Here is a 72089-nt window from a genome sequence, read left to right on the forward strand (position 1 = left end):
ATATGAAAGGGGGACCTTAGCACTACAGCCATTTTGGGAAATTTCAGTCACCTTTGACCGTATAATGCAAAGGTTTGGAGCTAAGATGAAGAAAACAAATTGGTTACAAAAAACTTACAAAAAAAAATATTCCTAAAATGCTTTCATAAAGGAACAATATGTTCACCTGATATCAATACACAAATCATTATCCCAAAGCTCATTGATGAGAGTAGGGATGGAGGCTAGTTTATCAAGGCAAGTCCAACAGTAAAGTACAAATTGCTTAAACCATTTAATGTTGGCCAAGAAAGAAAGTTGTTAACACACAAATTGTTGCTGTAAATAGGTCTGTTTAGAAATAGGCCAGTCAGCATGCTCATGATGTTCCTTCTCCAACACTAAAAGTTTCTACCAGGGTATAAGCTGGTAGGTGGTGGTGCATTTACCTTTTTTAATCAGGAACAGGTGTCTTTAACATCCAGGATAAATATTCAACAGTCTTTACATTCTGGTGAAAGGCAACATAGTCCATTTGGCGGGCAAGAAATCCAACTGCCACACTTAAAATATCACTTGAGAGTAGACAAGAGAGCACTTAAATGGCAAACATGGGAAATTCTGGCCAACCATCAGTTTCTCGGCCTGGTAATCTGGGATTGACTTGAGAGAGAGTGTGAGCTTGATCATCATATCCAAGGGGTTAAAGATGACGCTACCGATGGCAGTAGTGGTGGTGGTGCTACTAGGTCTTGGCAGCTGCACTGGGGGAGAGAGATTCCTGGTGACAAGATGAGGCACTGCCTCTTATAGAAAAAGGGCTGCCCTGAGGTGGCTGCACAATGTTTGTTCGTATAATAGAGTGTATAAAACTAAAAATAAATGTTGTAGTTTGGTTAGTGGGCCTGTTTTTTTAATGTTCTCCATAACTGGAGAAGATACACTTTCAACAGTGAACCTGGGTGATCTATAAAACCTGAAATGGATCTGGTTCAGGATTCAAAACATTTACTAACAAATAGAAAATTACATTTATAATTTAATTCCAGGTTTGGTGGATCACCCAGATTCTCCTTTAAAAGTGTATCCTCTCCAGTCTTAGAGATCTTTAAAAAATCAGACCCAATATGTAAAAACACTAGAAAAAAATGCCTGAGTATATTAGTAATTAACTGCCATAATCTGATTCTGTTAAATTTCACAATATATGAAAAAACTAGGCAAACTGTAATAGCTACAGGGGAAAATATTGCCTGTGTATAACTGGAAGTAATTGAGTAAAAGCTCATCAGTTACAGTCACAATATGAGAAAACAGGAGAATATTTATTCAATAATGGGAAAAAAAAGCCTGTGTATACCTAAAAATTATTGCTATGATTTCACTTGCTTAAGACATACACTATTCCCAAGCACTTTCCCCAAATCACTGTCACCTTAATACTTTGCCCCAAGCACTCTTCACAAAATACTTTCCCCCAAAGTACTTTGCAGGAAGTACTGTCCTCAGAAATTTTTTTATTGCTAACTGCCATTTTATGTATTAACTTTCCATATACTGTCAGCTCCAAGCTCTGTCCCAACTAATGGAAAAATTATGCCTTGGCTTTTCCTATACCATCTTTTACACAGAAATGCATTGACATCTTTCCTGACATTGGCAACATCACTAAAAAAACAGAGAAAGACATGCAAACTGTCACTGGATCATCTTGAGCAAGAGAGCTCAAATTCCAAGTTAAGCTCCGAGGGAAAAATAACTTCAATTGAGTTGGAACTACAAATGGAACCGCCCATCACTATAATGGCTTATACCTAATTTTGTATATGATTTATATTGTTTATGACTGTATGTCAAATAAACGATTTTCTTTTCTTTATGTAATGCAATAAAAATAATGTATAAACAACTGTATCTTGGTTCATTGGGCCTTATTTATTACAGCTCTCCAAGGCTAGAGATAACACACTTTCATAAGTGAACATGGGTGATCAACTAGCCCAGAAAATGGATGGTGCTGGAGCATTGGGCCAATACCCAACCATCACAGGTGGTGGTGAGGTGGTCCACGGGAGCTCTACCTTGATGAGTAGGAGGGCCGCCATCCAAGTGTTTTCAATCCTGGACCAGTTCCATTCTAGGTTTGCTGGATCACCCAGGTTTACTGATGAAAGCGTACCCTCTCCAACCTGAGAGAACTATAAAAAGATCACGCCCATTATCTTTAAATATCAGAAAGCAATACTCTATATCTTTAATTGTTTTGATCTGTTTCATGGTACTATAGATGTGTTTCCCACATTTAGACAAAACAGAGCAGAAGCTTTTTAGACAAAACAAGCTATGAAGAAGGTATGAGAAGCTATTTTTGATTAAGTGCCTTATCTTTTATCTTAAATGTGTATTAAAAAGTTGAGTTTTAATCAAATGTGCTTTTAAAGTCCCATATTATTTATTGTAAACAAGTATAAAAACAGTAACATATTTCTTGGCTCGAAATTACCTTTACATATATCGCAGCAGCCATCAGGTGTCTTCACATATTGTCCCTGTGATAGAAAAAAAAGAATATTATTAACACAGCAAATAAATCCTTGAGAACAACACATTGGCATTTATTTATTAAGGTTTTTATCCAGGATTTACCTAACTCTACCCCAAATGTACACAATGTTTAATTGAATCCAATCTAAAAATATTTACATTTTAGGTAAACAGGTGAAACCTGGCTAAAAGTATTTATATATTTTATAAATTACACCTATAATTAAAAAAATTAAAGCTAATCACTGACTTTGACCCCCTAATTGTGTCTAAAACTATTTTTGTTAATAAAATACCTGCTGCAATTTGGCCACAACAATACTGTATATTTGTTTAAAACAGATTAGGGATGATGTCCACATTTAGCTAATTTAGGTTAGTGGGAAATTTAAGGTGTTCACTGCTTGCCAAGTTAATGCCAGCTAATGTAGCTGCAAAGAATTTAGTGCCATCTTCTGCTTTAGATGGTGGACGACAATTAAAGGGAAACAAGATATATTTGCAACATGCTGGAGATGTTTTTTTTTTATTGCTAAAGTTTTAGATTCTAATATAACTAATCCAAAAAAGGTGAGGATCACAGATTCAACATTTTTTAACTTGTGCAGTAACATGCAATTTAAATTGGGGGGGAAATTTTGGGGGGATATTTGTCAGAATATGGCAGAGTAAAACAAGTTGTGTATACAACTCACAGACTCACAGTCCTCCTCATGAAGCAAAGGACAAATGGGTGTCCTTGATGACATCACCAAGCTGTTTCCCATACGTTCACATGTGTACTGGGTGCAGTTGTCAGAAATCGAATTTCCAGGCTAAAAACAAGAGCAATACTTTTGTTCAAAAATAGGAATTAGAAATTTACCACATTTATGACGTAGATACACATTCTGGAGTGTTGGACCTGTGCAAAGCAACATTAGAACTATACACAGCCTGACTATGTGCAAAATATTAGTCACTGCATATATAGACATAACATGTGAACTATTTGATATTATAGCTCCAAAAAATTTACATGGCTATAGCTGAAATAAGACATATTTAACCCAAAAACAAAAATATAAAAAAACTTACCAGTCCAGGGGAGCGCTATGGAGCAGCAGCATGGCCACCCATTACATAGGGAGTAGGTATTTTGTAGGTAATAGAGGATTTTTAGGAATGGTGATAATGTATTTTTTGTGATTTCACTCCACATAAAGGAACACAGAGTTTGTACTTAGTAATGTGTTAATCTTGTTTTTGAGTCCAAATATACTTTAGTTATATATCTAAAAGCAACATTGGTTTGTTTGCTGTCTGTGTTCCTCACTGTCATTAGTCAACCTGACTAACTATGTAACTGCTGTCTGTGTTTTCTAATTGCCTTAATCACTAATCGTAGCTGAAATAAAAGTTAGATTAAATACACAATTTGCCATTTTCCACTAGGGGCTCTTTTTTTCCATAACTACTTTCCAGGAGTTTATGCATATTATCCTTTACCCATTTCCAGATAGAGTTAAAACAGCTGTATAAATGATGACATCACACACCAAAAAAAAAATCAGCACTAATATTACAACTAATATTTACCTTTGGAGGGTTCAGTGATGTCAAAACATGGAATCCCACAACAATCCATCCAAAGCTAAACACAATGACAGGAGCTTTGTCCAGCTGAACTCCTGTCATTGTTCAACCAATCTAGGTGTCATTCCCAAACGACATTACTATACCTGTGACAGGTAATAATCAAAGTTCCCATATTTGGAAGTTTGGAAAAGGGGGAATTGACACCAACCTGATTTCTCTGAACACCTCTAAAAATTATGTAGTAAGAAATATTATTCTTTAAGTTTATTTTTCTGTCACGGTCCGTGTAGATTCACTACTTGTACTAACTAAAGATTGACTATAGAATTGTAATAAACACAAAGCAGAGTATTTTAGCATAGTCACTTTAATTGTGGAAACCGCTATACATTATGCACACATCATAGTCTCAATGTGTCTTAAAAAAGACATTGATATAAAGAAAAAAAATGTCCAGTTTTAGGACTAAAAAATGTATAATAATAAAATAAAATATCTGTATGTGACTACTCCTTATCCTTAGCATTTATTGAGGTACTGTTTCCAGGAAAACATAAAAATGTTTAATCTATGTTATTCATTCATTATTCCTCCATACTTCTAGGAACCAAAAGGGACTTGTCCCTTGGTAAAGCATCTTTACCCTAAAAGGACAAATTAACATTTGTCCTAATTTTAGCTGTTATCATAGTAGGTAAACTGGCTATCTCTGGATAGTTTAACTTCTAGGTCATATAAGCAGCCTATGTTTTTGTGTAGTAGATGTTTCATGCACTAAAGGAGAATAAAGACAATCTGTGGGTATCAAATAAATACCTCCAGAGTAAAGAGGGATCCTTTGGGGGTAGTCACAACACAGGACACCTGAACACATATTCCACAACAACCAGTGCTTGCTTCCTCATAGGCAAATCCCTGTTAGGTATAGAGAAGTAATGTTATCCACATGTACACCACTTAAAATGTTAAAAAGTAGTTCAAATAGTGTTAAGCTTGAGGAATAATAAATATAAAATATGATGGTAGCTCCGATTATATGTTGTGAGACTGAAGCAAATGGCACCTACCTAATTAGCTATGTCTTTTTTATTTGCCATAATGTGCAAATAAGAACAGCATATTTGCACATAGGGACACACTTACTTGCCAAACTACCTCAACCAGCAAAGCAATGGCTGCAATGTCCCTTATCTCTCCATCACTGCTGCCAACATATTTACCCAGTCATTTGAAGTTTTCAACCATTTTCAGTGATTAGGATGATGTAACTCCTGCGCAAGTGCATGGGATCTACTTTGTCTCTGCACATGTGCAACGCAGTGTACAGAAATAAAAGAAAGTACGGAAGATAAAAAGATGTTTGAAAGAACTCTCCATCTAAATAAGCTGCCTACCAGCAGACTTTACTGTAACCTTATTCTAACTTTTTTTTACCTTTTTATCATGGGGGAACCCTTGAAACAACTTTGAACCCCATATAGTATGGGGAACCCCATACTATATTTACATCTCACAGTACATGAGTGTGGTGGTCTTAGGGAAGAACATCTCTTATATTGCAGGCTAGTGGGAAGAATGTCACTCTTACAAATAGCAAAAAAGATCATTGGTGTTGGCCTGAGAAGCACAGATTGTTGTTGATTGTTCAAGGAACCCCCAGCAACTTCTGGAGGGACACTGGTTGAGAAACTCTGTTCTAAGAGATGAATATTGGTGGTTGGAAGACATTCTGGTACTGGATATTAAGCCTTTAAAGTGGAACTAAACTAGTTGGTGAGTGGTGAGCTTTTTCCATAATCAGTAAGTTTGCAGAGCATATTTGCTGATCATGGCACATACATACTATACTCATCAGCTTCTCTGCAGGCTCGAATACGGACTTCTCTGGTGATGGCTATCCTCCTAACCGATTGGATGATTAAGTGTTATGTTATCCCTGGCATGAGTCATGTTATCCCCGGCATGTCTCGTCAACTAGTACTACGTCTTGGTGTTTTTTTTGTTTTTTTCTGTTTAGGAGAACTTTCTCACTGTAGTATGTTAAAAGAAGTCCTGCTTTCTGATATTCCAAATTCCTGTACATCCACAAAGAATCCTGAGTAAATATGGTCTTTGTGTGGTATAATAGAGGTTTGGGTCAACTTCCCTCCCAATCCAGACAGCAAATTTAGAACCCAGGCTCAGAGCTTGATAGTGTTTACCATATTGAAAGAACATAGAGCTGGGGGCTGGGTTCCTCCTCTAAGTCTCAGAACCCTTTGGAGCTTTTAAAGAAAGAAAACACTGTAAGAATTGCAAGGGCACATATTCAGTAACTTTTTTGCCATGAAGGTTAGTGCTCAATGAGTGTCCAGTATTTGCAATGCTGTTAATAATGAATCTAGAAAGTAAAGAAGTAGTGTGAAGAAGCTGCATCAGTGTAGTACACCAAAAAATGTAAATAAGTATTGCTGTTTCTATGCCCTGGAGGGGAGCTAGAGTGCCATTTCCTTCATAGAAACTTTCAGTCACATGAAAAATGACTTGGTGGGTAATATACCCCTACATTATATTTACCAATGAACAGTTTTTCCTGCAAATGATAGGGTTACATGTAATTGTATTGAAACCAGTCTGGGAGTCCTTAATATCTGAACATCTGCATGTCTGACAAGGTGACTTCTCTGTCCAAACTAATTGCCCGACCTGTAAAGAGATAAGGAATAATTTAAAGTATCTCTTAACTCCAGATACTAAGATAGACATGAATAATGTCCAAAAAAAGGGTAGGTCTAACTTTACCTGGTACACAGTCCCATTCACTAGGCAAATATTCATTGGCCCTGTTTGGAAAGAAGCAGTATTTTGTATAATCTTTTAAAAACATCCTAAAATATTTATTATTGTATATTTTTGTATTTATTTAAAAGAATATAAAGGAACCTGCCAAAAAATAGCACTGATAATGTGTGGCTTATCACATGGAAAATGGATACTTTCATATAGAATTAAATATGTCCTATTTTATCTGTTTGATTTATCTGCTAATTGCTGCAACAAGAGCTAAAAAACATTTTGCCAGCACATCTGCATGTATACACTCATATGTCTTCTTAAACAGTGCTCCAACCCAGTGGTCCCCAACTTTTTGCAGGTCGCAGACCACTAAATGAACGGATTAAGGACTGCATATGTGCAGGAAGCTGTGAGGAAGTAATTTCCCCCCAGAGGGATGTCATGATGCCAGAACTTGCCCACTCTCCCATCGCAGGTCGGAGCCTGTGTCCAGAGACACAAACCAATAAAAATGAAGAAGGAACTTTAATGCACAACTTGAATGATCTACCCACTACGGAAGTGTTCAGAGATAGGGCTAGTGAAGAGGCAAGGACCAGTGTGAAAACTCATGCAAATGCCAATGCCTGAGGGCCCTTTTTGACCTACATTATTTGAGCAGAGTCTAGATGTGGTATGATTCAAAATCCAGGTTGGGGATAAATACAACAGATGGCAGAGAGTTGGTGGGGAACATCAGCAGCTGTGCAGAGTAGAAGAAAAGTTGCTAAAAATTGGTACATTTTAAGACAACAGTGCTGAAAAAAGATGAAGATCCACTATGACACTAGCAGTAAACTGAAGCATTTTGGTAGTGACGGGTTAAATTCTGGGCAAGCATACAGTTTTGTTTTGTTTTTTGTTATTGTCCAAATCTCCTGTATCTCTGTATTCTTGTGTTTCCAAACAACCAAAAGGAAACAAATTTCATTTTTATATACATTTAAGATTGTTCTAGTGAAATTATTCTATAAATAAAGTCAGAGGTATTTTTAACAAAATTATACATTGTATTTTGATTACAATTCCTCATTTGCCATACAAATCAACACATTCTAAGCTAAATAAAAATTGGTGAATTATTCATAACCCACATACCCCTGAGGAAGCCTTATGGTGAAATGGTGAAATGTGTGTTACTTGTAAACTTTATATTATTGAATTGTAAGCTCTATATTAGGAATACTCCTGCATTTGTCACTTTTAGAATAACACTTGTATAACACTTGAATGGCAATAATTATTAACTATATTTTGGCCCTTTTCAAAATGAACTAAAATACGATATAAAAAAAATATCTGACTAACACTGACTAAAGCCTATTATGATTTTCCACATTTTACCCTTTAATGGGAATGACTGATGATAGCATTTAACCTAGGAAGGTTTTGGGTAAGATAAGGTTCCACATCCCGTAATGGTTATTGGGTTATGGACCACACACATACAAGTTTATTGTATAGAAAATTTGTGACTTTGCTAACTTCTTTCCTATACGCACAATGCATTTGATTTGCCTAAAAACCTCCTGCAGTTTTTCTTCTTTAAATCTCCTGTTTTATTATTGCAGAACATAAAGATATTTACTAAGAATGCCTGGTTATATATTATTATATTTTCATTAAACAAAAAATAAAAGGCACATCTAAGTAAAGGAACAGAGCTTCCACTTCATGTCAGATCTTTCCCCTATTTTTAAGTCTTTTAATAACTGGTGGTGTACTGATCAATAACAGGAGAGATAGGGGAAGCACAGATCCATGGAATAAATGAAGCACGAAGATCCCTGCACTTCACTTTCTTATTCACAGAATCCTCTCTGCAAATAAAGCAGTGAATAGCATGGTAGTGATAACACCAAATCTCAGTTTCGAATCTCATATGGCTAGCAGTCAAAGGTATAGTGGCTTAGGTGATTGCATACAGATACACAGCATTAGGGCTTAATGGGAGAAATTCAAGATAAAGCTCTTTGAAAGCACTTATATTATAATTGTAATTGTAATGCAACAGAGCTGTGCTGTTTTATTGAAGGTCAAGAACCTGCAGAAAGGGCAGCGGTATCAAAGGTACAACTGTTTCCACATATGTAATATACCTGTTTACTTAGCTGTAAGTTCTGTGTTTAGCCACAAAGTGTTCCACTTAATTTTCTATTATTTGTTTTCAGACAATGAGACAATGAAAAATAAGAAAGGCTTACTGCACTTAAGTCTGATACAACATTCTCTGTTTGGAATTTCTGGGACAGCCTCATATCCCAGTTGGCATGATTTGTTTGGGTACTTGCACTGTGAAGGGTCACACCCTATGGAAAAAAAACAATAACTAAATTATTGTATTAAGTTTTTTATTGCAATATGTTAAAAAACACCATTTCTACCGAATCCCAAAACCAATTTTGATTTAGTTGAATTAAAATTTCTTCAATTGGATCACTATGGTCCCTAAAATAAAAAGTAACTCTGGTTGTTATATTCTGACCTCTGACATACCTCACAGGCCATTCTAGTTTCCGAATGCTACTTCTATTCAGAGTAAATAGTAAACTAATTTGTTACGAACATTTAGATATCTGATACCAATTGTGCTTTTCTGTTTTTTTTTCTCTGGTCTGTGGATCCCTTAAACTGGCTGAATTGGCTGGCTTGTGTTGCCTTCTGACAGTCAGGAGGTACTTATTTCTACACTGATTTGTACTATACAACTAATTGTATATTTGCCCTTCTGTAACAACACTGACAGCACAGCTAACCAGATATAAGCTTATGGTGGTGGGAGATAGAGTTGCAATTGTGACAAAATCTCCACCCATGCCCACTAATCCCCATTCATTTTGGATCCATCTCCAGAAACATGGCGAGATGTTCTAGAATAAATGGCAATGGTTTGAGATGGGTAGAGATTCTGCCCAGATTCTGCTCTGCTTCTGACAGAGAGTAAATACGTCATAGTTAGGCTGTCTCATAATAAATTTGACAGGCTTACAGGAAGCAAGGGAACACGTGGTTCTGTTAAGAACCGAAGCCCAAATAGGTACCAACTGTAGAATAAATCTATTTAATCATGTATTAAAGTGCATTCCTTATATATGTTTATAGTGCAAAAGGTTGCAATATGCAGGAAATCTTTAGGGCATTTGTTAGGAACTAAAAGGCCACCTTTATTTTGTGCAACAGGTTACAAATCCAGTTGTACTTGACTATATTGTAGCACTTACCAAAAGCCTATTCTAGTAATATAAGGTTTGTTCACATGTATGTTAAAAGGGAGTTAAAACCACAAATTACGTACAAGCATGTACACAAAGTCTCTATTACAGAGCAGCAGAAGCCCATTTTAGAGGATCTCTCCCCAATCTTATTTAACCATAGCAAATGTTTCTTTAGTTTATCTAATAATGTTCAGCAATGGTATTACGATAATAGTGAGGATGTTCACTGTGGTTAAATATGGTTTGAGAAAAGCAAGAAGGAAGTTGAATTTTTTCCTATCTATGTGTCAGTGTAGGACTGTGATAGGTTGGCCCAGTAAGAAACACGCTTATTGTGTCTGTCTGATGTGCTTACAGAGTGACAATGTGACATGGGAAGAGAAATTCTTGCTTTCTGTTGCTGGCTGTGGGAATGCCCTCAACCCCTCTCATAATAATTCTTCTGGGGTATCCTACATTTACAGGAAGACACATCGCATTCCCTAACAGCCCCTCCTAGTGGCTTAGGCAACATAACATGGATTATAAATTAGAATATTTCTTTTATTTATTTCAATTATGGTGCAGGGGAAGGAGAAAAAAATGTATGTAATTAAACTGACTAGGGCAGGGAGCTTTATTGGATAATTGTATTTTCAGAAGTTGAGCTTTAAAAGATGCCCACTGTCATTTCGACTTCTGTGGGCACAGAACTCAAAGTTAAGTGCTAAGCATAACAAAGCTGTAATCATACATACGACATTCGATTGTTGGGCAGCAGTGATCCATTTTAGTCAATATTGGATAAGGCTTCCAGGGCTTTTTACATATATTGAAGTCTAGAGAAGGACATGTTATAGGTGAGCAGAAAACTTTGACTGAAGTTTTGTCACAGGAACAAGTGTGACAGTTGTCAATCCAGGTCTCGCCAGGCTACAAATTAAGTTAGAAACCGATTAGATGATTTTCCTTACAATAATATAATTAAGTAACAATAATATACTAATGTATAAATACATAGAAAGCAATTTTTTTTACATATACATGAAAACATGCACATGGTACATTTACAGAATTGGTACTTACTTTTTTTACTGTCCCATTAGGCCCTATGCAGCCTGCAAATAAAGATATTTTATTTATGCATTTTGAGTAATACTGAAAATAGATATCCAATTGATTTTGCTATTATTTTTTACATAAAAAAGTTTATTCCAAATTTATTTGGCAACATGAATAGCAAGCGGACATGCAACTGAACAAAAGATGCATATTCTTCGCAGAAAATGGATCATGTCAAAACTTAAAGCAAGACTGTGGGCCTGAGTTATTAAAGCTCTCCAAGGCTGGAAAAGATACACGTTCATCAGTGAAGCTGGGTGATTCAGAAAACCTGGAATGGATCTGGTCCAGGATTGAAAACATTTGCTAACAAACAGCAACTGACTTTTAAGACATCCATTTCAGGTTTGCTGGATGACCCTGGTTCACCATTGAAAGTGTATCCTCCCCAGTCTTGGAGAGCTTTAACAAATTAAGCCCACTGTGTCTGATTATTTAAATATACTGCAAATCTATGATACGTCTTGTAAGTCTGTTACTCATTGCATCGATTTTTTGTAATTTAAATGAAAAATGCTATGCAGCATATACATACAATTTATTACCAACAAAGATGGGCTGTTTTTTAATTCTGACTGGTTGTTACTATGAAAATGAAAATCAGATCTAGAGAAAAAAATAAAGTGTATCTAAACCCACAAAAACATGTTATAGATTGCAGTTTTTGAGTTTTTTAAATGTTTATAATGAATTTTACTTGATAATACTATCAGCAATACAGGTTATAATTTAGAGCAATCGTTCTCCACCTTTTTAGGATGGGGGGACCAATGAAAATACTTTTAGATCTCAAGGAACCCCTGCTATAATTACTATTTCCACACCTCACAGTATATTACCCTGGAGCTAAGGAGAAAGAATGTCTTATATAATGAAGAAAAACACCCCTGCATATAGCCAAAAAAGGAACAATTGGTTTATTACATTTATTATTAGTATTTGGTTAATAATTTATTGGTGATGATAGTGTTTTTAAAACACAGTGAGCTGCAGGTGATGTCAAACTAATCTAAGATTCTGGGTGAAAATAAAGCATGGTACAGAATCACATAGCACTGCCATAGTGGTGAAGACATTACCATACGTTCCAATTTCTGTAACTCTATACCACTGAGGAAAATCTTCTGTACTTCTTAAACACTTCCTCCTAATACCACATGAGGCAACAGTTTAAAACAACTGTGTTGTTACTCACTAGGGCACTTATAGTAAAAGCAGCATCCATCTTGATCGTAGACTTTCATAGGTGGGATCCCATATTCACATGTCATAGCTTCCACTTGTGGACATTGTAAAGCTGACAAGTAAAAGGTTCCATTTTTAAGGCATGTGGCACTAAGACAGTTATTTCTGTAAAGTGCATTTTGGGTCCAGCTCTATGGAAAAACATTTACAGTTATTACAATATCACATCTCGTCGTTATACAGTGCCTATGAAACTATATACCCCTTCAGTATTTGTCTTCTTTAGTCACCTTACAGCTTATAATTAAAATGGCACAACATGCCTACCACTGTGAAAATATTTTTGTTGTCATACAAACAATAATTAAGACATCAAGAAATCATAGGTAATCACCCCCAAAGTCAATATTTGTAGAGCCACTGTTTGCTGCAATTACAACTACATGTCTCTTGTGAAATGTCTCTATTAGCTTAGCACATCTAGCCACCAGAATTTTGCACATTCCTCAAGGCAAAGGAAGTCTTGTCAATTGGATTGAGGGTAGAGCTATGACTATCATTCCAAGATATTTATTTGTTTTCATTTAAACCACTCCAGTGTAGCTTTATCAGTATATTAAAGGTTGTTGTTTTGTTGCAAAGTAAACTTTCAACTCAGTCTTAAATCTTTAGTAGGCTCAAGAATTGCCCTGTATTTAGTGTCATCCATCTTTCCTTTATTCTTAATGAATTTCCTGTACCTGCTAAAAAATGAAATGCCTAATGCACAATCTTGCCACCACTGTTTTTTACCCCAGAGATGTTGTTGTTTTGATGTTTTTGTATGTATAGAAACAATGAATCCTTTTGGCTGCTTTTTCACTGCTCCTCAGATCACCCACAAAGACTAACGCTACGGCCATGAAATATTGTATTCAATTACCCTCCTGAGTGGTTCATTTCTGTCCGGTTTTATATGTCTAAAATCGGTGCATCGTTTTTCATTAAAATTTATTTTACAGTATAATATAATAGTATGAGTGTAATAAAGTTTAAAACACAAAATCATGTCAAAATAATAAATTGAATAAATTCAAAAAAAAATGTTCTTAAAAACAATTTACTGCTTTTACACATACAAATCCACTGTATTGCATTCAATACAGTAATTTTGTATTGAATGAAATACAAATAGATTTGAATTTCCCTCCCCGCCTTGCTCCGAACGGAACGTCTGCATGCACCAACGTCACCGGGAACTCAACGGTGACTCATCAGGTGCAGAGAACACCTGCTGGAGGATGGAAGAAGACACGAAGGCCGATGGAGGATGCCGGTGGATCAGGTAAGCACTTTATTTACTATTGTTTTACATAGGTTTACCTGCCCCGAGTGTGATGCTTCCAGCATCTTTTTTCTACCCCGAGTCACACTCAGGGTTACTGCTGGGGAGGTTAATAGTCACTACTAAGAATAGAAAACCTATAGGAGATCCTTTCTGATTTAGCTTTCCCTTTCTAATCTGTAACCAAAAAAAAAGGATTTGGAGCCACCCAGCATTACATCCAGGATCACGTTCATTTACATTCAGAAATAAACAGAAACAAGTTAACAATGTCCCTTCAATGATGGATCTAAAATTGCTTTTACTAAAAAAAAATTATGACACAAGAGTAAACAGGGTGTTGAGATAAATTTATATCTATGCCAGCATAATGTATAAGTACAGTCTTTAAAGATATTTTAATGCACCCCAAATAACTCAGAGAGTAAAACATTTACAACATCAGTAAATTTATACTTCTGACATTTGTAATAAACTCTGCAATGCATTAAGCAAACAGCATACCTGAATCCAGGTTTTATTTGATATTGTCTCAGGGGCTTTCTCTTCCCATGATGCAGCTTTCCATTTGGTAAAATAAAGATAGGATAAAATGAGATTTAAGGAAAGGAGGTTTTAGAACATATTAATTAATCTCGTTAGAAGCACCTGTAGTATTTTTACATATCTTTGGCCCTTTAGTATTACCTGTTGTGGTTGTTGTGGACAACTGGACCATGGGCCTTTTGTTAAGTGCTCTGTGTTTGTTCATTAAAAATTCTGCTATACCTGAAATCATAAATGTAACTTATATTTTAGAATCATACATAATATACTATACAGTATATCCATCTCAACAGTAAATAGCCACACATAGCCAAAATAGCAAGCATAACTTTATTGCTTTCTGGCTGCGCTGCTGATTGTGCAAGGCATAAACTATCCAACATGAAGCTTTTTTTTAAATCTGCAATAAATTGAAAATTTTAGTTACTAGCCAAACTGTACCACCTCTAACGCCGATATCAAATACCATTAGACCCTTCCCCTTTTGTGCAAATAATATGTATTTTAAAAAACAGTGTTTCTATACTATCTTTTAATATGATTACATTACGGAATTATTAGCCATCAGTAAATGGAGCATGAAGCAGATGAATATGAGTGATAGATAAATTAAATGTCAGCTTTTAGTTGGTAAACAGCAGACAAGCTGTTTCATTAGAATCCATTATCAGTAGATAGGTTTATAATGGATCTCCCCTCCCCCCACCTTTTCTGATACACAACTAGACTCTTGGCAGTGGAAAAGGTGATAACATATGAAGATGAAGGTGTGACCCATGCAGGTAAAAGCTACAGAGTAAAGGTATTGCCCCTGATTCATCAAGCAAAATCGGATTATCGGTCGCGCATTCGTATTAGCGATCCGGAATCGTGCGCGATCGCGCTATTCAACAACCGGAAAAGCGGTCGCGCGTATTATCGCGCTTCCAGCGATCGCGGATTTCAATGATGAATCAGGGGCATTATGTCAATATACTAGACAATGTTTTCTCATGGACTTCAAAAATGTTTTTATTGTTTAAGATGGCTTACCTAAACTTGCAATTGAAGTCTGAGTTGTAGTAGTAGTTTCAGAAAGTTCTTTTGTTGAAAGAAGGGGGTTAGTGACTTCTTCTAACAAAAAAGATTGTGTAGATTTTATGGTAGGTCCTATTGATGATGGTTGAGGTGATGATGGTGTGAGGATGGTGGATACTGTTAAAGGATGACTGGTTAAAACTACAGTTTTGGTGGTAACAGGACTTTCAGAAGGCAAAGAACCTTCAGAGGTCACAACATAAGTTGATGATGTAGAAAACAACTCTGATTGTTTTATAGTGTGATCTTTTGTTATTTCGACTGGTTTTAAAGTAGATTCAACTATTTCATGTTTTTTTTGAACTCTTATTGGTTTTGTTTTAGTGGTTACTCCAGGTTCTCTGAAGGTTTCTGATAAGCTTGATGTTTTAGGAGCTGTGGGTGTTTTCAAAGTTAAAATATTAGACACAACTGCATTTGATACTCTGGTAAATTCTTCTTTTGAATTTGAAAATGAACTGTTTTCCACGATCATGCTGGGAGTTGTAAAAAGTTTATTCTTTTCAAAAGATTCCACTGAACCTGCAAAAGAAATAGTTAAATCTTGTTGAGTGTCACTTGTTACCTAACATACAGCTTTTCTAGAAATTTTTGTTGGGTTTCTTTCGCTCCTTGAGCAGCTGCATATACGTCTATTACAGTACAGAGTTAGGGATATCTGACATACAGACGGCACCTAGATACAAACGGGGCTTCCCTGTTTGCTCATGTGCAGGACAAAGGCTTGATGGGGGTGGGGGGGTTCATTACTTGCAGAAGAAATCTTTTGCTAAACACAGCTGAGGTTGTGGGTGATCTTAAGGACTGAGCTCTTTGCTATATCTTGTAACTCTTTATTGACCAAAACAAACTCAAGCTTATTTGTCTGGCGACTCTGTGCTGTGTGCCATCGCAGTATGAAACACTGTTTATTCTGTGCAACCTGATGTATTTTTGGCATCCCCAGCACTACTCTGTAAGGCTTTGCACAGGCTGTGCACAGCTGAAGGGGATTTCAGAGGCTCCTGACTTAGTCCTGCACTGCCATTGGCTGCTGGAACTTTATAGCCTTTCTGCTGTCAGTCACCAGTGCCTGTTGTAGCGTTTAGCTGGGCTCTCTGTTGGAATCTTGGTGCTGCTTTATTTGTCAGCTCCTGGCTTGCTGCCAGCCCATTCCCAAACACCATCTCTTGTGTAGTAAGTCCTGGGGGCAACCGAGGGCTGGGAGACGTAACCAGTCCAGAGTGGGGGCTTACTAAAGGTGAAGAGTGAGGTGTTAGATTGGGGGACTAGTGTCTGGTGAAGACTGGTGCTGACTAGAGCCTTACACGTTGCAATTCTTTCTTTTTAAATATTAAAGCATAGCTTGTTCCAGAAGTTAATGAATATTTTGGGGTTTTTTTGCATTGTTTGTGAATAATTTACAGTGAGGATTTTATACAGTAACTGACACCACGCTACCTAATATTATTTTGAGACAAATATCTTTCCCAATTGCATTTATTAAAATAATATACTAGTTCAGACTTATATACAAATTCAACTTAAGAACAAACCTACAGTCCCTACCTAGTTTGTAACCCAGTCACTACCTGTATTGATATACTGAAGCCAAATTGTAATATTGCAATTGTGGAGCCATATTAAACAAAGTACACCCGGTGAAAATCTATATACACAATACAATGATAGAATGTTTAAGAAACTATGTCAAATTTAAAAAGAATATCAAAATGAGGTAAATATAACAGAAATAAATGTATTTTTCTGTGCAAAAGCAAAATGGACTCCAATAGGAGAGCAGGCATCCTCTGATTAGGGATGAGCGAGCGAGTTTTTAAAACTCGATCCCACAACAAATTCGGTCATTCTCGCTTACACAAATTGTAAGCGAGAATGGACGGTGTGAAATCTCCGATCGAACTCGAATTTAAAAAAAATAAATAATAAAAAAAAAAAGATTGCGGGCTGCACTGATCAATGAATGCAGCGCCGGCTGCATTCATTGATCAGCTCAGTGTGCGTTAATTAACCTCTAGTGCCCGGGGATCTTCTCAATGAATGCGTCCGTGGCCATCCCTACCTCTGATCATCCAGCAGGATCCATTAAGTTTATCATTTTTAATGCTAAAGGTTGTAAGTGGCTTGAAGCCCAGTGTCCATTGAAATTACTAGTCAGACTGAAAATGGAATCACATGAGGACCCTGTACAGGAACATAAACTGATAAGTTATCCACTGAATTACTGGGACCAGTGAGTAATTTGGTTTAGTAAATTAAATGATTTCCACTTCATTCATAATATTTACAGTAGATGTGCTAATCAGCATACAGAGTATTGTAGATGCATGTCTAAAATTGGTATTTGAAGTTATAAATAAATGATATTACATAAAAACAAAAAGCAAAAATATTATGGTCCAGCTTACAACTTTGTTTTGATAATTATTATTACGAATCCCTATTATTACAATATATTTAAGTTTACACCAAAATTTTTTTGGGCCTCAAAATGCCATTAGAAAAAGAATTTTGGTTTATACTAGTACACCAAGTAGTATGTCCTAGGAATGCATTTGTCTTTGGTTTGACAGATCAGAGCTGTCAAAAGCAAACTGCTTGCAAAATGTTTTGCAAGCAGATACAACTTAATCTACCCGTGGCCAACAATAATGCACAAAGAATAATTTAAGAGCAAATTACCCACCATGGTCAACTCAGAAGTACAAAATACATAGCATATAAAAAGAGAAAAGAGATACAGGCTAAGCCTTTTGTCATTTACCTAAACCACATAGGAAGGGTAACTGAATAAATCATTTAATCACATATGCTCAACCATTTTATTCTACAGAAATAAAAGGACAAATGGAATCTGGTTAGTTCTTCTGAACAAAGCCTCCAGTAATAGGTCTGACACAGTCTCAAAGTTTACATATGAAATATGCATTTTTTTATTTTGAAAAAGGATAGGAAGAAAAATAATTTACCTTTAGTAGGTTCTGGATTAACAAAACATGGAGTCTCTTCTGTTCCATTTATCCCACATTTTACATTAATACAGTATTCAGACCCTTCCCACAGTTGTAGAACTTCGCCAATTTTCATCCACAGCCCTTGATATTCACAGTTACATGCTAAATGGTAATGTAAAAATAAGAAAATTTTCTATGCTTAAAATACTATAATGAAAAATGCTCATATAAGACACATGTTTAGATTTTTTTCTAATTTAACATTTTTATTATGCTATATGAAGAGAAGAAAACATTGTATTACAGCCAATGGAATAAAAAGGTATAAAAGGACAGTGAAGTAAAGAGTATAGCAAAAAAGGCAGTTGCTTTGCTTACAAAAAAAATTGTCAAAATAAAAGCTCATCAAGGGCTGGGTAATAAACTAGTAAATATTTGCTGCCTCCAAGGTATGCCTCAGTTATACCAAAGGTGAGAGCACAGTAGCAAACAACAGTACCAATTAAAAAGGTAAATAAAGGCAAACAGGTGAATCAAGTAAGCCCTTTTTTCAAATTATAAAGTCTATGCTTTTTTTGCAACCAAAACAACCAATTGGTGTAGCAAAACAGGGCTAACTGTGGGAGCTGAAAATCAGAAAGGTAAACTTCAAAAAACTGTTTAGTAAGTTTGGATAGTAAAATAGGAGTAGTTTAAACAAAAAGGAGACAAATCAAGCTCAAATGGGGTATAAGGAAGCTAACAAAGTTAAGTAAGAAGTATAGAAGGTATAGCTAGTGAAGATGGTGTCCCAGAGACCACAACCCCTGGCCCCTAGAGAAAAAAAATTACAGGCATGAAAGATAAAATAGACACATCAGGGTGTATAAAGGATATCCAAGGATCCCCAAATGCCAAAACTATTTCATGATTATTAGAAAGAATACTGGTTCATTTTGAATTGACCACAATGTGATCAAGTCTGGACTCAACCTCGTTTTATGAATTATGAAAAGATCGATAAGCCTTATCAGTTTGGCAACAGCATGTCTAGGAGACGCAGGACCACATGGGCAGTTCTAGGAATTCGGGACAGTATTGGTATAGTCTGAATCCATTTTTATTATATGTTAATCTCTAATTGCATGTAATAATAAGGCCATTTTTTTACGCAACAAAAGACATTATTAGTTACTAAATGTTTTTGTTAGGCTTGGTGCCCACTCTCTGTCACTTTCCTTGAACAATTGCTAACATGTTTGAAAATGCAATGGCAGAAGGGTCAGCAGCCAGCAGAAGTCATTTAAAGAACTTTTCGGTGGGACTAAAAATGGAAAAAACAACTTCAACCCCAAGTCTCATCAACCTCCACCACAAGCTTGCATATTAGTTTTAGGCACAGGTCTGTTTTAACAATTGTAATAATATTCCATATAGACTTATCACAGAAAATGTATTATGTTCTCATTTCTGAAGCGTAGCAGGATAACATACCATTGGAATCATAGTGACATTGAATCCCCTTTTCTGTGCAAATACTGAAAGACAAAACACCCAGCACAAGCTCAGGAAAACAAACATAATAACCACATATAGGACAAACCTAAATAGTTGGCTGCTTTATAACTCCTAATAGTTGCAATATTATAGACATGTTCAGACTTGATCAGTAAAATTCTTAAATTACAACCACATCATGCAATATTTTTTGTACTTTTCCTATAGAAACATTTTATTCAAGTTTTTAATAATAACTAACAGTGGGGACTTTCATTTTCAAACTTGCATAAAACAATAAACTTTCCAATTGCTATTCATGCTAGTCAAGAAAAGTTTTTCAGACCTTACAAAAATAAAATCTGACATTCTGTTTTACTACACTGATATCCTGTAAAAATTAAACACACCAAACCAACTCTGTTGGAATATTGGTGCCGCTTTATCTGTGGGCTCCTGGCTTGCTGCTAGCCCATCCCCAGACACATTCTTTGCGCAGTTAGTTCTGGAGGCAACCGAATGCTGAGAGACACAACCAGTCTCCCGAGGTTGAGTGGGGGCTTACTAAAGGTGAAGACTCCGGTGTTAGATTGGGGGACTGGTATCTGGTGAGGACTGGTGCTTTACACACAGGGCCTTACACAACTTCTGTTGCATTGTGCTTAAATGATAGAGAACTGTTTCAGCACCAGGCACTAAGTGGCAGTGGCAGTCCATCGACTGTGTCTGTTAGATGGAATGTTCCACTAAATGAATGACACTAAATGACACTAAAATCTAAAGAACGGACGGAATTTTTTTTAATTGTTCCCACTGAACACCAATAAAGTAGGGTAGTGAAACAGTGTGTAGCCACAATTTAATTCTTAAAACAAGTTAATTCACATACCATTTAGGACAACATAAATAGATTGCAAAAAACAAGGAGATAATACTATGAAAGGGAAAACTGTACCAGGTTTCACAGATTTTGCAGGATTCAATTTTCTCTCCAAGTTTGTAATAATTAGATTTATTGTCCAGACAGCCACAGTCAGTGACACATTGCATTTCATCTTCATTAAAGTATGGCCTTTCCTTTGGACATTTGGGATAGCATCCTGCAATGGTTTAGATAAAGAATGATCAAAATTAGGTATGATCATATTGTCATATGTACAAAACAATATGGTGGCATTCTGTGAGAATTTAGTTTGATTCATTCAGTTTAAATGTCAAAGTAAATACTTAAATGTTAAAGTAAATACACTTTATTTGCATTTGTTATCCATTGTGCATATTTGATTAGATGTGATCTACTGATCAGCCTTATATTAAAAAAACAAGGTTAACAAACTTAAATAATAGGTTTAGCTAGAATGCAAGCATTTAAATCTTGTTTTCTCCTTTGTTTTTAGTAGGATGGGGAAGGTTTAAAACTTAAAACATATCATATTAAGTTTTTATTTCTGGTCATGTCTCCATTGTGATTTTCCTCTCTGCCTTCTCTTGAAGCAGGGGTCGTTTGGACTTTATATGAGGGCAAGCAAAAGATAAAATTCAGAAAAATGTCTACTCCTTCCCTACTTTAAATTAACACAATTTTTCTAAATTAGGAGTATGTAAGCCCTTGTACACAGTTTTGGCCACACCGGCTGTGAATAGTCAGGTCACATAAACAATCTCCATTTGTCTGTATGGACTTTACTTAGGAACATATTTTCCTAGAGTGGAATTTTTATAAATTTCTGCATCATACCTAATCCAGATTATAACAACAGGGACTTTTTTTGTACCAAAAATTAAAATAAGTTTCCAACTAAATATTGCATCTCGCCACTATTTTATTTTTTATGGCATACAGTGGTCTTTGTTCAAAATCAAAAACTTTTACATTATTTCCTTTTTTTTAAATTTTAATGTTAACTTCAGATGCGTTGGTCCTTACAACCTCTATGTATTGAATAAATGTGGTCACAAGTTAAACTATGGAGTTTAAATCAGGGGGAAAAAAAGGGGTCAGAAAGGGGGGGGGGCATTTATATTGTGTAACCATTATTCATTTATGTGGCAACCCAGCAGTTTAAATCTTTTTGGGTTGCCATCCCAAAAAAATCCTTTTGACATGTTTGCTTTACCAGCTCTGTAATCTGAGTTCAAAAATTAGTTGGAAAATAATTACCTCAAAATGTTTCACAAGGATGAGGAATAGGAATCATATCATATTTCCACAACTAATGTCACAATTCTTTTAAAAATTACCTAACCTGACCTATCAAAAGTTTACAGGTATTATTTGCTGAGGTCACCTTAAAGTATCTTACCTTCCAAACCTTTGATTTTAGAATGACATAAACCCTTGGGATTTCTGCATGTTTTAAAGCAATCAGCACCGCAAGCCTTGTAGTGCCATTGACATTGCCTGTCATTTTGGTATGCATCACAGAAAAGAGCTGGAATGTATAAAAATGATTCAGTATAAAAAGACAAAGTTAAATTTCATCCTAGGTTATCACTATTTGTACAACAGGGCCAATATATATATATAAATGCAACAAAACATACAAGGGGATATATTTGGGTTGATTTACTAATGCAATATAGGTTGTTTGCAAAGCAATGGGAAGTGTCCTCTTGAAGCCTGAAAGCTTGGTAAATCAGATGAAGCTCAGCTAACTTCAATCATCCAATCATGTGCAAGAAAAAATTCTGTTTTATTTTTGGATTTCTTTACATAACATTAGGTATTCTTTTTTAAACTGAACATTTGCTAAATTTTCAAAGCTATGTAAAGGTACAGGGTAAGGCAACAGCTTAAATTTCTTTAATAAATCAGGGTAAGGCAACAGCTTAAATTTCTTTAATAAAATACTGAATTTAGACCTTTCAATACTGTACTACTCATAAAATTTATGAAAATTCCTCTTTGATTTGGAACTATATCATAAAAAATAAAGTAATTAAAAGGTCAAAGCATTTCCAAGGCTTAAATTAGCAAAAGGCATGACACTTAAAAAGAAGAGATTTACAGAAATTGTATGCTCTGGATATATGCCATTAGCTACTCTGCACCCCCTACTTTAGTCTATAAATCTGATTACCTGATTTTTTTTATGCAAATGTAATGCTTATCCAATAGGGATTAAACTGTGCTTGGGTTTACCTGCTTTCCCAAAAACTGAAATGAAAACAGCAAAGTCTCCCTGGTAATATTCTAGACTTTCCTGGGAAACCAAATTAGTTAGACTGCTATGTAATATGTGAATAGCAACTTCAACTTGACTCTTTTCTCTTAGCACTCATTATTTACTACTGGTAACTAAGGCTGTCCAAAAAAAAAAGAAGTGGGGTCAAACACCCTAATACAGTTTAGGCCAGGTTTAAGGGAATTGTAATGATTTTCCAGGTACATACACCAATATCCTGATGCTAGTTTGTAGCATATTTTTAATGCTATTATTATTAGCCATTATTTATATAGTTCTGACATATTTAGCAGCACTTTACAAAGTCGATATATCACAAGATGTCCCTCAAAGGGGCTAAAAATCTAATGTCCCTACCATAATCATATGATATTAACACTAAGGTCAAAGGTCAATTTGGGGGAAGTTAATTACCCTAACTGCATGTCTTTGGGATGTGGTAGGAAACCGGAGTACCTGAAGAAAACCCACATGAAACATCGGGAGAACCTGCAAGCTCCTTGCAGATAGGGTTCTGTCCAAGATTCCAACCTTGGACCTAGAGCTACAAAGTGTTAACCTCTAAACCACCATGCCAGTGTTATGTATTGATATACTTTAATTACCACTATTACTGTAACTTTGGGGACTGTTTTCTAGGAGGCCTAAATTATATTTTGCTCTTGAGACCTGTAGGTAACTAAGGTCGTTAGCAGGACCCAGACACTTTTTTTCTGAGCTTTTTTTGTGCTGCACCCATAAGTCTAGGAGCGTTGATGCAAAATCTAAAAAGGTAAACCCCTAATCCCACAGGCCCATTGATTTTTTTCATTTTCAAACCTGACATGCTAACCATTATTCAAATAGTGAAATGTAAAAACTGAAAGTTAAGTGTTGCCTTTTTCCGAATAAAAAAACAATAGGTGCATACAGATGACTAACACATGGATTTACTCTTGGGTTGTTAGATATGATCAAATCAGAGAAGTCTCTAAAACCAATGGCTACACCTTGCCCAGGAGGAACTCAATGCCAGTGCTCGTATTACCCAAAAAATGTTTTGGTTAGGTTCTTCTAATGTTCATTTTTCTTACAGCTCTACTCACGGCAGACATTTTCAGTTCTCCAATCTATACACACACAGGCTTCACTACATGCTTGAGCATAAGCAGCAACAGCTGTACAAAAACAGTTGCAATCTCCTCCAGTGTCACATGCACATGTATCTCTGACACAAGCTTCATAATATTCTTCTGGGTCAACCTGTGAAACAGAAATATCAAGAATAAACACACCAAAAGAGAGAAGCTGGTCAAGGTAAATTTTTGAATTTTACTTGCATTAGAGCCAAAGGAAAGCTAAATACTCATAAAAATTATGAACAGTGTTAAATGTTATTTTGATGTGTGTGATGTTTAGACTAGTACCTCTGCATGGCATAGTGCAAATACATCACTTCTAATAATGTGGCACATTTTCTGTGCCCAGGGAATCCTATATGGGTGGACAGCACATGGTTCCTTGGATAGGTACAACTCTGGACAGTCTGTAGATGTCCTCCAGCTGTCTCTAAATTCCTTTACATCTTCTACTAAACATCGACTTCGTGTTGTTAAATCATTTTTGCTGTTTCCATCAAAGTTTCCACAAAGACCACACACCTTCCCCTGTGTTGGAAGTAGACAAAAAACACTTCATTAAGTAGGTTTGCTTTTCAAATAAGTTAAAATAAAAAAACAGAATAAGTTGAACTTCAAATTTAAAATATATCATTTGCCAGCAGGTAGAGGTAGGTAAAAACTAATTAGTCTTTACTATCAAAAAACATTTTGTTACCTTCTAGCAATTATTTTCTCTGTAAACTGACTGCTCCAAAGAGTTAATTATTTCAAAAAGAGCATATCTACCTAGCTATTTTATTCCTCAACTTCACCTAAAGTCAAGGCAAACAAAACACATTAGGCATATCACTGCAGTGCATGCACATTGTACCATATTTTTTTATTGGGAAATATCAGTTTATACAATTTTTTTTGATGTCTGCTTAAATTTGATAAGACAATTTAGAGTTGCCCACTGCAGTAGTACCCTGTTTCTTTTGGTTGCTATCCTCTGGGGATTTGGGCCTGGATTTGGTGATTTTACTATGGTAGTTTCAGTGTTCTCTTAGCTAGAGGTATGAGGAAGTAACCTTGACTCTGCCAACATGACTGCCTCTATACAAAGTGTAGTAAACTCCACTACAAGACTTTATTTCAAATCATGCTGCAAAGTCAAATTAACTTCACTGATCAGTCACTTTATTGTATGTAATTTATCATTTTTACCTGATAGTGCCTGCTTAAATGAATCGAAATACTTGTCATTTGATCCCATACTAAAACAAGTCCATTATTGGTTTCAATAACTAAATATATACCCATTCTTCGAGTTTTGTAAGGAATTTCAACATTACTGGATGTTGTCACAACATCTATGCGTCCATCTGCGAGAATGAGCTTGTGAGCCTACACAAAGAAAGTAAACCATTACTTTTTCGCTACACAGGGTTATTCATACTAGATTTCACTAGTGCATTATTACATCTCCTTCGGTAGTGTTATGCAAGCTGTTGGAACAATAGTAAGACGGGAATACTGCTCTAAATGAAATGATTAGGCAATCATTTAAAAGTAATATTCCAGCTTCTGGTCCATCATGGAAGGTTAGATCCCCCAAATTTTTGTGTCACATTTTGGTGTGCTCAAACTTTCAGGTTTTTCGAACCTGCCATAACACTTATGATATGATTTTATTTTTATTCCTACTTTTGTATTTATTAGTCATACTAATTCAGGAATAAAGGTGGGGACATTAGAAAACATACATTTGTCAAACAATCTGAGATTCCAAAATGAGTCGGAACAGTCTTAGAAACCTTAGAAACCATGACAAAGGGCATTCGCAATTGAAATTCACTAGAAATATACAGCTTTTTCACTGCACAGTTATTACAAAGTGAAGCCATACTAGTTGAATGTAACTACTTACCTGTTCTGCTGCCTGTGGCAAATGCTAGGGAATTCCAGGAATCTACAAGTAATTAAATACCTAGATATGCCTTAGTGTGGATTTCAATGGTTCCTGGCAGCTATTACTGGGTGTGTGGCACAAAGGTCACCAGAATGAATTAGAAAGAGTTGTGGGGAACTCAGGGGACTCCTGGCAGCATAGACAGTAGGAAACATGAGTGCTTACACTCTTCTGTCAAGATGATTGACCTTTTCATATGTTTTCTGCTTTAGTTCTGTAAAATTGACTGCACGTTCTTTTGAAGAATTATTTAAATTATGTTAGATATCCAAGCAGGCTAATTTTAAAGTTTTTTGATATTGTTAAAGTGTAACATCAAGCACTTAATATTTAGTATGAAATAGGGAGCTTTTATAACATCTGTCATACTTTCAAGAATTTAAAATTAATATAATCTTGACTTCAGAATATTTCTGAGTTTTCAGTACAGCATTTGTACAGAAATGTTATTCTTCCTGAAATAACAGGTATTCTGCATCTTGCAGTCATTTCTTTGTAAATATGTACATTACATTTCCAATAACCCAGCTGCTTCTCATGTTCTAGTGGCTAAAGATTAAAGAAATGTAGGTCTCAATCATCACTGACAGTGATAGGGGTCTTGAAAATGACACTGTCAGAACTGGGTGAAAGCAGCAGCTTATAGTTGTTTTTGACAAGCCGTTTTATTGGCTACAAGCCTAACCAATAACAACACAGCATAAAATGTAACTGAAGTTGTTAATTACATAGATTACGTATGATCTTTACCTATTGTATAGTCAGGGGTGTAATCAGACCAGTTTTTTATACAGGTTGAATCCCTGGCATGAAAATAACGAAACTTTGATTATATGGTTTAGCTAACGTCTCTTGTCCTGATGCATTTCGCCTACTGGCTTCTTCAGGGGATATGTAGAGATCGTTTATAAACACGTATTCGTTGTTTTGATTAAGTTGTATACCAGGGAAAGGACACAAGTAAATAGAGGTATAAACTCAAACGACCATCCTTGTTGGGCATTAGTGATGTGTCAGAGAATGCAGAGTTTTGCAGCCTGGAGGTACTGTTTTAAAGGCAAATATACCATTAAACAAATATGGCAATTCATACATATGAAAAGTTCATTTTTTTGTCAGTAAGAATCAACCTCAATGCATGGGTTTGGAGCGAGGACACAGAGACAGTTCCTTGTCATTTCTATCATATATATACAGTGGCCTGAAAATTGACTTACCCCCAGATACACTGTAATGGACACAGAGCAGGAAGTTCCTGTTGTCCCACATGGTATATTTTCTGTAATAATTTTAAAAGTTCCTTTCTTTAAATCATCAATGTCACAGTAGTCCTATAAAAATACACACATCACTATGTATATAATTGAATGCATAATAGGAGATGCAGTAAATGGTTTTACATTTATCACAGTCTGGAATATTTGGAGTACCTGAACCAAAGTATATTCACAGTTCCCATTGATCGTGAAGCGCTTATTATCAAAGGTAATATAATGTCCTTGTCCATATAGCGTACATATTGCTTTTTCAGGTTTGCTGCCACAAACCCAAGTCCTATTTGTGCATGTGCTGTTTAAATGGTAATAGCAAATTGTTAATAAAGCAAATTATTATTATTTAAATTTATATAAAAATACCTTGTATCCCCCTTTACCAACTTCAGGGAAGTTTGATGGGCTCACTACTATATGCACATGATTGGCCAGATATGAAAAATACTGATGGGAATATGATTGAGACAATACATATATGTAGCACTCACCCCCGTTGGAGAAGCATCATATCTGCAGTTTCTCTCTTCTAACAAGCTACAAACACAGGCTATATTTATAATTTAGGAGGGTATTAAACATTGCAGAGCAAAGTGAGAGGTGGGTTGGGGTGCAGGATGTCCCAGCACTAAACAGCTCACAATTTGCAGGAATCATACACCCAGTCCCTGTTAGGCACTTCCTGTGTATCTCTTTCGCATGAGGAACTTCACTCAATTTCAATCAACCTCTGTGGATGGCCTGACCTAATACCCTTATTGCCAGCTTCAGATAGGGTAGCCCTACTGCGTTTTGCCCACGGGTAATAACACACTTGTGGCATCCTGTCCTGTGGAAGAGCAGCAAATCAAAATTTAATTCCCCAGGCAGAAATCTTTACTCAGGCCCCCTGACAGACCCAAGCTAGACAGGTTACATTGGTATTACTTCATGTCTTCTTTTCTCCAAAGATTTCCAAATATAAACCTTTTTTCTTATACCACCTTACTGAATGTCTTACACAGTGACTAGGTGTGGCACCTGGGTTTGATTATTTCCTCAACTAGATACAGGGAAATCCTCTTGGCAGCAGAAGGAAGCAACCAATTACTAGGCTAAGAGATTCTGAGACCTAGGATTGATTCAATCTCTAACTGACAAAATTTGTTATTTATGGCAAAGAAACTTACAGATTTAGATTCGGGACACTTCCTCTTACAAAAGGTTCCTACATATAGTTAATAAAATCGATTAGGTCTTTTTTTCTGAATGTAGCTGTCATGCCTGATTAGTATCTGAAGAATCTGTCCCCCTTGTCAAAGATTTCAAAAAGCAATTTGGTAGATGTTGTGGGCCAAGCTTCAGGATCTTTAGGTAAAAAGAATAGTGAACACAGAGACTCTGGTAATGGTAAGACCTGGCTCCAAAGAATGAACACTCTTTATGAAGAATTTTTAAAGAATTTTACATTCATAAAAAATAAATACCTAATTTAATAAAATAAATATTCTTATATAGACTTTGTAAGGGTTTCATACACCCTTTATGGGGTTCATATTGTAACCATAGGGAGCATTGGTAAAAACTCTGATAGTAAAATCTTTACATTGGAGTTTCTAGCGATATAGCAAGCCAATTAATAGACCAACATAGGACTGACCACCCTATACTTAAATTTTTGAAAGCATAATCCTAAAACCTTACTTTTAGTTTGTATTTCCGAGTAGGAATAGACTATAATCCTAGTCTTTTTTCATACCAATCCTAGTTTTTTGGTACCAAAATAGGTTGAAGATAGTTGCAAGAAAGCGTTAATTCTCAGAGGCATTTCAAACCCATTGCACTCCAAAAAGGCACTTTTAAACTTTTGAAAATTATATCATTTTTCATATCACTAGTGGTCACATAGTATGTGAAAAAATCCTTACAAAGAAGACACAAAGGTTCTCATTCTTTTCTATTCCACTGTGAAAAAAAGGTTTTCTGGGTTTAACCAATTATTTTTTGGCATATACATTTTTCTTGTTCATCAGACTGGGGGCTTTATATACAGTCTTTGTATTAAAAGGTATCCCTCTTTCTGATCTCATAAAGATGGGAGGCATGTATACTTGAGTCCTAACAGATTAGAGACCATACATACCATTTATCACATCGAATTGTAGCAGTTTCCCCAGGACTGTAGTGTCGTCCATTGTGAACACAAGGACACTGGTTTTCTGTAACGCATATTCCATTATGACTTAGAAATAATCCTTCTGGGCATACACAGCCTGATGCACACAGTGGACTGTACTGTTAAAGCATACGAAAAAAAGATAAAAAAAACATAAAAGTCTTTATTTAAAACAGCAGGATAAATAAATAAATTTTTATAATATGTGGAATGCATGGGATTTGGGGCTATTTTTCAAAAATGCCACAAACTTTTATATAATTCACAATTCATATACTACACACCAATGGCCCTTGTGGCTCACAATCACTAATTAGAAACTTGAACATTTGCTGTAGTATGTAGAGAGAGCAAGAGATAACCAACGTAGTTAACCCTTTGCAAATCATGATGTGTATGTAAAAATGGCCAAATTGCCCTGAAAATTACCCTGGCTGCCTAATGCTTTATAGGGAGATGTGTTTTTTTGGCATTTTATGCTTCAAAAACAATTAGGTGTTGCTAAATGATAGTTGCTAAAAAGCATGATTAAATCAAAACAGATGATTCCTCACTTTATGATCTATGTGAATATGTGCATGTAGATTTATCTGGTCTGTGGATAATCTAACAATTTTAAAATACCATCAAAATTGGACCAATTCATAGACATTCAAAAGTTATCCTGCACAAGGAGAGAGGTCAGCAGTAACTACTGAATTGTTGGATTACTGTACAAATCTGGTTTAAAATATACAAAAGGGCAACAAGATTAAAGATATAATACACACCTAGGCTACATGTATGAATTCTACCTTTAAAGCAACTAGTGAACAAAATGTTTAAAATGCCTACTTACACACTGAACTGTATCACAGCTCTGTGGACATTGAGCTCCCTTGGCATGTTCACCAACTTGATCACAATCAATGTAAACCATTGTAGGTGGACACTCTGAAATTTATAATAGTGATAGTTTGACATCAATCAGTCTGTCTTATAATACTATTTAAATTATGCCAAAGTGTGTGAGTTTACTCAATGGATTGGAATTGGTTTACCCCGATGGTATAATGTGAACAGGGCAGTCTGGAGTATTCTGTGCTTTATACAGTGTCCAAAGAAGATATCTGTTTACCATTGTACACTTAGTACACTCCAAAATGTAGCACTATAGAATAGGTGGATGTAGGTCCCCTCTTCTGTCACACAGAGTTATGCTGTCTGGCAGAGCTTATAAATTTCAGGATGCACAAAAATTCAAATTTGTTGGTAGGTATATCTATACCATGTATGGTGCCATATATGCTTGTATCAGTGTATTTAGTGGTTTGGCTTTAAAGAAAAGCACTGCACTTGATTGTGCAAAATATTCTTGATAGGTATGATAGGAACACCTAGGAACGTACTGCATGCTGATCTACAAAGGCTGGTGCAAAAGCACAAACACTGATATAAGGCCTGTGGTGAACCTGTGTTGATATTTTTTTATTGTATTTTGATTTTTTGATGACTGGGACAGTTATTCGGGTATTTGTGATTTGCAACAGAGTGAGTTGGTGTTGGTGATTTGAACTTTGATGTTTTAACAAATCTATTTATAAGTTACTTCCCCATCAATTTATCTAAGATTCAGCAGTTTCTTCATTAAAGGATGAAGCATTTTACTATTGTGACTGCTGAGCTCTTTTGATAGTTGGTCAAAGGGTGGCCGAAATGAGTCTTAAGTTTAAATATACATTGAAATGAGCAATGCCTAGGTATTCAAAATGGCTGTGCACAAAAAAACAACCATATTGATGGGCAAAAATGAATAATTACAGCTCTTAGGCTATGTACATACGTCAGATGACTCTCATCTAACATGAGCTTCAGGGACTCATGGCAGATCCACGAATGACCAAAGACGAATGACCACAATGGAAGTGAAGGGAGGAGGGTGCAGCGTTGTGCAACCTGCTGGTTCTCTTCATAGAACAGAATGGCGTTGTATGTACAGTGCTCAGTAATTCATCTTTCAGTCTTTTGAAGTTGGAAACGATTGTGAAAGATTTTTTCCAACAACTAAATTCTAATGTGTATACAGCCTTTAGCTAGGTTAACACGTGCTATAATTGTCGTTAGAAATGAACGACTAACGACAGATCAACGATTATGCACAAATATTTTGAACGATCATATTTTGCACCATTCTGTACATGCTGTAACAATACGATCGTACAAATATAATCCACCAATAGTGTAGATGCACGATGCAGGAAGTGACATGTAAAGGAGAAAGTGTACTGCAGAACAATCCACGATCACTGAACGACTGTACACACTAGTGTTGGTGTTCGAATTCGGGTTGTCCTTATATCCGACCGGAAAATGGCTGTTCGAATTCGGGTAGACCCAACCCGAATTTCCCTTTTCCCACAGCCACAGCTATAACTGCAGGCGATCCCTGGGGCACAACAGGTTAATTAACCTGTAGTGCCCCGGGGATCGTAGTGGAACTGCAGAGTTCAACTGCACTTCAGTTCCTATGGTATGTTCCCACGGACAAGTTTCTCCATTCATCACATCTAGTGCCCTGTGTTCTTGGATAGAGAAACTCTCTCCAAGAACACATACAACTAGTAAAGGGCTGCAAGAGCAATTTGATTGCTCTTGCAGCCCTTAATAGTCCCTAAAAATAACCCGAATTCTCCCACCATTGACTTCAAACTTCTAATTTGGCATTTGATCATCCAAACAATTTCTCACTATTCGATCGAATAGCTGTCGAATCGAATAGTGAGATATTCAACCAACACTAGTACACACAATAGATTGTGAACAATCGTCGCCCGATCAGATCCGCCGGGAGGGTCAATCGTTCCGACAATCCTCGTTCATCGGCGTTGTTGTGCACATTTTTTGTCAATGGTTATCGAACGAACGGTTAGTTGTTAGTCGTTTATTTCCAACAATAATTTTTTCACATGTGTACGCAGCCTTAGTATTGAGGATTTAGACCACAGTGATCATTTTATTGTCCCCAAAACCATGTGGTGCCTCTTGTTCAGTTCTAACCCCTAAGTATGCAATGTGTCTTCAGAGACCTCAGACCTAGCTTGCTCTTGGTTGTTTATTTATTGTGACTTGGTTTTATACATTTTTGTGATATGAGACTGCTTTTGACATTAAGCTCCACACTAATGTGTAACCTATTCTTTTTGGGAGACATTAGGTTATAGGTAGGTATTCTGTTACATGTATGTCGGTATGATGCCATAGTTTTTAGACAAAATCAGCAATCTCACATTTAATAACAGGTTCTAAATTACCTGGTCTGGTTGTCTCAGTGCAGTTTAATTTTCCTTTTGCACAGTTGCTGTATGCAAAGACGAAAAATGAACGTGTGCATTACTAATCAAATAGAAACATTATTTAAGCACATTACATGTTATCACAAAATAGCAATAGGTGGTGTATGAAAACATATAGAGTATGTTAGGTTTGTTTTTTTTCTCAAGAGAAAATCCGGAGCCCTGGCCTGGTCCCTCTCCTTTCCTAAACATTGCAAATATGAGCCTCAATTTCTTCAGGCGGTCACCCAAGCCGATTGTTAAGCTCAACATTGAGTAGTACATATTTAGTACACTAGGTGATCTGGAGATAAACTGTGCCTATATTGAAATCTATAAGTATAGTCAAAACTTTGTCTTAGTTTTTGATAGAGTAGCTAAGGGCTATTCCTCAACTTTCAAAGAGAGAAATCGCTTTATCTAGTAACAAGTGTTATTTGATGTTTGTAAAGGCTAGTGCTAACACCATGCGTCCACACCTGAGGTGCTTGGTTGTCTATGTTGATGCATGGGGGACACTTCTGAGCCAATCTTCTACTTATTTTGTACTGTTGGAATTTTTGCAGCCAGTTGCCTTGTTCCTTTATTCTCTAAATGTCTCTACAGTATCTTTTTCTGCAGAAATGGCATGAGAGAGAGAAGTAGAACAAAAAGAAACAAAAGGAAAGGAGGGATGTTTTTGGTTTGGCAAATGTAGTTTACAGTATGTCCTTACTGTAAAATTAACACATATTGTCAACAGAACAAACATTATTACATATGATAGGTAAAACAATGTTATTGAGGACATCCCAAGATTCAGCAATCAGGGTGCACCTGTCCTCATGAGCTATACATAAATAATCTACTTAGTATGGGTAAATGGAAAATCGTCATAGCCGATATTGAAGATAAGGTAGACGAAACACGTCAGTCCACGAGACACATATCGTCTACCTTATTTTCAATATGGGCTATGACGATCTTTCCTTTATTTTACTTCTACATGAGCCAAGTAGATGCAACATAGAGTTGGGCACAACATGAAAGAAGGTGAATGGAATCCTTTTTAAAGTGGAACCAAATGTTCAAGCCTAAGATTTGTGACTAGGCCAGGCATTATTGCAGAAATGGATAGACAATGTCCCTTCTTACCTTTATGTATGGGTAATATGTAGCTGTAATGGCTAAACACATATTACCTAGACCAGTGGAGTCTAACTTTATTACTTTTTATCAAGATATGCACACATTTTAGCACTTCAGACAAAAGTCATTAAAAAACTATGAAGGTATGGTTAACAGTCACAGTAATGCTCTGTTTATACAAAATACTGGCCAGTATGTGGCCCCATAGGACTGAAGTTGGACATATCTGATCAAGACATTTGTAATGTAAACGTAAACAACATATTTTACCATATTAGTCGACCCACATGAAGAGGTTCGTTAACAGGTACAGGGAAACCCTTATAGTAACATGGACAGTCTTCTTCCTTCACACATAATCCTTTTTCATCTAGATACATTCCTTCTGGGCAGACACAGCCATCAACTGTATAAAACGGTATGCTCTTTGTCAAGTCTGCCTGGGTCAGGGAATGGCAGGTGGGGATGCCACTGGTCACGTTATAACTAAACACAAAGGTATGTGGACAGTGTTTTATGAAGTTTCCTGGAAGAAAAAAACATAGGAAATATTTCAATGTATAATACATAGTTTTGCTTTCAGGTTAGATAAACCATAGTGCTCTGGGATTTCTTTGCAGTAAATAAAGCTTTATTTGTAAAAAATGTATTTACTATAGTGTAAAAATAATCAAACACTGTTTACATTTTTTATTGAAACAGAAGAGAAACATACTTGCAATAAGGTGCACTACAGTAATGCATGTAATTCACATTTCTATTCCCTTTGATTAAAATTAGTGGGCTGCCTTAACCTCCTGAGCGGTAAGCCCAAGAGTGGCTCGGGGTAAAAAAATAAGCTGAAAGTGGTAACCCCCAGCCACACTCGGGGTAGCTAAAAAAATAAAAAATAAAGCTTTACCTGGTCCCATCGGCATCCTCTGGCATCCTCCAGTGTGGAGTGTGCTGACATTCCCCAGTGTATTGAATGCAATACACTGGATTTATGTCTGAAAACAGTAAATTGTCTTTCATTAAAAGACACAGGTGTAAGGAGATATTTATATGGTGAATCCAATGCTGTGCAGCAGTAAGGAGATCAAGCAATCAGTTGTCTCCCCTCTGCTCAGCAGCTTGCAGGATCTCCTGCCTCCCCGTGCAGCCCTGGATGTACCTTCTCTGCATCCCTATCCTGCCCTTCCATTGGCTGCTAGAATTGTATAGCTTTTCTGCTTAAAGTTACCAGTTGCCTGTTGTAGTGTTAAGCTTGGCTGACCTGCTGCCGGTGTGTTTGTCCCTTGAATTTAATGTTTCTTTTTGGGCCTGATTTATTAAAGTTCTCCAAGGTTGGAGAGAATACACTTTCATCAGTGAAGTTGGGTGATCCAGCAAACCTGGAATGGATTTCTTTATAGTCATTTTTTTTTCTGGCAAATGTTTTAAATTATGGACTAGATCCATTCCAGGTTTTCTGGATCACCCATCTTCACTGATGAAAATGTATTTTCTCCAGTCTTGGGGAGCTTTAATAAATCAGATCCTTCTCTTTTCTGACCCTATAATTGTATGCTGACTGTACCAACTTTTGCCTGTGACCCACAACTCTGTGGACTGTTTACTGTGTATAACCTCTGGCTCTGTTTTCAGAACTTGCCTCTACTGAATTCCCCTGTACTGCATTATATGTGGGTTCCTGGTCCTCTTCTAGTCCTTCTCTAGACGCCATCCTTTGAGAACCAAAGCCCTAGTGGTTGGTCATTTGAATCATGGCACTGGCACTGAATTGAACTTTTGTTTGCTCTGCACCATTGAACTTTATGATATGCCAGTACCTTTGTTCTTTATACTTTGACTTTGAGTAAATCATGCACTCTTTGCTGCATTGTTACTGTTACCTAAAATAAACAATGAACATAAACTATGTCAAAGAAAAAAGTCTTGTTCTGTTCTATTTAAAAGTAGCCAGCTACAGTGTTGACATCATCCTGGGTCATGTACAGGAGTCAGTCTGCTGCTGAGTACACAGTACATTATGACCTGTAAGCTTCAACAGCTACTATGTATCCGACTGCTTAACCACTTACGTACCAAATATAATGAACCCACTTTTTTAACCAGATAATTTTTTTACGGTTTTGTTTCAAGATATGTTGGTTTACCCATACACATTTAATATTTTTCCGGGGTTTTTATGGAGATATTGCAATTTGATCTTTTTGTGTAGTTTTTAATAGTTTCAGTGGTTTTCAATGGTTTCTATTTTCAAAAATTAGGTACTGTTTAATGTTTATTTTCTGTTATGCAAAGTATTTATTTAAAAAGTATGTTTGAGAAGTGGTACACATACCAGCTTTTCATAGAGCCACAAAAAAAATATAACTTTAATATGGACCTAGAAACTGTTAACAATTGTAAAGCTATAATATAAGTAAGCAGTTGTTTATACCAATGACATACAGAGAAGTTATTCTATCTGCAAATGGATTACCACTTCTGTCCAATTGGTCCAGATGTATGCACTGCTGTACCAGATGATACCTGAAGGGACCTGACTTTTCATTTATGAAAATTAGCAATACATCCAATCTCTTTCCTGCACTAGTCTCTGATTAATGGCGCAGAAAAAGGACAGTAAGTAGTCCATTCACACTATTCTCCTTCTGTCATTTGCCTTGACAACCTCTAAGCACCAATGGTTGACTTGCCTACTAATATAAGTTTTGCTGTACTTGGGATTGGCCAAATTTTTTTAAATAAACATTGTGGTTGTGCCAATGGAGTGTCAGTGACAGTGATAGTCTTCACAAAGAAGATATTCACAAACCCATTTATACTTACCTTACTAGTGTCCCCTGTAATGCACACTAGTGACTTGGGCTTGGGGGGGGGGGAATAAACAAAGAAAAATAATACATAACACTGCATTTCATCATTGTATTTATTTTAATTAACTATTACTAATGTGTACATTCCAGAATGAAAAGGTTTGGGATATAAATACAGTTTTAAATAATAATTTTATGGTGGGTAAGGGGGAAGAGAGGATTTGATATGATTGGAGAGACAGTTTGTTTTCTCATCCCTGACTAAATGGTTCTGAATGTAAGTGCAAGCCAAGGGGATGGGGCATTTCCTCTTGTCTTTTATAGCCAGATCTCCAACAATGCAGAATAGGATGAGCACAACTGGCAATAACCAGAGGATTTCTTTTATTCCTATTCTGTCTTGGTGCTGCCACAGCTCTGATCATCCATGTGACGGTGGACAGGCTGCACCACCTATGTGACAATAAGAAGTTGAGCTCATGTGGTCTTCCATAAAAAGACATCTGTGGCCTCTATTTTGTTGAAGACCAATGTAAGGCTTTCACAGTAGGGCTAAAGGTGAACAGGTAGGCTTACACCTGTGTCACAATGGGCAATTCTAACTTTTTATGGAAATGTTAACAAAGTTTCCAAACACTAGATTGCACTTAGCTTACAATGGTGGCAAAGGAGGCACCATGTAGTAGTCTCTAACAAATTTTTGGCCCTCATTTTATGAAGGTAGAATGCACAGAATGATGCTGCTGTCATGGTATCACACCCATGTGTCTTACATTTGCCTTTCTTTCTGTGCCTTTGTTTTCGTTTCCCTCAGTGCCAAAAATGGAGTAGACTATCTTTAATGTTATTAGGAAAGCATTGTTATATTGAGAGAGCATGTTGTCACTAAAGCTCTCCACTGTATTTTTGAAAACACAATTTAAAACCATTCACATTGCTGTGCATTGCATTAAGGCAGCCCATTCTTTGCCCCTGATTCATCAAGCAGAATCGGATTATCGGCGCACACTCGAGTCCGGACCGCGGTAATCCGCGATCGATGGCCGCGCGTACTTTCGCGCTTCCAGCGAGCGTGGATTTTATTGATGAATCAGGGGCATTGTGTTCGCACATTGAACTGCAGTGCTTTGGCAAGATGCCTTTGAGAGGCCATTAAGAATGAATGGAAACTTAGTGCATCAATGCATTTCTGATTAATATCATGCATTATGTTAACACAGGTGTTTCCAGTGAGATTGTTTCCTCAATAAAGATTCCCATAAGTGCGTATTTAATTTATATATATTTATATATATATATATATATATTTATATTTATATACTATTATGCAAATGTACTTACTGCAGATGCTTTCTCTCCATCCAGTTAGTATGACACCAGACACAGCACATGCCCAAGCATAGGAAGAAAGGGCAGCACATAGACAATCTTCTGCTCTTTTACAAGCACAAGTATCATAGAGGCAACTCTAAAAAAAAAAAAAAATAAAGAAGTAAACTACACCTTGCTAAATGTACTTTGTGACAAACAAGTAAGGGTTATATAGGACCCAGAAATAGAGACACATCCTAGAAAAAAAATCTTTATTACTCTCTTTTTTCAACATTTTCCAAAATAGGATCCCATACTGGTCCTTTTCAGCGTTGGTTGTTCTCCAGTGTTGCATTTAGTGAATTCAGCTTAGAGTCAGCTGGAGACAGATGTCCCCGGTTACCCTCTTGGTGGATTTGACAAACACATGTAAACATTAGTTCTGCTCTCCTGGGCAGAGCTTCTGTCATTATGTGTAGCAGGGGCAGCTGGGGACAGCTGGCCCCTTATTGGATTTCCTGAATTTCATTGATTGCATATGAAATGTAGGCTATCCAACAAGGCATAGAATTTGGACTTGCAACCTCAGCTACTTGTCTTACAGCAATATTCCGTTGTAAATGGTCCAAGACAGATTTTTTTATATGCAAGGTATGCAGTGGGTCAGTATGTTCCAGAGGTCACAAGGCTGGATTCTAACTGAATTCTAATTAAAAAGGGGCCTAATTATACTCTATAAATGCACCATGCTATGGGAGTGGGACTTTCAAGGTAAAATAAAGTGGAGTCAAGTAGAAAGTTTATGCTTAGTAGAATAATTCTATTATAGGCAGAATATTCTACTGTTAGAATAGTAATATGTTACTTCTTGGTAAGTTTACATTCTCCCTACAGGCCCTAGCCATTTAATTCCACTCTACCAAAAGAATCATTTAAACCTAATAATTAACTTTATTGGCACTAAAGTCCAGTTCAATCAAATTTGGTTACATCAAACAGATATTAGGGTAAATCAAATTACATTTCTTCAACCATGTCTACCAAACAAGCTGAGTAAGGCCATTATGCAGGTGCCACTTTAGGTGAAAAAAATTTCAGCAAAAGTAGATAAGAAACAAGGACATTTTTTTTTCTTTTATTCATTTAATTTTTTTCCTACTTGATGTTTTAAAATAAAGCAAAAAATGGACACAAAGTGGAAAAAAACATTGTTGTGTTCTGTTTTAGTATAATTTTAATTTAAGACTTTGCCTTTTTCTTTGTAAATATGTAAACAAAAAAAAAAAATAAGCACAAAAACACAACAGGACACACAAAGAAAAAATACAAATAAAAAAGTAATTTCAAGCGCATCACAGCATTGTAAACTACTTTAAGAAGGACTTCCACCAATTTACAAAAAGCTAAAAAGCTGAACTAAAATGTTTAAAGATTTTAAATTCTACTACAGGCTATGCACACTTACTCATACATGCAGTGCACTCCTAGCTTTCATTCTTCTAATGTCTTCATACTTCCTTCTCACTTATGTGCTGCCATCTTTTTTATAGGTTTATTCTCCTTCTCCTTATTCTCCTTATTCTGTGCCAAGAGTTGTACCCAGGGACTCTTGATTTTGGCAGTTCCCTGTCTACACTACTTGACAAAAATAAAATCTGGTGGTCCATTGTAAAGAGCAGTATGGGTTTGCTCTTTCATTTAGCTATTTCAGGTAAAAGTAGTGAAGGTATTGGGGAAGGTCAAGGGAACCAAAAGAGAAAAAAAATAGTTTTGGAAAAACAAAAAAACAATTAAAAAGGTATTTACCTGGATGTCAAATACTTACTTGCTAGAATAAGCAAGTAAGCAGGCAGAGTTTAGTTCCACATTTTTGTTCAGGCTTGATCCATGTCCACTTTGCAGAAATAAATTTTAGCAAAGTAAAATCAATGTTTTTTATTCAGCCCTAACAGCCAAGTTTCTATAGTTTATACTAGTGTTTTATGAAGAGGGTAATAAAGTAATATAACCTCACTTAATATCAAGTTTATATTTTCTGTGTTAGTTTAGGTAGTCTTCCAACAAAGACTCTTGCCTTTTTTTATTTTCTTAACAATAGAAACCATGACAGAAAACATTAAAAAAAACTACCTGATAGTAGTCTCTGGGGCTGACGGAAGTATGACATGGGGCAAACGGACCTTCATCATCAAGTAATACATGGCACCAGTAATGAGCATACTTTTCTGTTATATAAAAGAAGGAAAAAGTCCAAAAAAAAAAATGTGAACATGTTTAAAGCTTGCAAAATTACATTGTATTTCAATGCTTCATTTTCAGTGTCATTTAACACAGCAGTGTCATTAAATCCATACTTTATAGATTTCCTGATTATCCTGCTGATAGCTGAACATGGCCAATTTCAGTTTGATCACATTTTGTCAAAATACCATAAAATTTCACTAAATTCCAGGTTTTCACTAAATTCGCTATTGCCAGGGGTGGTGGTCCTCGTCATCTAAAGGAACATATTCCAAGTGATAAAAAAATTAAAAAGCTGTAATTTTTCCAGTTGTTGGCACTTGACAACAAGATTAACACTGGTTTTACTTCTGGGGATTTAAACACGGAATATTTTTTTAAATAATGGTCCATGTGTCATAATTTCTATATACATATACAATAATAGTTTCCCCCAGATTAATTTGTGAATAAATGTTTACACGCGAAAAGAGACAGTGGGATGTTTTTTAAATGTTTTTACAGGTACTCCTAAATACCCCAGCCACTACCACCCCCAAAAAAAAACATTTTGGTGAAAATACAATGTTTTTGGATGCTTTAGTGGTTATATTAATAAAAGTTTGCAGTACTATTTTATCATTAAAATAGCAATTTTCAACTAAACAATCACCTATGAAGAAAATCCTTGTTGGTATGCAAAGTTCTAAATAAAACAAATAAAATATTACCTATTTCCATGCCATACATGCATGGATGTTTATGTTTAGGTATTACATTTACACACAGATGCTGGGTCTTCCATGAGTTGGCAAAGTCAACAAAATTGCTTTCCAAAGCTCCGCTACTTGTTTTGAAATCATCTTTCTGGATACTGTTGTAGTTCCCACAGAGTCCTTAATAAATACACACATCAAATAAGAAGATAAAACAGCACGTGGCAATATATTTAAAGATAGTACTCATGCAATTGTGGTGTTACACTTTTACTTTTCCCCAGTTAATGATTGTCTGGCAAAAGTTACAGTGACTGGAAACTGAATTTTAAAAAAAGTGTAGTCTATTATTCAAGTCATACAGAAACCCTTGGCATTCTATCCTGTGCCTCCATCTTTTCTTTCGGGTATTTCCTCATGCCACCCAATCTTGCACTATGTTAGTGTGAGATCAGGTGACTTGTCTTCCTAGAAATGTAAAAAAAAAAAAATGTGCTGATCTAACTGCACATGCTTTAGATCAAGCTATTTTTTTTATTTTAAGAAAGCCCCTGATGAGGCATGCACAGGGGATTTTCCTTCATTCTTTACTGCTATGGCAATAAACATAGAATGAGAAGAGTCCTACTCAAAACAAAAAAAAGTGTAAAAAAAATTTTCATTATATCCCACCCTTTTTTTAAAATGTTAAAAATATGATTTAACATTTAAAATGTGCTTTAAGAGCATGTGAAAATAGATGAGTCCTGCCCTCAACACTGCCCAACATGTCTTGGCATTTTGGAGCTGGTCTACCAGTGTCCTGCCCTCGCTATCATCCATTCAGCATTCAGATGACAAGCCTCCGCTTATGATAGGAGGGGGGGGGGGCTCAAAAGCTGGAAAAAGCTCCAGGGATAACTAGAAGGGAATCAGACATTCCCTCAAACATTCCTTCCTGGGAATCAATCACTGCCATTGAAATTAATGAACCTTGAAGATTCCCAATGAATGTCTGATTCCGAGTTTTATAAATAGAACCCCTAATGCTTTGTCATTGTTTAGGTGTTTTTCTTTTCTTGACTTAGGAAGAATATAATTTTCATTTCTGAAAGAAGTAACTTCATGCCACTTATTGCTGATGACAGTTCAAAAGCTATAGAATAAAAAAAAAAGATTTTGAAGTTGTTGCTTTCACTCCAAGGACTAAGGATTGACTAATTTTAAGCACGCTGTACTCTGCTGTACATTGAAAGACCTTCACTTGACCACTGTTGCATTGGTACACAGCTGCACATTGGCATAAGTCACCTATTCGCATGGTCAAAGTAACTATGTCCTCCTTTAGTATAGCTATACCTTTAAGGTCCCCTAAAGGTATAGGGGTTAGTTAAATTAAATGACAGTTCTAGAATCTGTTCTGCCCAGTAACCCGGCCTTAGCAGGGTACCAGCTAATCGCTGCCTGTGTTCATGACCTGTTGGACATATTTTTGACAATTGGCACCTATTTGGACAGGTTCTGAAACAGGTTAAATATATGAGGAACTGAGCTTAGGGGGGCCCACCATTGATTAATAGAGAAGGCTAAAGAAAAGTCAAGGCTGATGGGTTCTGCTGCCCAAAGGCCTCAAGACTGAACCACTGAGGGAATAAGACAGTGCTCGCAGTAGTGAAAGCTGCATCTGGGAGAAGCCAAAAAAAAAGGGACCCAGAAGAAGGGAGCTTTAGGACAGGGTTGCATTGGTGCTGAATTTGGGACTTCCATTTCAATCGAAAGACCCACTCCAAATTAGAAATGCTTCACTCACTGCCTGTCATAGGTTTAAGAGTTCAGTGAGGATGTTAAAGGCCAGTTGTCAGTGTTAAATACGATGAACTGCTTTTGGATGTGAACTTCCAATCTAAGACAATCTGCTACCCCAACCCTTGTGTGTTGAGTTTTATTAAATCCCCTTAAACTAAGATGTATGAGCCTCTGTGTTTTTTATGCCATACTGCAAGAAAAAGCGTGCGTATAAAGGTCTGTATTAGCTCTGTGGTAGCTTATGTCAGAGCTTACACAGAGCTAAGCACATTTCTCCCTTACCCATGTCATAGTGCTTGGAACTGGGGATTGTTACCTTACCCGCCACAGTGAAGAGAAGAAAAGAATAACACATTCCCCACTATACATTTAATAAACGGGCATTTCAAAAGGCTAAAGTTATAGAACATGGCAGCATGGGAGTGTGGAGTAAATATTTATAGTACAGGATATGAACTAAGAAGAAAACCAGGCTTTTACTGCAAAAAATGTTGATTACCGCACATTTTCTCCTTATAAATTGGGTCAATAATAATATACAGTTGCATGACTGGTGTAAGCTGCACCTCCAAGTAGAAGCCAAGGTTGGTGTACACAATCATGTAGAATGAGGATGCCCATAAAATGTGGACTCCAGCTGCATTAAAAGAGAAAACACAAGTCACAAATATTTTAAGAAACCCATTTCAGTTTTTTTTTTTTTGGATAACCCAGGTTTTCCCATGATAATCTATTCTCACCAGTTTTAGAGAGATTTAATAAATCAGGCCAATGTTATGCATTACTAATATTCTCATTTCATTGAAGGTCAACAAGGCAGGGCTTTTATTATCAAATCAATACACCATTACTCCTGCAGTTTGAAAAACTGAAAACCCACAACATTTCAGGTAGCCATAGACGATGTTATCTAGACTTAGTAAAATGAGAGTGAGTCAACTGCAGCAGTTTGTTTATTCATGGGAAGTTGGAGGTGCCTGTCTCACTGATTAAAGTATGAATTTTACTGATAGGTTGATTATTCATTGATTTGGATTGAGGTACATTCAGAATGATTTGACTGAGACTTTTGCAATTGTTTTAGCATACAATACATTTAATATAAATTTGGACTGGAGGATGAATTATTCATAAAACCACTGCACTAGTGCATATATATAAAATATAAAGGTTTCATACATGTTTATTAGGACCTAATACAAGAATGTAAAATTTGACTTTGATGGAAATGTAGGAGTCTGTTACAGGGTTGGAATCTTTAATCCTACTTTACTCTTAATCCAGTGTATTAATTTAGTGACCAACAGCAAGTATCTATCTGGGTTTCTGTACACCAGATATATACATGCATGTTCTGTGTCAGCTTGCTTTTTACAAAGTCCTGCAGCAGGGGCCTTCAAGAGCAAACAGTATTATATATAACATAATTATATATAGCACGTTGGCCTTTGCAGCGCTAGGTCCTAGGTTCAATTCTCAGCCAGGTAACTATCTGCATGGAGTTTGCAGGTTCTCCCTGTGTTTGCGTGGGTTTTTTGCGGGTGCTCCGGTTTTCTCCCGCATTCCAAAAACATGCAGTTAGGTTATTTGACTTCCCCCCCAAAATTGGCCTTAGACTGTATAAAAGACATTTGAGAATGGTAGAAACATTTGATTGTGAGCTCCTTTGAAGGACAGTTAGTAACATGACTATGGGCTTTGTAAAGCGCTGTGTAATATGTCAGCGCTATATAAATTCTGTGTAATAATAAAAAAGGAAAATCACAATACCTTTAGCCATGACTTTCTTTTCATAAGTTACATGGGGAAAATCACTATTGTCATAACTGATTTCAAATACCTGAGAAGAAAATTGTACATATAAGCATGAAATGCCATGGACATATATTTTAAAAAGAACTCCAGGCAATATTTGGGGTAAATTGGGAGACAGGTAGAACATATGTCATCTGTTTATTGCTGTCTGTAACCTTTTCAACCCTAATATCATTCAAATGACTAATATAACTGGAGGAATATTGTTGTAAATTAAAAAATGTCAAGATAAAATTTCTTCTATGTTTCCTTATTTTATCTAAATTAATGTTCAAGTGCCCCTTAAGTGAACTCAGACTTCTTCCAGTTCTAAACCCAGATGATGCCTAATATTATTCAACTAACTGCTTGTGAACTCAGGGTGGCCATGATGGAACAAATAAAATTTAAATATTAATGTCAGGACTGTTCTTTGAGAAATGACTATTCACCTACCGGGAAGAGGGGAAAAGGAAGTGGACATGGTGCAGTTTAGGTGAAAAACAAAAAGACAGCTGGAAAAAGATATTTGTTTCTATTTTTTAAAACGTTGACTGGGGGCAGTTTAAATAGGTGGAAGGGTACCAAAGCGGAGGTTTGGCTTGAAAGCTTTGTGAATTCAGTCTGTGAAGTAATTTTTTTAAATCATATATACTTACATAGGAAGCATTATTCAGAAACAGAAAGACTTGTGTTAGACAAGTAGCAGTGTCACTATAGGCACATTTTTTCATTTCAGCTGCTACTTGGAAAGAATCAGTAGAACAAGGCTAAAAAAACAGGAAACAAGTGGAGATATGTGATTCACATTAACAGTAATACAAATTCTTGAAAGAGATAAAGTTATTATCTAAATAAAGTAAGGACAGTGTTAAAAATTCTTTACAGTAAGAAAAATACTGACATATACTTCCTAATTTTTTAATATGAAAATTAATATTAACATGTCAAGAGAAGTAAGTCCACATTAGTGATGTCCGATGTCCGTATGGATCGTGATGACCTACAGGCTAACAATGCTGATCGATTTCAATAATGACACTAAATGGGAGGATCTTGCTCTGTGTAATAGCAAAGGGATGTAGCAGTGAGAATACAATAGGTTAAAAATAATGTTCATTGGACTGTCATAAGCGATAACAGATTTCCTTCTGGAGACATTGATATTTTAAAGTGATATGTATTATGTTTTTAATACAAATAAAGGACCTTTCACGGTATGTAAGGAGGAGTGTGTCTACCCACCTTGGGTTTAAAAGCACATTTTTTTACTGTTAAAACATTAATAACTATACCAAAGTGTCTTCAGCATGTTTACCTTTGCCAGTACATAAATGCATTTTCCATGAAATGTATATTGAGTCTTATCAAAAGTAGTAATATGTGATCCACCTTCCACAGAACAAACACTAGGACAGGGGAGATCTTTACAGTTCCAATGACCACCAGAACAAATGCTGCAAGACAATAATGGTAATATGTTTTTATACCGAAATCAGCTTAAAGAGACCCTGTTGTCAGAACATTTATTTCAAAGAACAATCTTTCTATAGGCTTTACTTTATTTTAGACATTGGACCTGATTTATCAAAGCTCTAAAAGGCAGGTAAGGATACAGTTTCATCAGTAAAGCTAGATGATCCAGCAAACCTGAAATGGATTTCAGGCACATTGCAAGTTAAAAAAGAAAGTAATGGAATCCACAACTATTTCTGAAAGGTTAAGCCAAATCATTTTAATTTTTAAATTCTAGCTTCTGGGCTCATTACCCCCAACTGCCCCCTGTATTTGAAAAAACTACTCTACAATGTGTAGCTGCATTTAGCATCCTTCCCTATTGCTTGTTACTGTCCCACTTCCAGGTTGAATAATGCTTATTATCACTCAAATGTTTCCTGTTGTCGTCATGATTACATCATCATACAGCCAGAGCTCAGAGTTGAATGTTACAGTGAACTTCACACTTAGTTCTTTCCAGGAGAAAGGTGTGGGATGGGTGGGGTGGGGGGTCTAAACTAGTGTAGGCTTTTAACCTATGATAGGAGATTTATATTCCTATAAATTCTTGTGCATATCTCTTGTCCAGTTCTTATGAGTTGAGGGTCTTGCTATAGGAATGACTTGTTAGAAATGACAGGATACACAAATCCGTAAGCTTTGCATGTTTTGATGTTAAGCAAAAAAAAATTCTTCTCTTGACAATATGTATTTATACAAAGCCTTGTGTACAATCGGGAATAATCTTCCTCTGGCAAGCTTTTTCTTTTTAGTAAGCATGGGATTAAATTACGAAAAAGGATTTTTCGTAATTGGTTTAAGAGTTGGTTTAAGTAGTCAATAGATGGTGAACATTTAAACAATCCAATGGTTTTAAACAGTCAACGGGATCCATTTAGTGGTATATATGGTTCGAAATTTCCAAATTTGCACATTGCTCACAACCCATTTCGGAAAATTCAGTTTTTCCGATTGGATTTTAAATGTATCAATCAATGAGTCCATCAGTGACACAACCTCATTATTCCACATCTATAAACCATTGTGCTCTGTCTTCAGCAATCTGACATGCCTCCTGTTGAGTGAGTCAGTAAGAACAGCTAGAATGAGAGCGTCACTAACTCAAGTGCTCTAGTTCCAGCTTAGCAATGAGGGTGTTGCACAGCTGCTTTAACATAAATCCATATTTCTGTACCATTTGTATCGAGATATCTATGAGATACACTTACCATTGAGAACAAGTAGTATTGTACGCTGATCCTGGTGAATAGACAATATTGTTGTATGTGCAAGAACAATTTTCAATGGGAATACATCCTGAATTAGTTACATCATCCAGGACATATCCTGATGAAAGAACAGAGATTTACTGTAGCTTGGAGAATTTCGCATTTTTACTATTCAAGATGTGTGTAGTATATTGTGTTCTTTAATGTATCCACAACCTATAAGCTCTAGGGATGAGCAAGAATACCTCTGGCATTCTCGCAAAATTTTCCTTAAAGTTCTGATGGGTTCGCAAAATTTCGTCGAAACCATCAGAAATCACTATAGGAGGATTATCGCAGCTGCTGCATTCATAAATACAGCCATGGGAATCCTCCTGCCAGTGAGCAATCCCCTGGAACTACAGGCCAGAACAATTTTTGCGGCTGCTTTCAAAAATACAGCCGTGGGAATCCTCCTGTCAGTGAGCGATCCCTGGGTACTACAGGTTAGAATAAGGGTAAGCCCTCATTCTGACCTGTAGTGCCTGGGGAGCTCTCACTGAGAGGAGGATTCTCACGGCTCCATTTATAAATGCAGCCACGATACTCCTGTCGAAGTGAGTCTTACGGTTGCGTTTATGAATGAACGCGGCCATGGGAAAAATCAGAGGATTTTTCCCATGCTGTATTCATTCATGAGCAGCCAGCGAGACTCACACTGTGTTCCTGGATGGAGAAACTCTATCCAGGAACACATAGTACAAGGCTGCAACAGCAATCAGAGGAGTGGAGCTCCCCTGATTGGTCTTGCAGGTCCCAAAAATTCAGTCTCGCCGGTCGAATTTTCGTTCTGGCCTACATATTTGGTAAGCGAGAATGTCCCAATTCGTCGCGAGACCGAATGTATTAAATTTGCTCGCTCATCCCTACTCTTGGCTATACATTTATATTTATAACTTAGTATTGATTGCAAATAAATGTTTTTTAGTAGTACTGTCAATGTAAAAATTGAACATACTATAAGAGCAAGCTATGACCTTACCAGTCTTATTCTTCTTTAATGACCATTCACAACTTGGGTGTATGTTGGTGGCCAGTGAAAAACAAGGAGGATTACTTAAGTATACTATCTGGCTAAGTTCCCTAATCACAAGAATGCAAGAACATAAATCATCTTACTAGAAAAAAATACAGTATTGTTTCTGTTAATCTATTACAATATCTTTACACATAACTGTATATTTGAAGGTATAGTTAGAGATTAGTTATTTAATTTGTTTAATTTAGTAGATAGTATAACTAGATTTTCCAACTACAGTTACAAATAAAAAAAACTTTAAAATGCTAAATCTGTTTCTCTGATGATGAGCTACTTTCCAAAATATGAGTATTATTTGATCTTTTAAGGCACCCAGATAATCAGAGTTAAAAAAACTGAAGTTGAGTAAATGATAATTGGTTATATTAAAGAATGAAGTCTCTAAGCTTGCCTTCTGCACAGACACACCCAGCTACACAAGGTCCATCACAAAAGTATTGCCTTCCTGGATTGGAGCAGGTGGGTGTACATGGACGGCTGCATTCTTTATAGATAAGATTGGCAGGACAAGTCTTGTCTAAAAAAAGGAAGACACATGATGTATAAGCAGTCACTCATTACACTTTTTTACAATATTAGGTTGGTGCAAAACTTCTAGGACTTCTTTGCATAAGTATTCATATCTAGACTGAGTGCTCATATCAAGATAAATGAAATCAAGAAACTCAAAAATACAAATGCATTTTAGGCATATGTTGAATACAACTAAAGGCACATTGCAATTATGTATTTTACATTTTCTGACACTGAAAACTATTTAGGTCAATGGCAAAAAATGTTGGTGATTAGTTCTGATACCTGTGAATAGTCCACAACAGCCAAATGCATGGGAAGCCTACCAAATATCTAAACAACTGAATAATAAAGATGGAGGTGTGTGAATAGTTGTATGAAAGGCCCATTTCATGTAGTTTGGAGGTCAAAATAGGTAAGATCCAGCTACTTCTAATAACAGCTGTGGGGTACCTTTATCCCCACTCATGGTGGTATGGTATCACTAAGGGTCATTTATGGGACTCCCAACAGTAACGCTGTACATTAATAATTTATTTTCCTCAGTACATTTTCCTCTGTATATCAACTTTTTTTGCATTCTATGTCAGGGCTGCTGATGAAGAAACAAAAAATCAATCATGCCATGCACTGATGGTCAATCCTTAATTTGGCATGAAAAAAGAGAGGTGCCACCTTACTATGAGACTGACTTTATACAAGAGAAAGAAATGGTAGATGACATCTGTGACCTAACAGAGGGTAAAGGATAAGGCATGAACTATCAGGAAAAGAAAGTAAAAAAGAAAAAGTTGCAAAGCAGCAACATTTTGGTAAAAGGCTTTGGCTTGGCAAAGAAGAAAACTCCCATCACAACAGCCATCAATTAGCACAGCAAATGCTCCATCACCAATTTTCACAGAAGGAAAATTTGGCACTGTTAGACAAGCTGTCTGACCCTACTATCTCGCCTGCCACTGCAGTTGCATCTTCCTCTTCTATCTCCCTCACTGTTTATGCCAAACAAAAAGTCTCTGCTGCCTATAACATATTTATATATATCTGTCTCCCTCGTCCTGCTCTCACACTGCTGCCTCCTACTTGTGACAGTGTACAGCACTACACAAAAATGACGCCATGCATATATTGGCACAATAACATTTTGGTCACTATTGTGAAAAAAATAAAGAAATGCAATTTAGTGTGTATGACAAGTTACAGGACCCATCAGAAAACTTTAGGCACACAATAACAAGTTATTTGCATGTAAACATTTTATTAAATTTCAAAAGAGGAATATTATTTCTCATTAGTGTTATAGGCAGCAGAGACTACTTGTTTGATTTTTAAATGAAAAATCCTCCCACAGGTACCTTGATGCCCCTCAAACAATAATTTTAAAAAGTTGGGATATGATTTCCAAATCTTGTGCATGCTTCCTTTACCATATAGGTACCATGCTGTCTTTCTGGGGATCTTTCTGGGGAGTCTGGGGATCTGCTTAAACCATACATACAATATAAATTAAAATTATCTCAATGCTATTACGGATCAATGTTTATGTGGCAAAGATTATATATATGCCTTGAAATAATGATGTGAATGTCTTATCTGTCACTGTTGTATAGGGGTAGTTTAGTCAGAAGAAATTTAATTCTTCATGTTTATTTTTCTGGATTTTTGAATGCAGCTCCATATAGTTCTTTCTGACCAGCAGACAATAATGCCATGAACCCAAATAATGCAGAACCTTATCAATCAATTATTTTTTGATTGAAGCAAATCACTTGATTGTAATACCACACACAATAATTGATTCCGAATGTGTTTATTTAGTGTCATTTTTTGTAATTGATCAAAATGATTACTATAACTTCATTTACCCAGTCTTTTAATAAAAGAATAATAGTGCATGTGCGCATTTTTCAAAATGTGATGCAACAGATATCAAATACCATTAAAACCTAGTGCTGGTATATTCTTCTATTCTTCTATTCTTCTATCAAATCCTTCTAAACCAAAGCTTGATAAGGTCCAATGTATAGTACAACATTTTCAGACCCCTACTGGTATAGTATTATAGCTGTGTCCTGCTGTTCCTGAATTCTTCCTTATGATCGTATCAGTTCTTTCTATATAAAATGTAATAGACTGTTCCTGAATTCTTCCTTATGAAAGTGTCAGTTCTTTCTATAAAAAATGTAATAGCCTATCACATTCCTAATTGATCTAAATATATTGAACCAAAATCAACTTGTTATAGTAAATGCAGGTTACACATAGTAAATACACTTTGCACTGTTCTACTTATTAAGCCCAAAGGTGGCAGGTGACAAGATTTAAAAGCTACATTTATCACTGGTAAGAGGCTGCATTAACAAAAAGCATCAACAAAAGAATCTTGTGCAACTCGTAAAATGCACAAAATATACTTACAGCATAATACTGGGCTTCTCCACTCTGGTGGCTTTCCACCAGCAAGTGCACACTGGTAGGAATACTCAGCAATTGTGCTACATAAACAGAATGAACTGAACTTCTCACTGCCTTTGCAGAGGCACAGATCCGTCATGTAGGCCTCAATATAGGGTTCTGGTTTGACAAGTTTATTGCATCTTACCCACTTGGCATTCTTCAGTTGCTTAAGACACCTAGCTCTCTAGAAAGAGAAAAGCAAGTTTAGAGTGTGGGAAATATTAGATAGTACACTGCAGATACCATCACATTAAGATTTTGTGATTATTTTAATTGGTCTTTGAGAGAACCTAAGATCTATAGTCTTATATCCGCCAAAAAGGAACTCTTTGAAAAAGTGCTTGTAAGCGTTAACTGCTGTTCCCTTTGTTATGCAAAAAAATAAGAAAAACAATCTTCCCACGTTGTAGTTGTATGGTAAATTCTCTATATTATTGGTACTTATGAACCTGCCATAGAAGTTGGGGAGAACACAAATGTTGAAATTATATGAAATGAAAAGAAAATTGTTTAATCATTTTTTTTGCACAGTTACACAGGTATTTTTTAACAATAAATAGTAACATCCTCAATCTTTATTATTGTAGTTAACCACATTTCAACTACTTCTGTCCAGATTAAAGAATTGGGCTAATTCCATAAAAGACAAAAATTCTAGAATTTAATGCAAAGAAAATGTAATATTACAATTCAAAATTAGTCACATTATATGTTCAGGGGTTGTGCTTTTAGATTTGAGTATTTATATTGTTTACATGCAAGCTACATTCTTTCTCCTGAATAAAAAAACTATCATTAGGAAATTAAAAAAAAAATTACAATTAACCTGGAAAAAAAATGTTTAAGGCAGAAGCATAAAAAACGCCTGAATCCCACCCACCTGAAGCAGTTAAAAAAATGTGCTTTTCTGCCAAACTGATCTCCCACTGTGCTCATCTTTTGACACACTTTTGGGGTGAAATGTTAGTTGTCTGGTTCTAAGCACATTTATTATAGGCACCCTCATTTTTTTCAGGTCAGAAATTGAGGGTGGCTCTGGATAATCTGGCTCTTAATAAAAAGGCACCTGAATTTGAGACGGGGGAAGTTGGAGCCTTAGGTTAAGTGTGGTTCAAGCAGAAAAGCTTGTGTGAAGATCTCCTAAATTTGAGGTCTGTGGGACCCACAGAGTGAACCAAAGGGCAAAATTTAGTGTTTTGCTTGTCATTCTGTGGATGACTTTGAGCCAGTGCAAATGAGGACCTTGGAACCTACCCAATAACTTTATTAATAATACTATTTAATTTTATGTGTGTTATCAATTTCATTTGTCTTGACTTATTGGTTCCAAAAAACATTGCTTAATCCGAAATTTTGTAACTGGAATACAATTTTCCCCTAATATATAAAGGAAATAGAAATAGTCCATTCTCATAACCCAAAAAATTAACATTTATTTTAAATACTGTATTGTACTATTTAACATATAGAAAATAATGTTACCTAGAGAAATCAAGAAAAACTTTACCTTTAACCCCCTGGGCAGTTACCACGAGCCTGGTTCGGGGTAGCTTAAAATAGAAACAAGCGCTACAGTGAAATCTGATTGTCATACAACATTAAATGACAATCAGATTACACCTGAAAAAACACTTACCTTGTCCCTGCAGCTCCTCTGGAGATGTCATCTCTCTTATGTCTTCTTCTGGCGTGTGCAGAGACAATGGCCCTGATTTATGAAAGCTCTCCAAGGCTGGAGAGCATTTACTAGCAAATAGCTAATGGTTTTTTAAAAATCCATTTTATGTTTTCTGGATTACCCAGCTTCACTTTTAAAAGTGTATTCTCTCCAGCCTTGGAGAGCTTTCATAAATCAGGACCATTCTCCGGGGTTTCCCGGTGACGTCTGTGCATGCGTCGGTGCGGGCGGAAAATTTAAATCATTTTGTATTGGATTCAATACAAAAAAGCAAAAAAGCTGTATTGAGTCCAATACAAAGAAATCTTTATATAATATATAGTTACATTACATTATACACAATATTTTTTTTTTTAAGGATTTTTTTTTATGTTTTATATTTTTTTTAAAGTTTATTATTATATTTATTACATTTTGTACATATTTTGGTGAGTTATGCCTAAGAATTATAGGCTACAATCTAAAATCAATTTCCATGCAAAAAATATAATGCTCTTTGCATGGAAATATTGAAAGAATTAGAAGGCTCGGCGTTCGCGTACGCGCCCCTCAGCGATTCCTGATGAGGTTGGTGCGTGCACCCGTCGACGGGGGTCGTAGAGGGAAATTCAAATATTTTGTATTGGATTCAATACAAACTCCTGTATCCAATCCAATACAAAATAATATAAAAATATATTTATGTGGTTTTATCTATAGGTATGTGACGTTGTACTCTGTATTAAAATTTACCATACTAGGGAGGTGTTTTAGAAAAATATAGTACTATACAGTATACTGAATTATTGCATTTTCAGTATTTTTGATTTATTTATGCATTCTTGTTTAGGCTGATTTTTGTGTTTTTTTTATTAAATTTTATTTTTATTTTATTATATTTAGAATATCTACTAGACCCTTGTTTGGACATATTTCTGTAAGTTACAAGTCTACAATTAAAAAAAAAAAAAAATTAATGAAGAACAATGTACTGCTTTTGGTACAGAAATCCAGATATCAGTGAAATGCCCAGGAGGTTAATGAGAACTCATTTTGGTATATAGTATACCAGCACACACAGTATACAGCACACACAAAAAAATTAGCAAAAAAAAAACAATCGCAAAAAAGCTCAGCAATCACTGGAGACGCAGTCAGAGATGTTTACTAGCTTACTGGGACTGTGGTAGCCTGAGTGACACGAGACAAGACAAGGAGAGATGAGCCGAGACAAGACGAGCCGAGACAAGGCATGACAAGATGAGCCGAGACAAGATGAGGCAAGATGTTGCATTGTTGTAATGTTACAATGTTGTAACATTGTTGCAATATCTTATCTGGAACCTCTTTTTGGTTTCAGAAACGAAATTTCATCCACATTTTCTTTCGTAACCTCAAAAATTCTGTAACAAGATATTGTCGTAAACCGAGGTACCACTGTACAGTATTTCAAAATTGATAGCCCCAGTTCACTCAAAAAACACTCTATAGTATTCCCTATTCACTTCTCTTTTGGCAGCTTTATAAATGGTTATGCAGGTTTTGTAGGTTAGGGAGTAGCGTGTAAGCCGGACCAATGCAGAATAATTAGCAACTTCCAGAAGAGAAGAGGGTTATGATGTGTAAGGAGGGATAGGGATGCGCTGGGGAAATGACTCTTTCTGAAATTTTCCCATTTTGAAAAAATGAAAGTGAAAGAGACTCTTTTAAAGCATATGGGATGGCAATTTCTTTATTGTTTTTGCTTTAGTTAATGTAAGGGAGAGTTAAGACACATTTTATTCCTGTCTCTGTTGCAGCTGGAGATATTTACTTTATGTTGTCCACTGGTGTCCACTGACAGGAAAGATAGTAAGGGAAATGTAAGGTAGTTCTCAGAGCAACAGGTAAGGGAAAATCCCTCAAGAAATGTTGTCAGCTAGACACAAATGGAAAAAAATAACTTGGCAGCAGTTTTTAAATTTCACAATTAACTATTTCTATTTTACACTTACATAAATATTGCATTTTTTCCCAGTCTCTGGTATAGGATCAGTACAGTTTTCTTGTGGCTTTCTTAGTTTTTGCAGCTGTCCAAACAAGAAAGGTTCTATGTGTTCCCCTATAAAAAAAAAAAAAAAAGAAAAAAAAAAAACATTACTAGCATATTGTTCAATTACTGTCGTTTTTTTTTTTTTTTTTGGTTAACCTAAAGCTGAGCCTCTAACATTTAACCCCTCCACAGGAAACCCCCCACGCTATAAAACAAGTAATAAAATTAAGAATAATAAAAGTAATATTAAAAATACATTTTTCAATGTATTCCTAACCTTTTCTTCCTCTGGAGTTGCACTTTTAATTGGTTGATGAACCACACAATACAAAGATACTGCAACATTTCCCATTTTGCCATTTGCCAGTGAGGGCACCCAGGCCTCATATGGAACAGGTGAATAAAAGCGGGCTTTCTTTATCCTGAAAAGGTGACAGCACAGCTCCAAAGATAACAGGTTGAGTATAGCAGTCAGAACTGCCTGTTTAGATGTTGGGGACTGATTGTATTGAAAATGCAACCGGTAAGTACATAAATATGACTTGGCCTAAAACTTCAGTAATCCACTATAGAGCAGTGAGAGATGATCAGATGTTTTTAAGTACATATTTGCTAGCAAGGAAAATGCAAATAGAAGGTGAACACTAAGTAAAGGGATTAATCAGCCTACTGCCGCTAATGATTTGTCCAATCATAGTCAGGGAGCAGAGAGGTGATCAAGTTGTAATTGGGCAGCACGGTGGCTCAGGGTTTAGCACTCCGGCCTTTGCAGCGCTAGGTCCCAGGTTCCTTCCCCAGCCAGGACATTATCTGCATGGAATTTGCAGGTTCTCCCCGTGTCTGTGTGGGTTTCCTCCCACATCCCAAAAACATGCAGTTAGGTTAATTGGCTTCCCCCTAACAATTGACCTTAGACTACATTAATCACATATGACTATAGTAGGGACATTAGATTGTGAGCTCCTTTGGGGGACAGTTAGTGACATGACTATGTACTTTGTACAGTGCTGTGTAATATGATGGTACTGTATAATAATAATTGCTAAAGTGCCCTGGAGAAAAGTCACAAACTGCTTGTGCCATCTGGCAGGGATGTAAAGGCTAAACAGAAACACAAATTCTTTAACATGTAGAAGCTACCATATATGTATTTCAATTGTTTATTACACTGTGTGCATGACGTTCACTTTAATGGCACGTTATTATTAAGTGTTAGCAGTTTATAGTTACTTATTTTTGTTCATTAAATTTTGTCTCTTACCATTATATTTAAGGTCATCATTAGGATCGCCATTAAAATTTCCACACAAGCCACATGTTTCCCCCATGTACTTTCTGTTTAGTGAGAACTATAAGAGAAGAGTCAATTTACCCAAATTGGACTATGCAACAAAATTCTAACAGTGGTTATAATCCCAAAATCTATTTGTTATAGATTCGCTCATCCCTATTTACTCTCACTTATTTTATTAACTACTACCAGAGCAATATTCATTGCTCATATTTCATCAATACAAAAAAAATAATATATGAATCAATGAAAATCTTTTTAAAATAATTTAAAAAATGAAAGTAATGTGAAAAGCTTGTATTTAGCTATTCAATTTTGAAAAAGCTGAACACTAGCTAGGAGAAAACTATTACATTAACCCTGGTGCAGATACCATATATTTTATTTGCACAAAAGTTAAATGTTAAATAAAAGTTTTAGTGCTTAATAACAGTTATTGTAAATCAATAAATAGGTATTTTTTTTTTCTATACATTATTCCAAACACAGAGACAATTAGAGAAAGTGGGTCAGAGCAATTCAGTTATTGAGTTTTGTAAACAACACAATTAATGCAACATGGCAGCTAAGATGAGACAGACAAAGCTGTAAAAAACGAGGACTCCCCTATTGAATTTTCCCTGAACTGTGCTTGAATTTGCATAGGAAAATATACATTTGTATAATTAGGGGTTCAAACTTGACAGAATCATGATCAGTGATAGGCCCACCTAACCTTGCTGAAATTGATACCTATCTAGCTAAACATCCATGTCCAAGGAGTTTTATGTCACCCCCCCGTATTCTCGGTCTCCTTGAGGTGATGTACCTATTTACTTTAATTTTAGATACCTAGCACATTGTGATATAATGTTTACGTTAATGTGATTTTATATTTTTGTCAGGGAATATGTACCTAGATCTTTGCTAGCTGAACAAATCCTGTCTGGTTTATACTTATTATTTTGATACTATTGCAAGGATAAATTGCCTCCGTTCTCCTCTTATTATATTCATTTATGATTTCCTAATATTATTCTCATTAATTGGCAGCACATAGCCACTACCAATGCACACAGCCTTTAAACTTGCATTTTACCCTAGTATTTACTTACATGAATGGCCTTTAAACTTGCATTTTACCCTCGTATTTACTTACATGAATGGTGTTATTTTGTTCCCAAGTAATATCCAACATTAGCTTAACACTAATCTTTAGTGTATCATAATGTTTTTCTATTTGGATTCCATTATCAAGATATGGAAGATTTAACCTGTGTAATTAAAAGAAAGGACGAAAGTTTTAAATTTATAACATATTTCATTGGCCCCAAACCCAGCTTATTATATATAAGAATATTTATTTTAAAGCCACTAATTTTCACATTTTCTTTCTTTTTTTTTTCTTTTTGACGAGTAAATACATGTTTTTCTGTGCCGTGAAAAAAAAATTTACAAGGTTAAGTACGATTTTCAACTTCAAAAAACTGATTTTATAGCTTAACCAAACACCATCTTCTTCCGTTTACTTCCTGAAAATGTAAAATAAATGTGCCAATCTCACTGTTCCAGTGTGAAAATGGCTCTTATCCTTTTTTACTTTCCAGAAAGCCCCTTCTACTGATGTGCAATGTGCCTGTAAAAAAAGCCAGTTTCTAAGAGTAAAAATTAGATTTGTTTAGTAGGAATAAACTCAAGTGGCCTGCACTGAGCCCTTACTCATTCAGGTCTTCTCATTTAACATCAGTCTTAAACCTCACAAATGCCTTAATGGCTAAATAGACACAAGTTCCCAAAGATACATTGAGAACTCTTGTGGAAGGTTTTCCAAGGATGGAGGCTGTTATAGCCACATATACTGTAGATCTCTGGTCTAGATTTTGGTTAAATTATATTTTATCAAACATATTGGTCATTCAGTTTGGTTCTACAGGAACCAAATAACATTATTGTTCAATTAAAATTCTGATGTTGAGATTCAATGATTTAGAGAGTCCAATAATTTTTTATCTCTACTTCTGTGTTTACTGGACAGCTTAGTGTTGTTATACTTCAGGGATATTTAGAATTTACTCGAGACAGTGACTGTAGTGTTAGAGTGTACATCTGTGTGGTGAAGCAGTGATATATATACAACTTGGTGTGTGTATATTTATGTATACATTTTGTACACTTCTAAAAGGGAATGTTATTTCTTTAGTGGATCAATGACTTGAATGAATTGTCAGAACCACTCGGTGTCACTGATGTGGAAAAAAATAAAGTACTCAATCTAGGGTTCTATTTATAAAACAGGGAATCAGACATTTCCTTAAATATTCCTTTGTGGGAATCATCAAGGTCCGTATGTTTCAATGGCAGTAATTGATTCTCATAAGGAAATGTTTAAGGGAATGTCACATTTTCTTTTTAATAAATGGAGCCCTTAGTGTCCAAATATTTACATTTTCACATTTGAAACAATTCTAAAAGGTAATTGGTATTTTATTAGCTAGCTATCTAGTTAACACTTTGTGTTACCATTGTGAAAGGAAAGAAAAATAGGAAACCCCACAAAACTGTAAACTGAAGAATTTGCATATTTTCCATGTTGCCCTCCAAGCCTCCCTACCACTTTTTCATATCTCCACTTTTGTTTACCCTCCCTGGCGGTCCGAAGTATTTTTAATGTCAAAGTGGTAGATTTAATAATAATACTTATTATTTTACATTTCCCACCTGGTCCCGCTCCCAGCCGCATGCTCCCGCCCACCAGCCGCACGCTGGGTCCTGTGCCCACCCAGCATCTGTGTCCCCTGGCCTGGCGTCCCCAACGTTCACACGAAGGGGACGCAGATGCCGGGCAGGCATCGCCAGGCGACACAGATGCCGGGCGGGCATTGCTGGAGGATGCCAAGAACACCGCTGAAGGATGCCACAGGCATGTGGGGACCAGGTAAGCTTTCTAAACCCGTTTAAAACCACCCTAAATATGGCTCAGGGTTACCTCTTTTGGCACTGAGAATTAACACCGAGCCACTCAGGAATAGCGCCAGGGAGGGTAAGGAGCACAATTTTCAAAGCTTTAGTTTTCTTGTGCCAAGTTAATGCATTTGGCTGCTGCAGTTACTCTTCATGGACCAGAAAAAGCAGCAGAAATGACCAGAATTGTTTCCCATAGCCTTCAACGATGTTTACACACAAAATCAGATATTTAGAAGCCAAACACACTATTTTTAGCAAAGTTAGTCACAAACTAGCGTCTGACCCAGGCCTGCACACTATTGTTACAAATTTGGAGCAATAAAAAAAGCAACTATATATTATATATATAACTATATAAGATTATATTTAACCATTATATTTAACCATTAAAATACACAGATCTTTTTCAAGCTTTGGCTTTAAGAGCATTGGGTTTAAAAGCTTAACTCCAGTAACCAAAATAGTCATTGAAACATCTTTCCCAAAAGCTCCATATATTATATATCCACTTTGTGTGCACCAATTGCATTTTCAAACTCAGTGTATACAATGTAAAAAATAGTAGTTAAGTCTACTTAACCTAATGTCCATGTGGAAGAGCTCAGTAGGTCTACCAACTACATTCTGCCTGCTGAAAACTACAAAAACTTCTCATTACACTGTTTGTATTCATGTTGTTTCCATGTGGAAGGTTATGGTATTTTAAAAAAGGCAATGCAAATATATTCTCTCCTAGGGTTCCACACTTACTGTACAGAGTACAACGTCAATGAACATACTAGATTAAAGCAGACATAAACTTGAATATCTAATTATATAATATTACATTTGTAATCTCACCTACTTGCACACCAGTGTCAGTCCCCCCATAGTGGTGCTGGCTGTGTCAGTTTACATTCATGAAAAATAAAATATTCATTATATGTATAGAAGCAGCCATCTTTTGTGTGGCAAATCACCTTGCCATCCACTCCTCACCCCTATTTGTGGAGCCCGTCCTCACCCTAATCTGTGGAGCCCAGTAGTCTTAGAACCCAGTGCCTTTTTTTTTCCTCTTTGACTGATGATGTCTGACTGATGATCTACCATGAGCCTTTGCAGCCCCTCTTCCCCCCACAGTGATGAAGAGCCAAGAAGGAGAGGTAAGAGCAGCTTTTTTTCCTTTTTTTAACAATTTAGTTGTTAAACAAAAGAAAAACCCTGACAGATTAGTATAACCCAGGCTCATATCATCCATAAACGCTGAAAAATGTGAGTTTAGGTCTGCTTTAATATGACCCCCCTAAGAGAAGTCCACAGCTTGTATTTTGGTTGCACCATGCTTAAAAGTACTATGTAAAAGTACTAAATACTATAATATTCATACTTACCGTTGTCCATGGATTATAGGAACATGATCAATAATTTCAATAAGCAGTTCATTTAGATTTAAAGATAACTGGGAGATCGTACGTAGACTATTGACCATTGCTTGCTGAATTTGTATGTTGAAGTCTTCGTAGTGATTTCCACAGTGAGCAACAAGCACATAGTTACATATTCCGGGAAATCGATAGATTTCTCCATCAAATGTCCTAAAGTGGAAGTTACCCCAGGTACTGCAGATCCAACTTTCCTTGGGCTTTTTAACTAAAAAATGTCAGAATAAAATAAGGACAGATTGTAAAAACTAAAATGTAAATAAAATATATACAAACAAAATCATAAACATAAGTCTTGGAGATAAAACTTTCTGGTTTCCTCTGGGTAAGATCACTTATTCTTTTGACCTTTGTTGGAGATTCACATAATTGCCAAGATTTGGTTCAATTCAAGTACAGTAGAATACAATAAAAATCTTATGGATATTTGTGTTCAATCACATTTGAAATAGTCTATAGCCTCTATATTTCAAGTTAATTGAAAGTATTCTCAACAAATTGCCAGGCACTTGTCTGGGTGGAAAAAATGTGTAAATCAAAGATAAAATTTTGTTGGGAATATAGAACCTTAAATCCAGCTTTCAATCTTTTTAATATGGGATATGTTCCCCATGTGCCCCCTGTCCCCTCTCCAAGCAATTTTGGTGAGAATGGGAACATGGGAGTTAAAAAAAATTATTAAACAAAACTACAGCTACTTATCTCATACTTGCCAAAGGCAGGCTTTCATTTACAGGTAAGTGATAAAGTGTATTTTTTTTAAAACTACTTTAAATAAAAGTGTGGGATGCCTTCTACTTTTTAAAATCAGACTCTTTAATATGCTTTAATTTGGACATTTGTGAATAGGGGCAGTAAGCATGTGTGTGCCCCCTCTCCTATCTATAAAATATCTTCTAGAATCTAGTTTGCCAAAAACTGAAAAGGGGCAAAAAAGGGCATGATTACCTTTTCGCAAAAAACAGACCCCACCTGCCCCCATGGTACCAAGGACCATTCTTAGGGAAGGGATACTCATTCCCAACATTGTGAGCCCAATGGTATAGAAATTTTCAGATGTAGAGTCTATCTGAATCTGGAAGCTCACTTTAATAAGGGGCCCAGTTATCCGCCCACTAACCCTGGGGAATAAGCGCAGGTCATTATCATTTCCTATCAAGACTTAAATAAGTCTTAAAAAAAGACAGCACACAACAAAAAAAACATGTTTATTATTCCTATTTTTACTTATATTTACTTTCTAGCCCCTGCTTTCTCTGCTGGTGCTGAACACAATGACTGGAGCTCTTCTAAGGTGGATGGAGTTCCTGTCATTCATCAGCCAATTTAGCAAAGGAAAAATCAGGCGCAGGTATCACCAGCCGTCCCCTTGCTGGTTTGACAGAACACTATGATCTGTGCAACACATAGCTCTTTGTCACACAGAGGTCACAATTCCACCAGAACAAATATATTTCAAACTCTGAGCATTATAACCAAATAGCATGTTTTTTTTTTATTGTCTGATAAAAAGCCATGAGCGTCTGAATCAGAGGAACAGAAAAAATGCACTATAAAATTTGTGGTTCGGCATCGAGGACAATTTTTTGTAAGGCACCAGCTGGCATAGGCAGCACTCATTGGGTGGAATGATCTCCTGCACTGTTGGAACCTGATTTTATTGTTGGGCAGGAGATCCTTCTTCCTGATGACTGTTGCCAATGCCGGCTGGTGGCTTTGAAAAAAAAAGGTCCTCAGCGCTGGTGCATATTTCAAGGCCCTGGTTGAGAGAATAGGTGCTGCCCCTGGGCTTCGTGCCCTAGATTCGTGCAAAGCTGGCCTGATCAGAAACCCAGTCCCAAGTATTTTTTTCTGACTCAGACACCCAGATATTTTTTTTAATCAGGCATTATAGAAACGATTCTACTAAGAGGTTACAATTCACAGAATTTGATATATTTTTGTTCTGGTGGGAGTGTAACAGCATGACATCACATAGGATTTTGAAATTATAGCTATGGGTTACTATAATGTATATATGTTTAGATTTTTTTTGTTTTTTGTTTAATGTGACTATTTTGCCTTAATGAAGAGATGCTGCAAGGCCCTGAAACATCTGCTTAATAGTCATTGTGACATTCCACTAATAAATGGTCTGAGAACATCTCAGGACTTACTATTCTTCTAGCTATAAAAACTTGACAAGCATTTTGCCTACTAGCATCTATGCAAAAACATTTTAGCTGAAGTTGGCTTTTAGAGTAAGGCAAATAAGGAACTACCAAACCAAGGAGTATGCTGCAGGTGCATGTTGCATAAACATTATATACAATATTCCAGCACTCAACTCTTCTATGAAAAATGTTAAAAAATCTTATTATTATAATAATAATTATTATAATTTATATTAACTGCAGTGTCAGTTCACATACACTCTCAGATATATGTGGAAACTACATGCCATGCTTATATTACTACGAAATATGATGTCCTAAAATTCTATTGGACTACCAACAAAGTCATATAAATACAATGCATAAAATGAAGACAAACTTCCTAGAGGTGCCTTAGCTTGGAGATTGTCGGACACATACTGAAAATGTATGCACTGATGCTGCTTTTCTTGTTCCTTACCACTGTGTTGCAGTAACATGCAGTAAGGTACCATACAGACTGATGCATTTACACCACTTACATCAGTGTTTATTAACCAGGGTTGCTTCAGAGGTCACTGGGGGGTTCCTTGAGCAATGAGCAATATATGTCACTAAGGTCAGTTTAGGCGACACCAATGATCTTTATAGTTATCTGTAATGGTGACATTCTTCTGACTGGCCAGCAATGTAAGAGGAGTTATTTATTTATATATATCTACAAAATATCCTATTTATATATTTAAATAGTATTTTTTTCCTGACTCCTACCTTGATTCGAGCCTAAAAAGCTTCTTCGATGTCTGACTTTATGTTCTTCCTTTAGTATTGTATTTTCTGCTTGGTAGCAATGACGTTGTGTTTCTGTTTCTGTAAATAAAAACGTTAGATTTGGATGTTAGCTGGTAGTGAAAGTTCTCAGATAACAACAACTACAATAGAGAGAGAAGAGTATTGTTGGATTCCAGGGTACGTTCTTGTGTTCTTGTTGACTTTTTGGTTTGGTTTATGTGGGCTTGTAGTATGCATAGGGAAATTGTAAGGCTGTCTTTAAAGAAGTACAAGATGGTGAATCAAAATACCACTCCATTTGTAGGCATCTAGAATAATTTTTTTTTTTATTTTAAGTTGATAAAAGTCCCCCTTAAACAGGGATATAAAGATGTATTAGAAACAAATAAACAAAATGTCCAGGGGTACTTTTATATTTGGTCAGCAAAAAGTAACATCGTACTCCTCTACAGTGTAAATAGCCAATAATTACACAAACATATTACGATGACTGAATCAAGATATGTAACATTATATAGGTGAATATGTATTTAAAAGTTCTGTCTTTCAGGTAACACGGACTACATAGTGCCAAAGTAGCATGTGTTACTCTGTCATTGTAACATTACTATGAATTAGAGACTGGGAGTCCGGCAAATACATATTTAGGTTTAAGTTTATGTACAAAAGGGTTTTGTAGATTTTACTAAAACATAGTGTAGGGAATCTTGTGCACATGGGCACTAATTAGGGCTTACTTACATTTTATGCTTATTTTACCTACAGAAGTAAGTATACAAGCAAAATAAACTCAAAGCAACTCAGCAATAGATTAGAAGGAACATGGAACAATCATTTGCTGTTAAACATTATTTTTTGTTAGTAATTTATTAAATTAGATGTTGGGAGCTTCTTAAATATACTTTATACCTAAGCTTGCATTACTTGGACAGTCATTTGTTCATTATTTTAAGTCTATTTTATAAGTGTTCTGCAATAATCTGCCAATCAAATCTGCTAATTTTCTAGACTGAAAACAAATTAGTTTACTCAGTATTTTATTTCTTTGCCTTGATTGCTGTAATAGTATTCAGTGAGTAAATTTGCCTGAACCAGGATTTTCAGATTGGGCTGGTACACAAAAGGTTAAAAGGCAAATTTTGGTGTCCATGCCATGAGTTTTTGGTAGCTGACTGGCCCCCTATAAAATCTTACATATTTTTAAGCCCCCATTGGGTTTTTCTACAAAAGGAATTGCTCCAAAAAAGAGAGGGCGATGAAGTTCAGTACACCTCTAATATAAAAAGATAGCAGAAGTCATTTTCAGCATTTGCCAGGAATGATAATAAAAACAAGACTGCATTATGGTTTAGCATTGCATTTGTTGCCTAGTTCAGAGGTACCGTTCTCCTCATCAGACTGTTTAAGCTCTCAATTTTCTTCCTTAAATCTTTTGTAGATTACAAAGTTTGAGTGCTCCAACTGATGGTAGGGTTCTGGACAGGACATGGGACACCCAGTGAGAGTGATGAGGACAGTGGCGGAGAAAAAGAGGACAGGAATGTGCAGCAACACCCAAGTAAACAAAACAAGTTTTTTAAATGCAGGGCTTCTCATAATATTTGCAGGTCTCTGCCCAAAGAAGCAGAAGATACCCTGACTCGAGCAAAGCCCTGAGAGCTTCAATTTGGAAGACTTTAGTTCATCAGTTGTGCCCTGTATTATTATTTGCTTTGCCTGATTGTAATGTAGCATGGTTTACTGTTTAAACAAGGTAAGCCACGGCCCCCAGGCACACATTCAAATCTCTTCCTATTCAGAACATGAAGAATTATCCCTTTATGAACATAAATCCAGTAACATCACCACTTCCTTGAAATTTTCAGTGCGTATCCAAGTCTATGTGATGAAAAATACCTGCAATAGTGGCTACAGGGATCTGGGGTAAATGTTTTGCGTGGCTCTGACAAAAATCTGTTATCACCCAATAGATTGGGCAGAAGTTTGAGCTCAAGGGTTGACTTCTATTCTGATTGTACTTTCACTCAACCACACTTAACTGCCGCCAACATAGCAAAGCTGCTCCACTAATATGTTGTGTGTATGCTTAGGAGCTGTCATACAATCTCCATCTAGTCAGTTTGAATGAGAAGTCACATTGTGGAAAATTGTTTTCTCGATGCAAAAACAAACCATGCATTGTCTTGTCCCTCCATCTGTGTTATCTCCAAATTAGCAAAGTAGTCTATCCCCAAATTAGCAGTAGTCACTGACAACAGGACCAAAATTGTACCTGAGCAAAATCACTCTTGCCCCAGCTTTATCCATGTACTAACTCTGGTGGTGAAGACATTTCTGAAGCACTACCCTGGTTGGCCATGGGCTGTGATTTGCCCACCTGCTGGAATTCAACATTACATGTTGAAATGCTTCTATGAAAAATGGAAAGGGTAGCTGACTATCTGACTACAGCATAAAAACAATTAGTATCTTTGACCCAACTGTAGAGGCATTGGTGGGGAGTGGGACTTTTATGGGGAGCATCCATCAAAGCAGGAGATAGAGGGAGGTGGTCTACATGAAAATGATGAGGAGGAACTACCAGAGGAGGAATTGTCAGGTAAGATAATAGGAGATCACACAGGTCACCATTCTAGTAGATATCTATAGAGATAGAGACACATAGTAGGTTGCAGAAGGAGCAGATTTTGAATCTTGGCAAACATAACAAGGTATATTCTTGTTGTGTTCCACAATAACAAGCATTATGTTAAAATCAAACATTACTGGAGATCCGAAGTGCTGGAGAGCCTTTTTTCCTCAATACCCCAAGGGGAATTTTTAAAAGATTCAAAAGAAACAATACTCTGCTATTATGAATAAACGATGTGCAGCCACCTCAGGGCAGCCTTCCAATCTCTTGCTATTTCCCACTGCAGACTCAGGACCCAGCAACACCACTGCCAGGAGTGAGGTCAACTACAGCCTCTTGGTCATGAGGGACAATTACTTCCAGCCACAGCACCAGCATAATGACAGAGAGTTGGAAGATTACATAAATCAGGTGTTAAGAACTTATCTGGTATGTCCTGAGCTACCAGACTATTTCTTTACTCAATGGATTACTAGGCCAAGAAACTGGACATTTGGCCAGAATTGTCATTCAAGTAGTGAATTGTCATTCAGAGTATGTCATTCAAGTGCTGCCTTGAGTGTTATATCAGAAATACTTCTCAGAGCAGTAGATGTAATTTTCACTCCCAAATGGTCTACAATGTCTGCCATCATTGTGGAGTATTTGACTTTCATTTAAATAAATCAGTCACAAGATTCAGCAAACTGTTCTGTCACAGATCCCCTGCAGAACTAAGTGATAGTCATCATGGATTCAAGAATGAACAAAGTCGTCAAACAAATGATATTATTTATTTGATATTATATGTTTGGATTTTGGAAAACCAAAGGGGGTCACTAAAGGAATAGACTGCAGAGATAGAGACATAATCCTTCCCCTGCACAAAGCATTAGTCAGAGCTGATCTGGAATATGCAGTCCAGTTTTGGGCACCAGTTCACAAAAAGAATATTGTGGAATTGGAGAAAGGACAGAGAAGGGAAACTAAACTAATAAAAGGAATGGAGGAGCTCAGCTATGAGGAGAGGTTAGCTGAACTGAACCTATTTTCCCTTGATAAGAGGGATTTAAGGGGGGTATGATTACCCTGTAAAATTATATAAATGGTCCACATAGATAACTCTCCTCCCAATTATTCACTTTAAGGTCAAGGGGGCCAAGGGGGCATTCTTTGCGTTTAGAAGAATATCAGCATAAGGAAGGAAACCTTCATGATACGGTCTGTGAAAATATGGAATAGGCTCCCTCAGGAAGTAGTTTCACCAAGTTCTATTGATTGCTTTAGGATAAAGCTGGTTCTTTTTCTAGAACCACAGAATATAACTGGGTATTAAAGTTTTAGTAATAAACACCAGAGTTTGTTGATCTAGGGAACATCTGGTTGCTTCATGGGATCAGGAAGGAGTTTTTTCCCCTGGAAATTGAACCAGCTTTATAAGGGTTTTTTTGCTGTTCGTTGGATAAACTGTGTATATATGGTTTTATCTGGGATAGGCTGGTTTGTAGTATGTTTATTTACCCAGTAGTTGAACTAAATTGCTTTTTTGATTATCACTAAATATTATACATAACTATAAAGAATGCAGAGAATGAAAAGACAATTAAAGCAAACCATTTTTTTTTTCTTAGTAGTAGGGTGTAGGTAAGCAGCTTAAATATAACACGTTTAGGTTTGTATTGGTGTCTGTGACACTGTAATTGTTCACATTTTTTCATGAATAGGGACTTTTTGTTCTTCTAACAATTGAATAGGAGGGAATTTTCACTTTTCTTTACATTAACAGGACAGATAGTGAAAAAAAAATCTTGACAGAGACACAAATATAATAAAAAAGTGACAGCAATTTTAACCCATCCTTACTATTCAAATCAAAATAAAAATGAAAAAGATAGATATCCCAGCTTTTTAAAATACTTTGATATACTTGATACTATACATCTCTTCTAATAGCAAAAGAGGTGGGGTTTTGGGTCATATTTACCGAATGAATGAACCAGGTGCTTGGACTAATGCCTTTGTTAGAATTTATTATTTTGAAACAATGCCTCCTTTGTTTGTCTGTGCCACAATGTAACTAATATGACCTCTTTAGTTCAAATGTGATTCTAACAAACAGAAAAGAAACTGACAAGTCAGGAGATATGTAACTAGTTTGTAAATAATAGGTATCAGCATTGGGAAATAGGTCGGTTTAACCCTAATTTATTGCATTGCAATAATGCAGGCATGTACATGCAAAAACAAGTTGGTACATATAAGGTACAGCAATGGCAATCATTTGTGTTGGGGTACTGAGTTGTTATTCCTTCCTAATGGCACTCTAAACATACCTTAACAGTGTACTGCAAGAGATGACAGATTCAAAAACACTTTTTTGAAAAAACTAGAGTTAAAACTAAAGTTATAAAGATACTACCATACAGTTGGCCATTAAAAGTATCCACAACAAAGATTTGTTATTGTAACATAGTAACATGGTAGGTTAGGTTGAAAAAAAGACATAAGTCCATCAAGTTCAACCACTAGGGAAATAAACATATCCTAGATATAAAACCCTATAAGACATAGTTGGTCCAGAGGAAGGCAAAAAAACCCTGGGACAATTTGCTTCAACAGGGGAAAAAATTCCTTCCTGATTCCTTGAGGCAAATCGGATGTTCCCTGGATCAACAGTCTCTGTTATTTTTACCTTAAAGCCTTAATACCCAGTTATATTCTGTGCTTCTAGAAAAGCATCCAGCTTTTTCTTAAAGCAATCTATAGTAGTTGCTGAAACTACTTCCTGAGGGAGCCGATTCCACATTTTTATAGACCTTACAGTGAACAATCCCTTCTCTATCCAGAGCTTACACTTCTTTTCCTCCAGACGCAAAGAGTGCCCTCTTGTTCTTTGTAATGATCTCAAAGTAAATAATGGGGAAGAGAGTTCTCTATATGGACTGTTTTTATATTTTTACAGGGTGATCATATTCCCCCTTAAACATCTCTTCTCAAGGGAGAATAGATTCAGTTCAGCTAATTTCTACTCATAGCTGAGCTCCTCTATTCCTTTTATTAGTTTAATTACCCTTCTCTGCACTCTCTCCGATTCCACAAAGTCTGTTTTGTGAACTGGTGCCCAAAACTGGACTGCATATTCCAGATGTGGTCTGACCAATGCTTTGTACAGGGGCAGGATTATGTCTTCATCTCTGCAGTCTATTCCTCTTTTAATACAAGAAAGTACTTTACTAGCTTTAGATATTGCAGTTTAGGATTGCATGCTGATATTAGGTCTATGATCTACCAGAACCCTCAGATCGTTTTCCATTCCTGACTCTCCCAAATGTATTCCCCCTAGACAGTATAAAGCATGCATGTTGTTAGCTCCCAAGTGCATCATTTTGCATTCATCTATATTAAATGTCATTTGCCTCTTGGCTGCCCAATCAAACAGTACATCCGGGTTTGCTTGTAGATTATAGACATCCTGTATGGACTTAATTCCATTACGTAGTTTGGTGTCATCTGCAAACACAGTAATGGTACTAATCCCAAACTCTATATCATTTATAAAAATGTTAAACAGTAAAGGTCCCAACACTGAACCCTGGAGTACACACTAAAAACCTTAGACCATTCAGAGTATGAATCAATAATTTCAACTCTCTGGATGCGATCTTTAAGCCAGTTCACTATCCATTTACAGATTGACTTTTCTAAATCTGTCGACCCTAACTTGCATATTAACCGTCTGTGGGGTACAGTGTCAAATACTTTAGCAAAGTCCAAGTACACTATATCAATTGCTATTCCACTGTCTACCTGTTTACTTACTTCCTCATAAAAAGAGGGTAAATTTGTTTGACAACTTCTGTCTTTCTTGAAGCAATGCTGAGTATCACTTATAATATAATATTATTTTAAAGCAGAAACTTCTCTATGTGGTTCTTTATCAAACTCGGAAAAGACCTTTCCAACTATGGACGTTAAACTAGCCGGTCTGTAGTTACCTGGTAATGACTTTGCTCCCTTTTTGAAGATAGGAACCACCTTGGCCTTACGCCAATCCATCGCTAGGCTTGCCAGTGACTAAAGAGTCTCTAAAAATTAGAAATGATGGCTTTGAAATAACGGAGCTCAGCTCTTTGAGGACACGTGGATTGTGACAAAATGCTGTATATTTAAAAGAAGCTCTATGATGACAAACTAGCTTCTATGTGGTTGTTTACCTGGCCAATCCAATGGAAATGTTGCCCACCATGTACTTGTCCAAGAACTGTCAATATTATGGGTTTTAAATGTAAAGAGTGGCCAACGTTACCATTGGTAGTTAGTGCAGAGGTAGGCAAACTCTGGCCTTTAGGCCGGATACGTCTTAGCAAGTATTCCAGGCAGGCCTAACGCCCCCCTAGTTATTTATTGTTGATCTGGCCTAATTGAATTGTCACGTTATCGCAAGTTTCTGCAATATCATTGATATATCATTGAGTTCCTGCACAGTAACCCCAACTCCTATGCCTAAAGTGCTGAAGCAACGCCCAGCTACCAGTCTCCAGAAGGTTGACCTCAAACGTCGTGTCTTCAACCCCGAATGGACTGAAGACTTATTCTTCGACCAACACAGCAACAAAGCCCTGTGTTTAGTGTGCAACGACACCAACAGCACTTTCAAGCGGTCGAATCTAAAGGGGGAATTCGATGCCAAGCACGTGCACACGTACAGAGACTACACCTTGGATGAGCAGAAGACTGAGGCTGCTCGCTTGCAGTCACGGTTGGATCAACAGTCGTCCCTCTTCAAGAAGCAGGCCTTCAAAGCTTCTGAGGATGCTGAGCATCATCATGCCTCCTATGAAGTGTCCTTGTTGTTTGTGAAGAAAAAGCATCCCTTCACTGATGCAGACTTTGTAATGGATTGTATACTTGCTGCTGTTGACATCATTTGTCCCAAGCAACACTACGCTTTCATGGCAATCCCACTGTCTGGCTGCACTGTGACTGGACTCATGGATGACTTGGCCTCTGATGTCTAGTCTTCAATGTTTACAAAGTTCAAAACTCTCAATATATTCTCCATCGCCTTGGGCGAGAGCTGTGACATTAAAGACACTGCGCAGCTGGCCATCTTTGTGTGTGGCATCATGCAAGACCTGGAGACAGTCGAGGAGTTTCTCAGTCTCATCCCAATGAATGTAATGACAACTGGCCAAGATGTCCTCAATGCCCTCCTACCTGCTTTGAGTGATTTCGATCTGTCGAAGCTCGTCTCGGTAACTACTGACAGTGCACCTGCCATGGTTGGATCTACCAAGGGACTTTCACAGCTGCTCATCGACCACTGCCACTCTTTGGGCTGTGCGCAGGAGATACGCAAGGTGCACTGCATCGTCCAACAGGAGTCATTGTGTGCCAAAGCATTTGGCATGAAGGACATTATGTCTGTTGTGGTGAAGTTAGTGAATGCAGTGCTTGCTCGTCCTTTCAACCACTGCATCTTCAAGCACATGTGTGAAGCTGCAGAGGCTGATTACGGCGATCTGCTTTACCACACTGAGGTTCGCTGGCTCAGTCGTGGCATCGTCTTGAAGCGCGTCTTCCTTCTCTGCCACAAGATCGCTTCCTTCTTCAGTGAGAGGGGCCTCAAGGGCTTTCAAAAGTTCGCTGACGAGGTTTGACTCTGTCAGTTTGGTTTCCTCACTGATATCAGCTCTCACCTTAACGAACTTAACCTGCAGCTTCAAGGACATGATGTGCTCATCACGAACATGGAAGCCCACATGTGGGTATTCGAAACAAAGCTGATTCATTGGGGGACAGAGCTGTAAAAGGGCGACTATGTCGGTTTTCCCCACCTCGCCCAGTGTGATGAAGCCTTTGTTGATACCGAAAAGTACATCAGTGTGGTGTCAACTTTGCGGAATGAATTCTCC

The 72089-nt window shown here is 36.5% G+C and overlaps 1 protein-coding gene across 1 annotated transcript; it reads right to left on the reverse strand.

Moving 5' to 3' along the window:
- Window positions 1–24055: 24055 nt before the first annotated feature.
- LOC140337719 (mucin-2-like) lies at window positions 24056–51392 on the reverse strand. Its single transcript, XM_072421520.1, has 7 exons — window positions 51257–51392; window positions 50266–50320; window positions 27460–27598; window positions 27247–27360; window positions 25285–25464; window positions 24385–24624; window positions 24056–24220 (listed from the first exon to the last, which is right to left on the reverse strand). The coding sequence occupies exons 1-7, from the start codon at window positions 51390–51392 to the stop codon at window positions 24056–24058; spliced, it is 1029 nt and encodes a 342-aa protein (XP_072277621.1).
- Between the last annotated feature and the right edge of the window lie 20697 nt (window positions 51393–72089).

The sequence above is a fragment of the Pyxicephalus adspersus genome, chromosome 9 (assembly GCF_032062135.1).
Source record: "Pyxicephalus adspersus chromosome 9, UCB_Pads_2.0, whole genome shotgun sequence".
NCBI classification, from domain to species: domain Eukaryota; kingdom Metazoa; phylum Chordata; class Amphibia; order Anura; family Pyxicephalidae; genus Pyxicephalus; species Pyxicephalus adspersus.

Excerpts from the sequence above, each read along its gene's own strand:
- LOC140337719 (XM_072421520.1), bottom strand. The coding sequence starts at position 51,392 with ATGACGGATCTGTGCCTCTGCAAAGGCAGTGAGAAGTTCAGTTCATTC. Across the intron at positions 27,361-27,459 it reads GTGAATATACTTTGGTTCAG|GACTACTGTGACATTGATGA; the intron begins GTACTCCAAATA and ends GTATTTTTATAG. Across the intron at positions 24,221-24,384 it reads TTGCACTATGCCATGCAGAG|GTTGACCCAGAAGAATATTA; the intron begins GTACTAGTCTAA and ends TCTGTTTCACAG.